Source organism: Ceratotherium simum, chromosome 12 (assembly GCF_057802395.1).
Source record: "Ceratotherium simum simum isolate JZ-2026a chromosome 12, ASM5780239v1, whole genome shotgun sequence".
Classification (NCBI taxonomy): Eukaryota; Metazoa; Chordata; class Mammalia; order Perissodactyla; family Rhinocerotidae; genus Ceratotherium; species Ceratotherium simum.
Window position 1 is genome coordinate 44731692 of NC_141911.1, and position 72089 is coordinate 44803780.

The 72089-nt window shown below is 40.7% G+C and overlaps 1 protein-coding gene across 2 annotated transcripts; it reads right to left on the reverse strand.

The window, feature by feature from the left end:
* Window positions 1-4531: 4531 nt before the first annotated feature.
* On the reverse strand, window positions 4532-32986 carry NOCT (nocturnin). Of its 2 annotated transcripts, XM_087437619.1 has the most exons (5): window positions 32616-32888; window positions 23965-24157; window positions 11189-11226; window positions 7949-8218; window positions 4532-6531 (listed from the first exon to the last, which is right to left on the reverse strand). In XM_087437619.1, exons 1-5 carry the CDS (start codon window positions 32803-32805, stop codon window positions 5696-5698), a joined length of 1527 nt encoding a protein of 508 aa, XP_087293745.1. In that variant the 5' UTR covers window positions 32806-32888; the 3' UTR covers window positions 4532-5695. The 2 variants fall into 2 exon arrangements, with proteins under 2 accessions (XP_087293745.1, XP_004426550.1); XM_004426493.3 differs by lacking the exons at window positions 11189-11226; window positions 23965-24157 and having other exon boundaries at window positions 32616-32986.
* Between the last annotated feature and the right edge of the window lie 39103 nt (window positions 32987-72089).

The window sequence follows — 72089 nt, forward strand, 5'->3', positions numbered from 1 at the left end:
CGTTAAGGGGTGGGGCACTTGGTACATTACCTGTGGCTTGCCTCTGACTCCTTGCCTACGTCACTCAGGAGAGTGCATCTTTGATCACTATATAAACAAGTCATTTAATTATAAATAATCAGAGAAACTTCTTTCCAAAGAGAAAATTTTGGCTTTGGGGTTATTTACAAAGCATATTATGATCCTTTTACTTTTAAGTCTCCTGGCCTACTTTACGAGGGCACTACAGTGCACATTATTTTTGGGAGGCAAAAGTAACCCTACTTTTAGTTCCACCGCCATCACAGCAACTTTTCCTTTTATTACAGCTTTTAACCATTCACAGTACAAGTCCTCTGTGGTGATTGATCTGTACTTAGTGCCTTTGTTATAATCATTGTCCTCCATAATTAAAACCTGTTACGTTCTGTAGGTACTCACTGCACAGTGATGCCAGTCCTAATGAGAATGAGAAGGTACTGTTCACCCTTGGCAAGTGCAGTGATTTGCTTCCTCTCATCACAACTCCAAAGCTTTAAAAAACTCAAGTGCAGCAGGGAGATTTATTTGATGTGTATCTACTTCATGTTTAAGCACCCGTAACTACCAATATTTTTCAACACTGCAACTCAGCAGTAATGCTGTGAGTTCAGCATAAAAACAATGTATCACAACTTCCAAAGTGAGAACTTAACAAACATGATTGTTTAATGCAAAATACTCCATATCAAAAACAAAATAAAACTGAACTATAAATAGGCTGTAAACAGCAGAGTTGTCTTCTCCCAAGATACTGTTTCCTCTCATCCCATTGTAGTATGTTTAACTTTGAGAAAATGTTGCCTATTTTAGAAGACTTTCTTTAATGAAGTGATACTATCACTGTCATAAAGGGTGAAATACTAAACCATTTTACATAATCTGCCAATTATATCTGAGTTGAGGACATTAGTTCACTAACACAGTGGTAAACTTTGCTGCACATTAGAATCACCTGGAAAGATTCAAAAATCCTGTTGCCCAGGTCACACTCCATACCAATTAAATTATCATGTATGGGAGAGGGAGCCAGGCATCAGTAGTTTTTAAGTATCTCTAGGTGATTTCATTGTGCAGCCAAGTTTGGGAACCACTGCCCAATGTATAGCTAGATATACTGTATAGATACAGTAAGGAAAGCTTTACATTTAGGGATGTGTCCTAACCTAAGCTTTTCGAAAATGTCCAATGGAAAAAGGTAGTTTGAGATATAGCTATTAAGTATTACAAATGGCTTTTAAAAAACTTACATACTGTATAAAATTTCATTGATTCTAAAGCCTTTTTCTCACATTTAACATCTCTTTAATTAGGATGAGTCTTTAGAGTCTTATATACACCATGTTAATGTGCCTTGTCCCTTACATTATTTTGGAAAGCTATATACTAATGCCAACAATGCTACCATTGTTCAAAAACACTTTTGAATTGCTTCTTGGAGCAGAACCTAAAATTTTAAAAACTATTTAATGGAGACAAGTTTCCTGCTGAGGAAGATTTTAGTTTTAGAAATAGCCAAGTCACTTGAGGTTAATAAATTGATGTGAATCAAGCTAATGCCACATTTGGTTCAAAATGAGATGTGGCTATAAAGTTCACACTACTTTTGAGACCTTCATAGAACTGGATACGGAAGCTGTTCCAGAAAGTTTCAAAAATGTTTTTGAGCAGTGGCAGCAGTAACTCAAATTGTTTTGAAGTGCAAATCAGAATTTTAATGCTTTAAGAAAGCTTAGAGATTTTCTGGTCTAGTCCCTGTATTACAAATAAAGAAACTGAGGTTCAGGAAAACTCTGACTCATCAGTTTACTTCAGCTAGTCAATGGCAGACCTAGAAACAGAACCACTCCTCTGGCTCCCAGTTTAATTTTAGCGTCAACCTCCATTCCCTCCCCCCCCAAAAAAAAAAAGACGGGGGGTAAGTTTCTGAACATAGTTTCTGAATAAGCCTATCTTATCATGTAGTGATCCTTACTTTCTCACAAACTAAATTTTAAAGTGTCACAGAATTTTGCTGTATGTTCTCTTCAGGTTTACCAGTCTATGGAAACCAAAATCAAATGTCAAATGTATTCCCTATAAATACAATTTACAATAAAAAACATCTTACAAATCTATGGGGTTGACAGGGCAGGTATGATGCTATACTCTGTGGATGAGAAAACTGAAGCCCTAGAGAGTGGCTCATTCAAGGCCACACTGGTCACAGCTAAGTCTCTTCACTTAGAGCCTGTGCCCTTCTACATGGTGCTTTTTTTTCTCCCCTTGTTTTATAAGCCCAAGCTCCAGGCCTCTGCCATTCTGGTATCCATCCACTCTAGATAAATGCCTGCCCGTGCCATATTTTTATACATGTCATTAAAAAAAGAATTCATCAAAGCTCCTTATGCAAGCACATTCATTTTTTGGATGCCTTTCCTTTTCTCAAATTGAGATCAATTATGATTATGAGCATGTGTTTTTTTATCTTCTTAGAATTTAAATCTTAGAAATCTTTCCTCAAGTCTAAGACACATCTAATTATATGCAACACTCCCCTCATTATTATAAAATCTTGGATGTTTTTAAAAATGGCTCCAATACAGAATATTTGCATCAGTTTCTTCCTTTAGTTAGAAACACCTCTAGAGTAGCTGTTCCTATTGCTTCCTGTAAAAAAAGGTACCATCAAAGTATGCAAACAGTGTGATGTTCCATATTTGGCAGAACTACTTGACTGTGTCAGAATAACTGAAATCCGCTCTGTCAGCCACCAGATCTCGCTTCTATTCTATATTATATGTGTACTACAAAAGTATCTGACCAGTTTTCATTTCACAAATCTCTTCCTCCCCCACAATATTACTTTTCTCCCCACTGGTACTCACTCAAGGCCACGAGAACATGGTAGTGGAGAGAGGTGAGCACTTCGGAGTCAACACAGACCTGAGTCCTGGCTCTGCTACTATTTGCTGTCACTTTGGTCAAATTATTTGACCTTTTGAGCCCCATTTTAAATTAGGAGTAGTTGTAAGATCACATGTAAAGCTCTTAGAGCCAACGATAAGGAATTCAAACGTTAGTTTCTTCCTATGTATACACCATTATTTATTTAAACAAATGAGGTGGTCATTCCTACCACCTTGTAGAGTTGAATCTACTGAAATATGGCATAGAGGAAGAAGAAAATGCATGGCCACTCTTTCTCTCTTCAAATCTGCACAACTGACCTTCTCTTTTAAGACTCTTATTATAACCCCAATCAGAATATTATGGGATATAAAAGGAAAAGCTGAACCAAAAGGTACATAGGGATGGAGTAAGAGAAACTCTTAATTAATGGAACGTACTTAAAAATTTAGAATACAGACTTGTTATTTACCATTATGCCTTCGGGTTACTGACAATCCCTAAGGCAAAGCTGTCTACAAAGAGAGACTTAAGGGGAAGTAAAAATAAAATAGGAAGTGCAATACAACAAGCTTTATATACTCCTAAAAATTGTTTACATAGAATGCTCACATAATTACATGTTAAATGAAGACAAATACAAAAACACCAGACGACAAAAGCATACTGAAGTAAGTGTTTAGCCTACTGTTGCGATAACACCAAAGGATAACTCATAAGCAGAGTTCCATTGTGGATTTTGCCCCATCTCCTTAATTCATAGGCACATTTCAATCACATGTTGGTATTTCGAGAAGTGTTTTTGCTCAGTGGCATTCCCACCCACTCCCAGCCCCACCCTCAACCCATAGCCTGTTAATTCATATACTGAACAACTGAAATTCAAACATTGTTTTGGGGCCGGCCCCGTGGCTTAGCAGTTAAGTGCGCGCGCTCCGCTGCTGGCGGCCCGGGTTCGGATCCCGGGCACGCACCGACGCACCGCTTCTCCGGCCACGCTGAGGCCGCGTCCCACATACAGCAACTAGAAGGATGTGCAGCTATGACATACAACTATCTACTGGGGCTTTGGGGGAAAAAAAAATAAATAAAATTACAAACATTGTTTTGGCTTTCATTCTCATCCAGATTTGCTTGCTTAATTAAGGCTGTCATAATTTCTCTTCAGGTTGGTGTACTTTGGGGAAGGTAAACAATATTTAATGCCTGTTCTAATAAGTATTCTAATCAATGTTCTGCTTCTCAACAACAGGATTACCACTAGTCACGCCAAGATTTGAATGAAATGGCAGTTGGTACAGATGTTCTTCCTGCTTGCTATTCCTTCCAGGCGGCCCCAAGATTTTGTGTACACAATGTGTTGAAAACCTCATTTGTTTCAAAAGTGGTTCCAATGCAGAATATCTGGGTGAACCGTACTGTGGAACTCCAACCTCAGTGCTGAGATACCATGTAAGCATAGCATAGGTGCCTTCACTGTGCAGCTACGGATCCTCCTTTGTCCACCTTAAAAATGAAGGTCTGTGTGTAAATGGATAGTGTGGGCCACCACATTAGCAGTGTTGAAAGATCAAATCTACTCCCCGATTCTTTTTGGACTAAAAAGACGAGAAAATAACAGCACTAGCTTTAAGACCATTTATTAATCTTAAATATTTACAACTCATGGATTAAAACATTTATTAATTTATTACCAATAGGTTATTTGCTGAGATTTTGTTTGGAAAGGGCTTCACCCATTATAACACGTTTATTTCTGATGGAAGAGAATTCCAGGTTACTTTCTAACTTTTTATATTCTTCTTTCTAGACATTTTGAATCAGTCACCTGGCTATCTTAGGAAATTTCAATGACAGCCTCATTAACAGGCTTTCTAGTTTCCCACCTCTGAAAAGGTCCCACTGACTTCCTTAGCCACTGCCACATAACAGCTCCTAAATAACCTATTGTGAAAAGCACATTCTAATACAATAATGACACTGAGTGACCTCAAGTATATAACAATAGCATTCCAATGGAAAACTATAAATGTGTAACAGTGATTAAATAATGAAGACTGACCGGCCATGGAATCTCTTCAAGAAACACAATAATGGGGAACAGGAAGGCACAGCAAGGATTATTTATGAAGAACGTATCCAGGAGACCTGATGTTATTTCACTTAACAAACAAACTAAAATTCCTCCAGGCTAAATAGTTCCTTTGTACACTACTATTTTGTTAAGACCCTAAATAAAAACATCTTAAAACTTTAAGAAAATTACTATAAATTACTCTATAACTTACATTTTGCATGGTTTTGAAATGTTCATAGTGCTACATTTACTTAATATTACATGGAGATATAAAAAATAAATATTCCCATGCATGTCTTGTTGACATTTAAAAAACCCACAAATAAATAACTTGAAATGCTGTCTAGAGAAATTGCTCTTGCATACTTATTGTTAATTATGGAGGACTCAAGCAAGTCTATTTTTAGATAGCATCCTCAAACTGAAAAAGCTTCAAAACAAGCCTAATTTAATGCTCTTACATGATTAAAATGTAATGCTAAGGGAAAGAAAACAACACAGGCCAATACTGGAGTGCAAACAGCTTTCTCGCTGTAGATTTTAATGGCAAAGGTTTGTGAACTAAGGGGATTCCTTCCCAAGGGCATGCTGGAAACAAGGAAAGTGAAGTGAGAGAAACTAGGAATCCTTCTTCAGGCAACTTATCCTATTTCAGTTTCCTGAAACATCCCTGGTTAAGACTCTTGTGACTAAAAAGACACAGACAAGTGTTTATAAAAGTCCATCAGGTTCCTCATTAAAGCTGAAGTCACATACTAGAGACAGGTGGTCTGAAGGATAATTGAAGGATGGTAGCCGGTTGGGTCCAATCTGTTCTTCAGTGAGCAAATCAAGAGCTGACTTCACACTCAGAGCATGTTTAGAATACCAGATATAATCCAGGGTGTGCCGGCACTCCCCTGAGGTCCGGATCTTCCAAGTAGTATATGGAGGTTCTGACTGTCCATCAGCACTCAGCAGCTTGTAGGCGCTATTCAGATTGAGGCTGGAGGAAGCAAAGTGTTTGTAGACCTCCTCTGTTGGCTCTGCATTGAAGTCCCCACAAACAATAAGGGGAATCTTGGCTCCTTGAGTGATGTTCTGCAGGTTCTGGAGAAGGTCACAGCCTTGAGCTGATCGAAATCGCTCCCAGCCAGTACGTGCTTTTAAGTGGGTGACAGCAATGCAGAACTGTCGACCGGACTCCTTGCACTCTAGGGTCTGTGCAATGGCCACCTGATTGGTTTTCAATGTCATGGCCGTCAGCCTAATATTGGCACTGTTGACTAGCTTGAATCGGTTCTGGAGAAAAAACAAGGCACAACCGTCTGGTCCATTGTTGTGTTCTACATCTAGACAAGGTGACCAGGGCTTGGGGAAGAACGTGCCTTGATAGCCCAGTCTACTGAGGAGTGGTTGGAAGGTGTCAAAATAGTGGTCCACCTCTTGGAGGCACAATATATCGGGCTGGTAGGCTAGGATTTCTTCTAGGATGAGACATTTCCTTTCTTCCCACTTGAGTGCTTCAACAGGGCACTGTACAAAGTTGTCTTTGCCTTCTCCAAGAGCTGAAATAAAAAAGCCAGTCAGTTGTCAGCTACCACAGAACCATGACTTCTAAGTACCTGGGAGTCTCCTTAGGCTTGACACTTACTCAAGACTCTCAGAATGCTTCCTCTGCTTCAGATGCTTTGAGTGATTCTTCTCTGTCTAAACTGCATTAACTCACCAAATTAACCTCTCACATACATGAAGCAGGCAATTGATTTTCTTTCATATTAAAACTATTTCCTATATTCTAGGACATAAGATCTTAGGTTTTAGCCTTAAACAGTGCTCTTTGCAGTCCCAGGGATCTAAACTGTGTCAGATAAAATAAATATATTTAATTCTATATACTAATTTCAACACTAACTATAAGCCATATGAACTGATATAGATACCACTCAAAATGAACAGGACCTATTTTAAAAGGGCAGCTTTTCCTACTTATGGATGAACACCTGGAAAAAATAAATGAATCAAAGATTGCAAAGTCAGGGAGTATGCCCTTCTTTTCTAGCAAAAAAAAATGGGGGGGGGGGGGTTGGCCTGGTGGCGCAAGCCGTTAAGTGTGCGTGCTCCGCTGCGGCGGCCTGGGGTTTGGGTCCCGGGCGCGCACCGACGCACCGCTCATCAAGCCATGCTGTGGCGGCGTCCCATGTAAAGTGGAGGAAGATGGGCACGGATGTTAGCCCAGGGCCAGTCTTCCTCAGCAAAAAGAGGAGGATTGGCAGATGTTAGCTCAGGGCTGATGTTCCTCACCAAAAAAAAAAAAAAAGCAGCCTTTGTTTCTTAAAATTTTAATTGCTACATGAGAGGCAATACTATAGCAAGTTGACTGGCACATCTGTTTTTTAATTCAGCAGACCCCAGAAAGGAGTCCTTCCTACCATAACAAAGTAATAGAAAGAGAACTGAAGCAACATCTCTTCGGCCTCAAGTTGCACAGATGTGTATGGATGAGAATCTGGCCCCAAGAGTACCCAGACTCACAACCACCCTCACACAGCTCCTATTCCCTGCAGAAAGTTCTATATGTTGCCCATTCAGTAGACTCAGTTTCTCCCTTGCAAATGCTTTTTTAGTGCTATGGACTGAAAGCTGGAGACAACAAAAAGTTTCAGGCTGATAGAAGACAGGGTCCTTTAAATTTGGATGTGCTGGCAAGTAGACAGACTTTCATTGTACTTGGATAGCCTACAAACATGGAAGGTAAGAAATAAACCTTGAGTTGCCAGATTTATTAGTGAAAACCTGATGACTCCCTTTCCTAACCTCCCCTTCTGGGAGCTCCTCATGTTGCCCTAGTCACCCATCCTCCTACACCTGCATCTGCCCACACCTCTTCCCTCCACATAAGACATCAGTGCATTGAGCACGTGCAGAAGCAGAAAGGCAGTCATAGCGAACTCAACTGCTCAGGCACAAAAGCATCAGGCATACCTTGGGCGAGGATGTTCCACTGCATGACCCTAATAGGTGGGTGGCTACTGGGGCAATCTGTCCTCAGATCCACAAAATCCCTCTGGAACCGGGGAGGTCGAGTGTGCAGGACAGCCCTGCATTCCTCAAGGAGCTCTTTAGGATCAATGGGCTCCAGATGTTCTGGGTCAGGTGACACCAAATACTCTGGGTGCTGGGAGGCAGCGCTGCTGTTCAGTGTCTTGGCGAGAGCACTATAGAGTCTGCTCGTACCGTTTCCCATGGAACACGCTACAGGAAAGGAAAGCACAATTACACACACAGCTGCTTCTCCTGCCTTTCTTCTCAACTCAACTAGAAGATAAAGCATTTACTGTCCATAGAAGCCAAGAGCTCAATTTAGGGCAACGTTGCCATGTTCATGTAAAAAGCCATTTCCCCAGAGGTGGATTAAAGGAGTTTCCAGGTTTTAACTTTCCACTAGGACAGGTAATTGAAATACTCTTAAAATTGGTCTCTGATTAACTAAGATAATTACTTCTTTTAAGAGAGAAATACCTTGATCTTTATGACCTCTTCTAACCTAGGATTTGTCTTTGTAATTTATAAACCCAGTCTTATGAAAGCATGGCTAAACAAAACCCACATTCCTTTTCTGTATATTTTAATAAGAAGTTGAAGACCAGTTGGTAACGAGCCAGACGTTAGAAAGCCCTTGTTAATCCTGGAGAAGAGATTAGGTTGTAGCAGGCTGCTGCTCTAGCCATGTCATCTATACAGATCCCTCTGGACTGAAAAGAAATGGCTGGATTAAATCCATATCCCAATTCTCTTAGATGTTAACTGTAAATCAGGGCTCTGGCTCTCTGTAGAACTCTGAAGATCACTGAGCAATACAGTCTATAATATCAAATGCCAGATCTTTTAAAAATAAGAAGACGGGTTTAGGGGGGAGAAGAGGCAGTTGCCCCCATTTCCTGGGATCCTGGAAGGAGAAAGGGTGAGGAGAAGTGCAGGAGGCACACTGTCCTCAGTGCATTTTCTAGTGCTCCACTTTGTATCCTAATAGATTATAATCCACTAAGGAGAACAGAGCACAATCTTCAACTAGCATGAGGACAGTCATAACTGTCACTTCACCTGTAAGCAGTGGATTGCTCTTTTAGAGGTCAACCATGTTTTCTCTTCATTATAGTATAAATTAGGGGCAAGTTTTACTTGGAACAACTTCCAAGAATCTGTACATGATGAATCTTGGAATGGAGGAATCTAGACTTCCCTCCCATATCCATATCCTTGCCTTCTCTTGAAAGACACAAAGTTTTCTTTATAAAATACATTCTCAGGCTAATGGCATTTGAAACTAGCAGTCAATCAAATTCACTGTGGCTGTCACAAAAGCAAATTCAAATATTTAGCACCAAAGTCCTTAAACATGAATGTCAATAAGCATGCAAGCATGCTCTCTATCATTCCTTTTCATCAACTCAAAGTAGTTTTTTTTCCCCCAGTAAGAAAACTAGATTAACGCAAAAAAACACATACTGGTTTTCCCGATATACATTAAAGCATACGTGCATCTGCAAGCCTGTTCTTTCTCACACACGCACATGCACAAACACACACACACACACCTGTTTCCAAACTGTTTGATGTGAATGTATTAAATTCTTTTTAATCAATCTGCTTGCCTATTTGAGTACATGGATCCAAAGGAAGAAATTTTCTTCTTGGCTGGAAGTACAACTTTGAAAATCTTTCTTAGGAATTCCTAGTTTTAAAAAAAAGCAGTTAAAGGTCCTACTCGTTTCTCAAGTGTGGTCTCCAGATCAATAGCATCAGTATCACCCAAACTGTGGACCCAAGTGTCAGAGGGCACCCCAGCAAACCCACAGGGACACCACAAGGCACTTTAATTGGAAGCAAACAGCAATATTTGACATCTGTCAGGCTCTAGGCAAACTACTAGCTTGACGTAGTTCAGTTTCAAGAGGATTGCTCTACATCCTTTTGATGACATCATATCTTTGCCAAGCTGAGTTTTGGGGTGGTTACGGTGATACAACGCAAGTACCATGTCAAAGTGAATGTGAAAAAGCAGGAAAAGTGTCCAATAGGAGTCCACGGTTTGAGGAGTTATGTGAAGCCAGAAAAACTATCCTGAACCACACTTCCTTCTAAAAATTTAGAACACCTTCATATAAAGAGAATAAGGAACAGAATAACATCCATTCAGACAATGAAAGCATGCCCGAAAGCATGCCCAGAAAGTAAATCAAAACTGTACCCTATTGTAAAATGAGCTGACAGTCATTAAGAAAATGATATAATAGCTTAAATCAGAAAACATAGCGGGCCGGCCCCGTGGCTTAGCGGTTGCGTGCACGCGCTCCGCTGCTGGCGGCTCGGGTTCGGATCCTGGGTGCGCACAGACGCACCGCTTCTCCGGCCACGCTGAGGCCGCGTCCCACATACAGCAACTAGAAGGATGTGCAGCTATTACATGCAACTATATACTGGGGCTTTGGGGGAAAAAATAAATAAATAAATAAAATTATTAAAAAAAAAAAAGAAAACATAGCAATGAGGCAACAGAAGGAATTAGTAATAAAAAAGAAATGAGGAGATAAAGCATTTGAGAGATAGTGGCAAATAGTATGTGCTTATTTTAATCAAAGAAGATCCAACATATGATTACCAGGAGTTCTTCTAGTTAAACCAATGCAAGGAAATGAAACAAAGACTAAAAACTATAAATCAAAAAAACTTTTAAGAGCACAAAGTTTCAATCATGCAAGATGAATTAAGTTCTGGGGATCTAATGTATAGCATCAGCATCGAGGCTATAGTTAATAATATTGTACTTTATACTTGAAATCTTGTAAGAGAGTAGATCTTAAGTGATCTCACCACAAACACTCACACACAAAAGGTAACTATGTGAGGTGACAGATATGTTAATTAGCTTGATTGAGGTAGTCATTTCACAATGCATGTGTGTATCAAAACATCATGTGGTACACCTTAAATATATACAACTTTTATTTGTTAATTATACCTCAATAAAGCTGGAAAAAAATAAAATGGTTTAAAAGAAAAAAATTATATGAGGTTAAAAAAAAACGTATCATGGAAATATTCAAACATCAATACAGAAAGATCTGCCTTTTGTTATTCAAAAAAAAAAAAAAGGAAAGAAGAAAACTCAAAAAATCCCAACACGATACTTGAAAATACATATTGAAAAAACACATCACATACCTGAGAATAGCAACCCAGAATGACCAACACCAACTGGACTGTAAAGAAAAAGAAAAATATCCCTTGGGCATCTAGGCAAAACCAGCAAGTAACTTGGAAGGAAAATAAAATTAGTGTGTATCACCAGACTTGAACTGCAATGTTTTATGCCAGAAGTAAATGCAATTACATATTCGAAATATATAGGTCAAACTTTATATATGTGACTCATCCATATGTGAGCCAAGGATTTTATATCCACAAAACTGTAATATTGACTCCATGAGCTTTTCTTGAGGAAACTACTAAAGCAGAGGTTCGCACACTGCAGCCAGAGGTATTTTTGTACAGTCCTCAAGCTAAGAATGGTTTTAAAGGGTTGTTACACACACACACACACACACACACACACACGTGACAGGATCACGTTTGGCCCTCAAAGCCTAAATGTTTACTATCTGGCTCTTTTCAAAAAAATTTTGCCATCCCTGGAACTAGAGAACAAGCTTCAGACCAAAATGACCAGCGAGACGTTGACATAAGAACTGGGAGAGCATTAAATATACAGGTACTTAGAAAATCAGGTCTAAATGAGGTTAAAAGACAGAGTACAGTATGTATTGGCTAGGTGATCCAACAAGGAACATATGAAGATTTAGTACAACCAGAAAAAAAAAGGGCGAGGGAGCAGGGGCCAGAATGAGGAAAGCATATTCAACTAAACAACTTTAAACTGTTTTCAGTGATCGCAACTAGTAATGACAGTATTAGTATTGTTATTCTGAGACTGCTGTGTGGATTAAGGTGAAGCAAATTGGATATTCTAATTCCATCATTTCCTGTTGTCCTTTTTTCGGTTTAGTTTTAGAAATGCATTAATAGGCTATTAGCTACAACACTAAAGGGAAACATTCTTGCTCAAGCCAGCTCATTTTGGACCAACAGCAGATTATGAAATCTGATCACCCATCTTATTGTGATTCGGCTTCTGAAAGACTTCTGGTGGTTTTCAAAAATGAAATTTACCCTCAAAAGACAAAGCTTTGCAGCAAAAAAACCTCAAGGACTTATGGCACTGCAGCATGGCTAAGTACTAAGGCCTGGAACGGGACGGGCATAAAAGACCAATTCTAGCCCCACTTCTATCACTAGCTGTGCCACAACTCTCCTGACCAGCTTACATATTGTTAAAATGAGGGCTTGTTAAGTGATCATAATTTCTTTACGGTTTTTTGGAAAACGCATCCAGGTTACAACAGGTAGCAACTTCAAAATAACATCTCTGTTATTTGCACTAGAGAGACACACATTTCTCTCAATTAAGAAAACTTGCATGAATCACTCAGAATGACTTATTCCTCTTAATATTTGAGACCAGAATGGACAATTTCTGTCAGGTGTGATAACAGTACAATTCCAATGAAAACTGCCTTTAAAAAAAAGCTCTCCTGGTATAGATAGACCTTTCGCTCTTGTTTCACTGTAGATTCATTTACCCAAGAAAGATGTCACTAGGCTAAATTTCAAATAAGAGACTAGATAGAGGGGAATTGTTAGGGAGTGTTTACTATAGTCCTGTCTCTGCTCCTGAGATCTTACAGGAAACTGAAGATGGTTCCTGTGATGGACTGATGCAAACCTGAAAATCAGATTATTTAGTAACAAAGCGACCCAGGCCATGCCTTCTAATACTAATGTACCTGGGAAGTTGATTAATGAATCAGCCTGTTGTATAGTGAGCATGAAATTAGGACAGAGAGACACAGATGGTCCTGAAAGATGTGTCCACTAGTCCACCCTCCTCCTAGACAATGAGGGTCTCCGATGGGCCAGGCTCTGTCCTCACTGTGCACTCTGCAGTTTATTCACCTCTGCAGTTTACTTTCGGGTGGTGGTCATTGGCAAAACTCCAGTCTTGTTAATCTAACCTAATCTCACAGTCCTCAGGGATAATCTGTCTGCAGTATGTTAATTTTACATTCTTATTTCCCCATTCTCTGAGTTTTGGGAAGGGCACTTCATACCAGTAAAATACGTGCTAATCTTTTCCCTCATGGGGTTAATAAGTGTTTGGGGAAAGATTAATATACATGAACTAAGGAGAGAAAAACTGAGTGCTTATTATGTAGAATGGGCTAGGGTGTAAAAAGGGTTAAAACAATCACGATGGATAAGAGTAATCAGAAAAAGACTTCAAAGAAACAGGACTTAAGATATGGCGCTCTAACTCTTGACTACACCACTTATGTGGTCTCCATCACAGGCAGCCCCATAATCCCCTGCCGCACTCTCTCAAACACACAGACACACTCGACACCAGACACTACTTCAGCCCACTGGAGATCTATCACTGAACAAAGAGACTAAAATCTCTGTCCTCATGGAGCTTATGTCGTAGTGGGGAGAAAGAAGACAGATAGTTTGTCATATAGTGAAAAGTACTATGAAGAAAAGTAAAGGAGAAAGGGAGACAGGGAATGCTAGTGAGCAGGGAGTTGCTACTTCATATAGGATGATCAAGGAGGTTTCACTAAAAGAGGCAATATGAGCAGAGACCTGAAGGTGGTAGGAAATCAGTAAGTCCTATGGAGATCTAATGAAGAACATTCCAGGCAGAGGGAAGAGCAAATGCAAAAGCCCTGAGAAATGAACACGCTTGGCAAGGTTGATGAGCAGCACAGGGATCAGTGATTGACAGAAGGAACAGAAGATGAGGGCAGTGAGGACAGGGGAGCAGATTATGTAAGGCCTTGTAGGCCATTCTAAGGACTTGAGCCTTTATCTGAGATGGGAAGCCACTGGAGAATTCTAAGCAGGAGTGAGCATCTGATTTACATTAAAAACAAAACCTCACTGGTTGATGTATTAAAAATACACTACACTATAATAATCAAGGCAAAAAACAGTGGTAGCTTAGACTACTGGTAGTAGCTAAAGTGGTTGGATTCTGACTAAATCTAAAATTGGAGCCAACAAGTTTGGTTGATGACTCTCATGTAGTCTGTGTGAGAAAGTAGTCAAAAAAGTCTCTGAGGTTGCCACCTGAGCAACTAGAAGGATGACGTTGCCAATACTAATATGGTTAGGACATTTGGTGGGGTTTGCAGAAAACAGGAGTTTGGCACTTAGATATGACTGATGTTTGGAGAGAGGTGAAAACTGGAAATAAATATTTGGGAGATGTTTGTGGACAGATGAGACTAAAGTGAGTTTAGAGAGAAAACAGGTCAAAGGATTTAGCTCTGGGGCAGACTGGGGAAGATGTGGTGAAAATCTGCAAAGATGACATGGCCAGAGAAGTAGGAGAAAAATAAGGAGAGCATGACCTTCCTGGAAACAAAGTCAAGAACACGTTTCATGCACGAGGTGACTGTCTCCTGTGTCAAATGCTATGACAGGTCAAGGAAAATGAAGACTGTGAGAACAGATCTGGATTTAGCAACATGGAAAACTTTACTGACTTTAACAATTGTGATTTCTGATTCTGGGTGGAGTTGTGGGGAGAAGAGGAAATACGACAGAGTAGAGAAGTATTCTGAAGAAATTTTGCCCCCAAAAAGAAGAGAAATGGAGTAGTGGCTGGAGATGGAGGCAAGAGAATTTTGGAAACTATTATACTAAGTTTATTTGCTAATGGGAGTGACACAGTAGAGGGAAAAAGTGATGAAGCAGGAGACTTCTGGAATGATGTCCTGAGGAAGCCAACAAATCCTCTCCCCAAAAAACAACTATAAAACTGGACAAAACTGTCAAAACCAACCATTTCACTGCTCTGGATCCAGACCAAGGGCATACAACAAACTGAGAAGCTTTTATTCGTGAAAGCAATTGAATCTCAGGTAAGAACAGTGCCGGTCTGTGACATTTCTGCCCCTCCCCCTCAGCTCTATGAGAGTAGTTCAACTACGGCAGCAAAGATATTGAATTATTAAGCTAAAATCTTCCCATAAAGAAAAGCCCAGGGCCGGCCCGTGGCTTAGCGGTTAAGTGCGCGCGCTCCGCTACCGGTGGCCTGGGTTCGGATCCCGGGTGCGCACCGACACACCGCTTCTCCGGCTATGCTGAGGCTGCGTCCCACATACAGCAACTAGAAGGATGTGCAACTATGACATACAACTATCTACTGGGGCTTTGGGGGCGGGGGGGAAAGGAGGAGGATTGGCAATAGGTGTTAACTCAGAGCTGGTCTTCCTCAGCAAAAAGAGGAGGATTAGCATGGATGTTAGCTCAGGGCTGATCTTCCTCAAAAAAAAAAAAAGAAAAAAAAGCCCAGGCCCTGATGGCTTCACTGGTGAGTTTATGAAATATTTAAATAAGAAATAATACCCAAACAACCCAATCAAAAAATGGGCAGAGGAAATGAACAGACACTTCTCCAAGGAAGATATACAGATGGCCAATAGGCACACGAATGAAAAGATGTTCAACATCACTAATCATCAGGGAAATGCAAATCAAAACAACACTAAGATACCACCTCACGCCCGTTAGAATGGCTATAATCACCAAGACAAAAAACAAGTGTTGGAGAGGATGTGGAGAAACAGGAACCCTCATACACAGCTGGTGGGAATGCAAACTGGTACAGCCTCTATGGAAAACGGTATGGAGATTCCTCAAAGAATTAAAAATAGAGATGCCCTATGACTCAGCCATCCCACTACTGGGAATCTATCCAACGAACCTGAAATCAACAATCCAAAGAGGCTTATGCACCCCTATGTTCATTGCAGCATTATTCACCATAGCCAAGAAGTGGAAGCAACCTAAGTGTCCCTCGTCTGACGACTGGATTAAGAAAATGTGGTATATATACACAACGGAATACTACTCAGCCATAAAAAAAGACAAAATCGTCCCATTTGCAACAACATGGATGGGCCTGGAGCGTATTATGGTAAGTGAAATAAGCCAGAAAGAGAAAGACAAACACTGTATGATCTTACTCATATGTGGAATATAAACCAACACATGGACAGAGAAAACTGTACTGTGGTTACCAGGGGCAGTGGGGGTGGGGGGTGGGCACAATGGGTGAAGGGAGTCATATATATGGTGATGGACAAACAAAAGTGCACAACCCAAAATTTCACAATGTTAAAAACCATTAAAACATCAATAAAAAATAAATAAATACATAAATAAATAAAAAAGAAATAATACCCAATCCTTCACAAACCCCCATTTATTGCTTCCCATGTACAGCCACTCTGGAAGACAGTTTGGCAGGTTTTTTTTGTTTTGTTTGTTTGTTTGTTTTTGTGAGGAAGATCAGCCCTGAGCTAACATCCATGCCAATCCTCCTCTTTTTGCTGAGGAAGACTGGCCCTGAGCTAACATCCATGCCGATCTTCCTCCACTTTATGTGGGATGCCGCCACAGCATGGCCTGACAAGCGGTGCGTTGGTGCGTGCCCGGGATCCCAACCCGGGCCACCAGCAGCGGAGCGTGCACACTTAACCGCTATGCCATGGGGCCAGCCCCCGGCAGTTTTTTTAATAAATTAAACACTGCCTTACCATACGGCCCAGAACTCCTGCCCCTAGGTATTTACCTAAGTGAACTAAAAAATCACGTTCATGTAAAAATACGTACATGAATGTTTATAAGCAGTTTTATTAATAACCACCAAAAACTGGAGGCAAACAAGATGCCTTTCACCGTGCAAACAGATGAACAACTGTGGTACATCCATAGGATGAAATAGCATCCAGTGATAAAAAGGAACAAGCTGGTGATTTGCAAGATTCATCCACGCAACATGCATGAATCTCAAATGCATTTTGTAAGTGAAAGAAGTCAGGCTCTAAAAATTACATATTGTATGATTTTGTTCATATGACATTCTGGAAAAGGCAAAACGACACAGATTGGTGGTTGCTAGGGGTTGGAGGAGGGAGCGGTGGCTGACTGGGGGAATTTTTAAGGGTGGTGGGTACACGACTGTATGCATTCGTCCAAATCCACAGACCTGTCCATCACCAAGAATAAACTTTGAAGTATGCAAATTTAAAATATCAACCAGGAAGTGAAGGGATCTCAAGAGGGAATGCAGACTCTAAAAAATGAATCTATTACAAACGTATGACAATCTCACAGAAGGGGTTCAGGAAAAAAGGAGCTGTGATCTAAGTAACTCAGGACAACAGCATTTTAATGGGAAACTATATGGCTCAAGACTAAAGAAACTGAACTCCAGTTAGTAAAGCTGTTTCTCTTGGGAAAGAAGAAAAAAGTGGAGAGAACTGCTTTACATATATACTGGGGTTGAACAAATAAGTAAATGGATGGTGGGAGCCAGATTTCTCACCGGCAGAGCAGGAAGTTACAGATAAACTAGGAGAAAAGGCTAGAAGGAATCATTTGGGACTAAGCTGGAATCAGAGACATCAGTATGAACACATCTTTCACCTATTATACATATAGATGTATATACAGAACTAGGTATAAAAATGTACATATGTATGGCTCTGTTTTCCCACTTGCTGTCTGCCATTAGCTAATCATTCTGTTATCTCTACCAGCTACTTGCTATTTTTCCATGCTACAAACATGTATTTTATATCTTTATATGTCCAGAGTTATTGTAAGGATAAAAATAAAGACATGGGCCGGCCCCATGGCTTAGCGGTTAAGTGAGCGAGCTCCGCTGCTGGCAACCCAGGTTCGGATCCCAGGCGCGCACCGACACACTGCTTCTCTGGCCATGCTGAGGCCGCGTCCCACGTACAGCAACTAGAAGGACGTGCAACTATGACATACAACTATCTACTGGGGCTTTGGGGGGAAAAAATAAATAAATAAAAAAAATTAAAAAAATAAAAAATAAAAAATAAAGACATGAGTCTAAAATATGTTTAAAAAATATAACATTACATCTAAGGAATTTTGTTTGGGATTTTTTTTTTGCCCTAGGAGGTCTTGACCCCTTGTCTAATCACTCCTCCAGAGATGTGGCATTTCTGTGGCAGTGAACATTTTAAGTTAAAAATGTCATTTTACTTGTTGCTATGTTGTGAACATATATAATAAATGCACATGAATATTTATATCCGTATATGTTTAACTTACAAGATATATATTTAAGGCAGTAAATATAAAAACTAAAATGACACATACATTCTACATTCGCAACTCAGTACACACATGTGGTATGTATAAATATCTAAAATGAGTTTCACAAAACAACTATTTTTTCTACATGAGAAAGTACAGTATTTTTTAGTGTATTCCATTTTATTTTCTAAAATGCTGGGCTTGACCAAATAAACTGAGTTAACAACCCACTGATGAAACACGGCTCTAGCAGGAGTTCTCCAAGGGGAGTCTACAGACCTCTGCGGGTGTCTGAGACCCTCTCCGAGGTATGCCTGGTCAAGACTATTTTCATAATAATACTAAGACATCATTCGCCTGTTCACTGTGCTGATACTTGTTCTACCCACGACCTGGTAGAACCGCTGCCGTCTCAGCACACGTCAGGCTCAGCACAGGCCAGGCGGTGGCAGCAGACTCTTATTAGCGGCCGTTCTCGTCTTTACCACCACACACTCGCGGTTTAAAAAAATATGTTTTGCTTTAAAATGTCCTTAATGGGGCACGAATAAGAATTTTGTTAAATCTGGAACCTTGATGACATGTCTTTTGCATATGTGACACAACAGACAGTACACATAAGCACGTCCGCTGCATACCAAAATACCAGGTCTTAAAGAACAGCACTTCGGTGAGTGTCTGAGTTGCAAAATGAACTAGCCCCCATTTCCAGGGAACACCACTTTTACCTGAAAGAACAACTGACAAGTTAATCAGTTACGGACATCAGGCAGCAGACATTTTCACTTTAAGGAAATCAACTGACAGTACAGTGGACCTCTGTGTCCGTAGGTTCAACCAACCGAGGATCGAAAGGCCTACGATGGTTGCGTCTGTACTGAGTATGTACAGACTTTTTTTCTTGTCAGTATTTCCTAAACAATATAGTATAACTATTTACATAATATCAGACATTTTAAGTAATCTAGAGATGATTTAAAGTATATGGGAGGATGTGTGTATTATAAGCAAACACTATACCATTTCATGAGGGATTTGAATATCCTTGGACTTTGATATCTACAGGGGTCCTGGAACCAATCCCCCGCCCATATCGAAGGACGACTGTATTTGTGTCAGTGATAAAAATTTTCAAGCAAAAATTTTGGAAAACTTGTATCTGCCATTAGGAGCTTGACAGGTCCTCTAATACTTAAAGACTTTTCTGACAAGATTGGTGGTGATATTAAGTAATGTTATTTTTTGTTACTGTATAACATTTGGAAGATCTGCATAACCCAGTTAACCAACAATTCCCAAATGACCAACACAAAACCATGCAGGGGTAAAAAGACCCATTCAAAATACCAAACAAATCAATGGATTTTAATGTAACAGTATAAAAAAGTTCATTGATATGGTACCAGATTCCACACTGCAAATCACTATTAACACAGAAACTACCACCAAGAATATCCACAATTATCTAAAAAGGCTGTTAAAATATTTTTACAACTACATATCTGTGAAAGAATGGATTTTCTTCATATACTTCAACCAAAATAATATATCACAACAGCAGATTGAATGTAGAAGCAGATCTGAGAATCCAGCTGTCTCCTATTAAGCCAGACTTGAAGAGATTTCCAAAAATGTATAACGCCACTCTTTTCACTAATTTCTTTCTGTTTTGAAAAATAGTTATTTTCCCATAAAAATATTTTATGTTAACAGTGATTTTATTATTATATTAAGTGACTTGATAAACATTTAAAAATTTTCTCAAGTTTTACTTCCTAACATGATTCCTAAAATGATATATATAAATATATAACCAACATTAAAAAAAAAGTTCTTTGGGGATCTCACTATTTTTTAAGAATGTAAAGGGATCCAGAGAATAAAAAGCTAGAATTTCTATTCCAGATCAATCATCTTCTAAGTCAAGGGGGTCACAAACAAAGCAATCCCTTGGCAAGAAAATGAGAACTTACCTGCTGCTCCAGAGACTAAAACTATCCCCAAATCTTGGATAATCTTCCTTTAATTCTGTCCTTATATTTCTAATATTCAACCTAGATTTTCTATACTTCAAAAATATTCTTCTCATAAAGTCATGTTAGCGAATCAAATCAGAAGAGATTTGGAGAAGTCCCAATTCATTTATTCCTGTGTTCAGTTTTTCTTTTCTGCTTCTAGTCCCAAGAACATATTTTCCAAAACTTTCTAGTAATGTATAGACATCACTTCAAGGCAAGTACAAAACCCAAGACTAGGGAATTAATAACTAAAAGTGAACACTGGAAAGACTTCCCATACTATTTTTGCACTTATAACACAGTGCCAAGGCTCAGACCCACCTAAGGCCTGCAATGTACTAAAGTTATTTAAATTTTAAAACAAAAGAAGGCTGAGGATTATGGGGCACCTTTCTCTCGCTCACAACCTAAGAATGATGCCAGTGACAGCTAATGACTACTGAATGCTTAATATGCACTATTCACAAATTCTGCTTGCTCTAGCTGTATTTTCAATTAATTTTCATCACAATCCTAGGAGACAGCTACTCTTATTATGCCCTTTTTACAATGAGGGAGTAACTTAGTAACAATTCTCATTGTTTCTCACCTGTTTTAAAAAAATAACATTCACTTTTTTCCTTTTAGAGTATCAACCATTTAAAATAAATAAATACATGTCTGATTCTAAGATTTGGAGCCATCCCACTGAAGTTTTATGACTTAATAGGGGCTGCTACACAGGGCTTTAAAAAGATCGTCAAAAATTTGGAACAGTTCAACATTAAAAGCCAATTTCCTGAGGCGAGATAGCGCAAGTAATACATCCATGTGGTAAGTAAGATACTGAATAAAGTACGGTATCTTGACAAAACCACTGCTGAACTTTACAGTTATCTGGCCCTCATACTGGCTTCTAGGTTCAATTTTATACGTATTTGGAGATGGGTATTTTCAATTTGACCCTATACTGTATTTGGTTTTTGCCTCAAACCCATTTTTCTAGCCACTTTACTAGAAAAAGTACCAGCCATCATTCTCAATGTTAATACACGTTATATAATTTATATAGGCAACAGGCAGATCAAAATAGCTTTATTTCTTATGCCTAGCTATGCATTTGCAACACCACTCCAATCCCTTGCCTCTTCTTATTTCTATAAGCATATTTCCACATACAATTAGAACTGGATGCCTTCACTTCTTGCATTATTAATACTTTGCAGCTATTTTATTTTATAGGATTAAATAACTCTTCTCACTCTTGTAACAGCCTTTAAAGATTTGCCAGAGAATTCAGATTATTTGGATTCCTGAAATACAGTACTATGTCAACTTCCCCCATTTAGCCATCCCTTTCCTAAAAAACAAAGCAAAAAGAAGTGGGCCAACCACTAAAATATAGCATACATGTTTACTCTTTATACTACCAATTACTACATACTTCTAAAGCCACAGGCAGGCCACAATGTAAGTTCCAGAGTGCCGACCATCAGAGGGAAACGATCAGGGTTTAACGAAACACCCTCATACCAGTAATTAGAATATTGGATGAGAACCTAACAGTCGAGACCCAAACTGACTGCGCCTACCATTCCGGGCAGTCCTAATGGCACTTAGAAGTCACAGCAGAGACATCTCTCCACATAATGTTTCTCTAGTTACCCAGCAAGGGCTTCTTCTGGAGTTTGCCCAAACCATTCAGTCTGTGAATAATTTCTCACCATTAGTTTGAGTTTAGTCTCTTGAAATGGTGACTTGGCAAAAAAGCTGATTAAAAACCAAAAACTAAACAAAAGCCAGGATGACCTGGGTACACACCTGGGAAGCTGCTGGAGCTGACCACCCTTAGGCCCAAGTATACCTCGAAGAGTAAGTACATAAAACTGCAACGGACAGACGTCACAGGAAGGCACCACTGAAACAAGCCTTTGCTGCCATCTGCTGGCCATGTGTTCAACCACCTCAGAGACGTCAGACAGCTAATTCAGCTGATTTTCATTAAGCTTCTTAGAGTAGGTTCCTGAATAAATGCGGTATATTTGATATTTTTTGAAGGAATCAATAAATAAAGATTCATAGCCTCTATGCCTGCACAGCTTTATGAATCGAGCCCCAGTGGCTTCCTTTTTCTTACACCTGGGCTGCTTCTCTTACTTAAGTTGCCCCTGATATTTGAATTAAAATCCCTGTCCTTGGGCCCGCCCGTGGCTTAGCGGTTGGGTGCTCGAGCTCTGCTGCTGGCGGCCCGGGTTCGGATCCCGGGCGCGCACCGGCACACCGCTTCTCCGGCCATGCTGGGGCCGTGTCCCACACACAGCAACTAGAAGGATGTGCAACTATGACATACAACCATCTACTGGGGCTTTGGGGAAAAAAGGGGAGGAGGATTGGCATGGATGTTGGCTCAGGGCTGATCTTCCTCACACACACACAAAAATCCCTGTCCTTTACTCATGAGGCTGTAAGCTCGAGGGCAGGGACTCGGTTACCACTCTTATTATGTCCTTTTTATAATGAGGGAGTAACTTAGTAACAATTCTCATTGTTTCTCACCTGTTTTAAAAAAAAATAACATTCACTTTTTTTCTTTTCCTAAAAAACAAAGCAAAAGAGAAGTGGGCCAACCACTAAGATATAGAATACATGCTTACTCTTTATACTAGCAATTACTACACACTTCTAAAGCACCCAGGCCAGTGCCTTAAAAAATGTTGATAAAAAAATGGATGACAAGTGATACCAAAGTGCCAAGGGACCCTGTCGAACACTGACTGCCTTACACTGGTGGAGCACCGTACGGGATGCTAAGCACTTCTACTTGCTGATACCTGCTGCCCTCTCCAGAACTCCCTGGCTATTTTACAGATGAGGACACTGAGATTCAGAAGTGTCCTGAGTCACTATTACATGTACCTCTACGTCTCAGTGTTGGTATGCACCCATCAGCTAGAAAACCAAAACTCAACACAGTGCACATGTCCCCTGCAGGTCCATCTGGTAAATGCACGTGATCACCTCAAATTCTGCCTATGGGTGTGGACTTATAGTACATTAATTCTTGGATCCTAGAGACTGGATTCCAAGCGCCAATTTGGAAGATACTATTTTCTAGTGAGGGTCAAGCACTTTAGTTAGTGACCAGTCTTCAAATTTCCATCATGAGCACCACTGACTGAACGTGACAGGCATGCCTGGAGCACTTAGCAGTAGAGTATGTTAGTATGGCAGAGCCTTTATGGCTAAAGCTTCAACTTTTCTCAGTAAGATCAGGCTACAGTTCAGTAGAGGCCCAAGTCATAAACACATGGACTCGAGTTAGGCTGACTGGTTTCAAACCCTGGCTCCTCCTTTTACTAATATGATCCTGGACAAGTTATTTACCTCTCTGTGCCTGTTTTTTTCATCTGGGGATCACTGAATTTTCTACTTCACTGGGTTACTGTGAGGATTAATTGAGTTAAGATAGACATACCTCGCACACCCTAAGTGGTCAGCTAAATGTTAGCTATTCTGTTACACTCAGTGAAGCTCACTTGGTGGGTTGAAAGAGGCTATCAAGATTTGAGACCACTTGTGTGGAAGGGGCCACACCACTTCCATGTATTTTTACCCCTCTTTGCAACAATCCGGCAAAGTAGGCATTGTATTCGCCATTTTATAGACAGATACCGAGGTTGAGAGATTACACAGTTTTCTCAAGATTGCACAACTAGGAAGGGGTGTGGCCCTCGAGAAAGTTACCTGCACTTTGGACTGCTGTCCGTCAGCATCTCTGACAGGTCTGATCTCGAGTCAGGACAACTGGAGGGAGCCGGGCCAGGGGTGCACACAGGAATAAACAGAGGTCGAATTCCAGTGCCTCCATCTGTCGACGTCACTGCCGTCACGGCACACACCCTGGCACTGCACAAAGTGTACAAAGCAGTGTAGCGACCTGCGGCATTACCAGAGATATCAAGTGAAGGTCACGACTCGCAACCTAACGTGTCTAAAAATACAAGCGCCTAGACACTGTGACAATCCAAACGACCTTTCTTTGCGAGGCCACAGTCACAGACTAGACACGAATGCCAAAGTATTTTCCAGACAAGGCTGAGCCGTACCTTCAGTCATGCCAGATTCATCTAGAAAATATCACGAAGGAAAAAGAAATCCCTCCACAATAAAAGCTTAGGTTAACACGTTTAGTTGGTGTTCAATTGTTAGCTGGCTGGCCAGTCATTGCCACAAGCTGGGCTTTTCTAGCATCACGCTCTGAAGTGAAATGTAAAACGGCAGAAACTGAGAGAATCTGGTGGGATAACTGCTCTCCACTAAGATATTAGGTCTGTGGTACAACATGATGACCACGATGCCCAAGAAAACACTCCATTTTCACAGTTATGAATGGAAATACGAAAGCCAAAAGGAGTATTTCACTGATAGTACCGAGTTCTTCCCTCGGGATCAGGGGTCCACAAACTTTGGCCCATGATCCAAATCTGGCCGGCACCCTGTTTGCGTGCTGCCTGTGATCTTTTACATTTTTTTTTCCCCAAAGCCCCAGTAGATAGTTGCATGTCATAGCTGCACATCCTTCTAGTTGCTGTATGTGGGACGCAGCCTCAGCATGGCAGGACAAGCGGTGCATCGGTGTGCGCCCGGGATCCGAACCCCGGGCCGCCAGCAGCAGAGCGCGCGCACTTAACCACTAAGCCACCGGGCCGGCCCCACATTTTTTAATGGTTGGAAAAAAATCATAAGAATAATATTTCATGACGTGCAAATTATGAAATCCAAATTTCAGTGTCCATAAATAAAGTTTACGTATTGTCTATGGCTGCTTCCACACTACAACAGCAGAGCTGAGTAGCTGTAACAGAGACATATACAGCCCACAAAGCCTCAAATACTGGTTGGTTCTTCACAGAAAAAGTTTGCAGACCCCTGCTCTAGATTATATTGAAATAAAACTGTATAGTCAGTTTGTATATTTTACAAAACCAATGAAAGAGCTTCAGTCACTTAAAATATAGGAAAACAACTTTCATATATAAATTTCCATAGCCTTGCTTGAATAATTAAGGTACATGGAGGAAAAGAATCATCTTCAAAAACTGGAAGTGAGGGGCCGGCCCCGTGGCTTAGCGGTTAAGTGCGTGTGCTCTGCTGCTGGCGGCCCGGGTTCGGATCCCGGGCGCGTCGCTTCTCCGGCCATGCCGAGGCAGCATCCCACATACAGCAACTAGAAGGATGTGCAGCTATGACACACAACTATCTACTGGGGCTTTGGGGGGTGAAAAAAAAAAAAAAAAAAGGAGGACGATTGGCAATAGATGTTAGCTTAGAGCTGGTCTTCCTCAGCAAAAAGAGGAGGATTAGCATGTATGTCAGCTCAGGGCTGATCTTCCTCACACACAAAAAAATGAAATAAAAAAAAATAAAAAACTGAAAGTGAAACTGTCAATGGTTTTAAAATCTCTACTCCTATGACTCATTTTTAAAATGGGAATTGATACGTTACATACAATCAATAGGTCATCGGGCATGAAGTGGAACATACGTTTACTCTGTCTTCTTCCTAAGAGCTTTCAGGAATAAAGTACAGGTATTCAAGTTTCTAAAAAGCATGAAACAATCATACAGCAAAAAAAGAAAGGATGCCATCAATGGGCCAAAATTTGAAAGAATTCCAGGAAGACAAAAACAGGTCTGAATTAACAGAGAAACCGGAGCGGAGGAAAATGCAGAACAAGCAACCAAAGGTAAATACGGTTCTTCTAGAGGAGGCTCTGAAGAAACTCCACGCTGAGTCAACAAAGACAAAGGGCAGGAGAAGCTGAGGGACAACTGTTAGGGTAATTCATTCACGAATGGCATTTGAAAGAGCTGTGCACTAGTTACACCACTTCCCCTCTCTCACCCAGACAGAAGCTGGCAAGGGTGGCTTCTGCCTGCTGGACAGAACCAGAAAACACTTCAAAGCAAGTGGGCAACCTGCCTTGGAAAGGCTCCCAAGGGTGATGGACCTGAAAGAGCAGCAGACCAGATCAGGAGCTAACTGTGGACCTCAGGGATCTTTTACAAGGAGGGTGAGGACTCAGATTCGAGAACACAGAGAGAAGCCCTTCCTTGCTTTGGCAAAGGTGGAGGGCTGGATCCAGCCCGCTCTCTCTCAGGCGTTCTACAGGAAGCCTGGCTGTCCGCCCTCCACATAACCTTCCCACTGACTGAGCATGCAAACTGCTCTCCCCTTTAGGAGAGAGGCCTGAGGGACAAACAGGCACACATTATCTCCATATATTTAAAACTACAGGAGAATATTATGGACACAAAACAAGAATAGGCTTCTATGAAAAAAGGAGCAATCAGAGAACTAGAAAATGTCTAGAGGGGGTGGCCCCGTGGCATACCAGCTAAGTTCGGCATGCTCTGCTTTGGCGGCTTGGGTTTGCGGGTTCGGATCCCAGGCACAGACCTACACCACTCCTCAGCCATGCTGTGGTGGTGACCCACATACAAAACAGAGGAAGCCTGGCACAGATGTTAGCTCAGGGCTAATCTTCCTCAAGCAGAAAAAAAAGGGGGGGGGGGAGATTGGCAACAGATGTTAGCTCAGGGCGAGTCTTCCTCAGCAAAAAAAGAAAAGAAAAAAGAAAATGTCTAGAAATTTAAAATGACTGCAAAATAGAAATGTTCAGGAAATCTCATGAAATAAAGGGATAAAGACACTAAAAAAGAGGAGACACAGAGGATGGATCCATATGACCAACAAGCTGTCTAATGGGAGTTTAAGAACATGAGAACAAGAGACAAAAGAGTGGATTAAATAATCCAAGAAGTAACAGAAATTTTTCCTATGTTAAAGAATGGTATGTCTTTAGATAGAATGGGCTCACCTGATGCTGAGACATTTAACTTGATGGAACTTTGAACACCAAAGATAAGAAAAATCTTATAAGCTTCTAGAGATGATACAAAGACATTTAAAATTCTGAGGAAAAAGATTTTAAAGTTACTTCTGTAATTTAAAAAAATTTTTATTTAAAAAATCATCATGAAATTTTTCCAAATAAAATTCAGAATAATGAACTCCATCAGAGAAATTATTCTAGAATACAGGTTAGCAAATCTATGTGACCTCTAAGATTCAAAAGATGAACATCTTCTTTCAGCAGTTCCCTCAAGGATCTATGAAAGCAAAATATAAGAAGGAAACAGAAAACTATTATATCCAAGGTATCATTAGAATCTGCAAAGTAATTTACTTTGTTCCCTGTACTGGATGAGGTATTGAGAGTCACAGTGTATTTGCAGTCTGGCAAATGGACCTGCCCACATACTAGAAGCTCAGAGAGTTGGGGGAAGGAGAGAAAAGGGAAAGGAAGACAGCGGTGAGGATGCGACAATACTATGGGACTTCCAGGACATCCTACTGCAACCATCCTTTACTGGACTTTTGGCTGTAACTTTTAAGCACTTATTTTCATGGACTGCTCATACTACTCCAATTCTGCAGATGGAATAAAAATGGTTTTTAACTTTTCCTTTCTGCACAATCCCTCATGATCCAACAGCAGTCTCTCACTTTTGGAGGCATGAGAATTGACGCATTAGTAAGAAACTTCTAGCAGGCTTCTAAGCACTTTAGTAAAACAAGTCTCCTCATTGGCTGTCCGCCTGGGCTATACGACAGAATCACCAGAGGCTCAGGCCCCACCTGCAGATATTAAAATCCAGAAGGTCTAAGTGGGGTCCAGGCATTTTTTTGATAGTAGAAGTAGAAAAAAGTCTTGTATGGAGACATTCAAATCTGACGGGAATCATTTTCTTCAGCCCTCTTTCCCCTAGGCACTCCTGCCCACGTCTCTGACACTGAATTCATGGTAACCGTGTTTCAAGTGTTGCTTTGAGACCAGAGAGAGACAAGAGGACAACTAGCTAAGATTTTCACTTGAGGTCTTACTCCTTCCTTTGGGAAGGCTGAGTTTCCTCTATTCTAAGAATAACAATAAATCCAAAACATTTTAGCTGCTTTTCATGAAAGTACAAGTGGGTTTACTATGAAGCCAAAAAACCATGCACATTGTGCTGTGACTTTCTGAGTATTTATTCAAGTATGATAACCATTCAAGTGGTTATCAAGGTCCTATAAATTCTGATGAGTGACCCCTAACAGCAAATACAGATGCTATGTCTCCTTCCTCCTCCTCCTTCCAAGAAACCTGAATATAACTGCCTCACTTCCCTTTTAGTAGACATCATAGAAACCTACACAGTATCGTATTTATCCACCTACCCACTCTATAAGTTGTACAACTACTCCAATGCACTTCCAGGACAATGTGAGTCTCAACTTTTTTCTCACTGAACTTTCATAAATACACCAATTTCTTCCCTTTCTTAACACCCACCTTTGTTCAGGTAAATGTTCTTGCTCAGGGGTCTCCTGAATTGCCTTAGGCCCCAAGCTCAAAGATTGTAACACTCTTCCAGAATCCTCATCAGGGTTTCTCAAGCTTTCCAGGAATAAGCACCTACAGAAAGGAGAAATGGGGGCCGGCCCAGTGGCATAGTGATTAAGTTCACATGCTCTGCTTCAGTGGCCCGGGGTTCGTGGGTTTGGATCCCGGGCACAGACATACACACCACTTATCAAGCCATGCTGTAGTGGCATCCCACATACGAAAAGTGGAGGAAGATGGGCACACATGTTAGCTCAGGGCCAATCTTCCTCACCAAAAAGAGGAGGACTGGCAACAGATGTTAGCTCAGGGCTAAAGTTCCTCACAAAAAAAAAAAAAAGGAGTGGAACTTATAAAATACTCCCAAGCTTTCCAGAAAGAAAACACCTGGGGCGCTTGTTAAATATACAACTTAACCAGACTTCTCCTCAGGAAAACTGATTCAAGTAGATAGGTAAAAGACTAGAAATCCGTACATTAACAAGCATCCCAGATGATTCTGGAAGTACCTCTTTTCCGCCTGGCCTTCACTGCTCCCATACCCACCACTTCCTCCAGGCACTGTGGTCTCTCCCTGTCCAGCACTCTCCTTTCACCTATTCAGACCAAAGTTTGTTCCAACAAATCCAGCCACACTGATTTCTCTTTCTTCTCAATTCCTGCAGCAATTAGTCCTGAGACACAGTGTAATATTTGGCCTTTTAAGTGTACTGTGTTCCATAAAACTTGTGGATAAACTGATATCAATTTATCTTCTTTATTTTTTCAGGTAAAGTCCAGTGTTAAGAACAAGCAAGGTCAGGGACCGGCCCCGTGGCTTAGCGGCTAAGTGCGCACGCTCTGCTGCTGGCGGCCCGGGTTCGGATCCCGGGTGCGCACCGACGCACCGCTTCTCAGGCCATGCTGAGGCCACGTCCCACATACAGCAACTAGAAGGATGTGCACCTATGACATACAACCATCTACTGGGGCTTTGGGGGGAAAATAAATAAATAAAATCTTTAACAAAAAAAAAAAAAAGAACAAGCAAGGTCAAATGATTTGAAAATGTTCATATGTAAGTGTGTTGAATGTGATTCGGGAGCCACGGTTATTAACTCAAAAGCCCCCCAGAGTTCACTGTATTTAAACTCTTACTGTTGAATGCTACAGGAAAATAATACCTTACTTCTCCCACAAGGAAAGCAATTTATTTCTGTAGAAGCTTGATAATTACCAGCTTTCCCATTTCTTCTCTCTCATAAGCAGCTTACTCACATGGTTAAGGAACATACTAAATAAAGCCGCCTCCTCAAATGAGCTGGTATTTGATTTTAAAATTGCAACAAGAAAAAAGCAACATGTTCCAGTGGTGGAGAACAGTAATTCAGCCAGCTCTTCATTATCTGAGGAGGAGGGATCTGGAAGACAGCAGTTATAAACCCACAGATGACTCGCGACTGCATTTCATCCAGTACAGTAACTGTGGCAACTGCTGCTTCTTTATGGGGGCTGCTGTCCTTTCGTGAGAAGATAGCAAAACACTGAGATCATCTCCAAGGCCCCCTTTAAATTCTAATAATCTAGCATTTGATAACTCCAAAGGGACTGTACTCATCTTTCCAGGGATCTCTGATTGCCAAGGGGCATACGTTAGGAAGGAACTGATTATCAAATGGGATCAAGTGTTGTGACTCGTTATCCCCCCTCTCCCCCAAAAGAGTGTCTAGAGGGAAGAGTAGCTTTCAGCAATCTGAAGACTCTTCTCACCAAGTGTCCAAACTTTGGGGCATATAAGAATAATCTGGATTTTTATTATTGTTATTTTGTTATGTAATGTGGAATCTGGGGCCCGACAATAACGATTCTGTTTAATAAGTCTACAGTAGGATCCATGGATCTGCATTTTTTTCAAAAGCACCTAATGCTGGTTCTGAGACATATTTTGCAAGGTGCGTTGTCTCTCACCCTGCCACATCTCTGCCCCATGCCTTCCCCACTTTGCTCCTGGCTTTTCCCAAGCAAAATGTTTCAATCTCTTTCAATCCTAATCATGCCTCAAGGCCCAGCCCAAATGCCAACCACTTCTCAAAGCCTAAAAAGATCACCACTGCTGAAAGGGACTTCCCCTCTCCAGCACCCTTGTGCCATCTGCAAACCTTTAATTTAAGAGAATAAAAGATGTTTCATTTCATTCAATAGTCATTTCTTTGTGCACATCTCATCACTTTTATTGGCAGCAAGATGCTTAAAGGCAGAGTAAGGCTCACATTCTTTTATCTCCTATAATAAAGCACCTACAGTGTGTGAGACATTTTGTAAAGACTTCTTGAATGAATGAGTGCTCGAGCAATGAGTGCGTGAAATGTATTCACGAGTTTCTTCTAACAAGTAGCTGAAGCTAAAACCGCGTAAAACCAGAAAATTGCATAAGATTTTTTACTAACTGTTCACAATAGTTAACTATCATAAAGCCTTTCAATTTCTTTATTTGTAAAACCAGGGGGTTTCAAAGGACTTTTAAAAAGTTCATTAAACATCTCTCCGTGTCAAAAGCCTAGGATTCCAAACGCTCCATCTGATCTGACCATTTTTTCCTCAGCTAACAGCACAGCTATCTCTATCTGTGTTGCAAAAGCCATCTGTATTCCCAAGACGTTCCTACTAACTCTGCCTCTGGGGACTTAGAGGGAATTTAAGATATGAGCTGGTACAGGAGGAGACACTAACTGGTTTTCTTTTACTTCTCCCACCTCAAACCTAATAATATTCCTCTCGAAAATTTCCAGCAAGAAAAAATATTAATACTTATTAAGAGGTACTCCTTCTAACAGCTATTTCACAACGTGCCAAACTCCTATAGAACTGGGAAAAAAAATCTAATTATGACTGTCAAGTTCACCCTTTCTAAAGAGTAATATCGAGTTAAGAGTCTTCAAGAACCAGTTTAGCATCCTAGTTTTAAAAGTATGCCTCAGCCTAAACATCCACCAATAATCTGAATAGAATTTAAAGTCTTGGCTTCAATCATATTTTGGATTATCGCTTTCATTGATGAAAGAAAGCCACATTAAACATATTCCTTCTACTGCCCAATGTGTCCTTAAATTAATCCAAAATTTTTGGAGCAAAAAGTAGTTATTTATAATCTAGGATGGTTACACAAATCTAGGATGGTTATACGTGGCTCCGATACATGTCAGACAGCAATAACCTAACTTGAGCACAGCCAAAATACATTTTCTAGTGTGATGAATTGCCAGTTTTGAAAGAGAAACATTCTCATTTTAAAAAGTATGATTAATTTGCATGTAACGTGTGGCGACGGTAATGTATCTTCAGGAAGAAACGGAGGTGGCAAAAAAGAAAAAGTCCAGGGTATGTGATGCATAAAACTGGCTCTTGGCAAACGGAAGGCATCACCTTTACCAGATCTTAACCCTAGTATAGAGGAACAGAATGACATAAGCATTAAGAGTGGAAGGCTCCAAAAAAAAATCCAAATAAATGTAAAGTGTCAATGTGCGTTATAATAGATTGCTAACATGACTTTTAAAAAATTCAGAACTTCTAGGCCGTGCAACCTACATGATCAAATAAGTGTCACTTTAGATGATTTTTCTGCATAAAAATTTCCATAATTAGCACAGTTAAGAAGTAAAACCAACCCTCGGAAGGGGGAAATTTAACGTCAAAGGTCAAGAGCGAGAAATACGGCAAAGCACGGCATCCTAGGATCAAACGGGAACCTGAACACAGTATTCCGGTTCTTACCAGACGTGATGCAGGCCCCAGGCATGGTAGGGCAAGGGAAAGATGAAAAGGGAGCAGAGACGGCTGCTCGGGGAGAGGAGAAGCCGCTGTCCGGCCCGACCCTCCGCCCCGCCGCCGGGGGTTCCCCATTCATTCCGCGCGGTCTCCAGGTGGCGGCCGCGCGGCGCTCTCCGCCCGGCACCGCCATGCACTCACCTGTTCGGGAGCACGACCTCGCGGCGCCCGAGACCGCTGAGGCCGCCGCCAGAAGCCGAGGGGACGCGGGCCGGAGGGCAGCCGCCGGCGGGGGCGGCAGGAGGCGCGGCCCGGGGGCGGGCAGGCGGCGCAGGCGGGGCGCGTCCCTCTGCAGCAGGGCGGAGCAGAGCCGCCGCGGGCTCTGATACATGCCGGGCGCCGCCGCCACAACCGCCGCGGCCGCTCGCGCGCCCAGGAGCGGAAGCCGGCCGAGGCCGAAAAGGACGAGTCGAGGGGACTCTTGGGGCCGTCCAAGCGGATGCTCCTAGGCTCCTTCTCGCCCAGCGCAGGCCCTGCGGGAAGTCTTGGGCAGACGAGCCTGAGAGAGATGCAAGAGCAGCAGCAGCTGTGGCAGCAGCAGCACCGTCTGCCGCGGGCTGGCTGGAGCTGGAGGGTAACCGGCAAGCGCAGCGCTGACAAAGCGGGCGCTACCACGCGGGACAGGGAGGGGGGATCCGGGGGACCCGACCCCGGCGCGACCAGGCTGAGATTCCTAGACCCGCGGTAATAATATTTTGAAACGAAGGAGATCTTAAGTTGTTTGTAGGGTGGAGGCTGGAGGAGCACTAAATTAACAAGTATCCGTTGGGGCGGTTTTAAAGAAATGAGCCTCCCCTTCCGCTGGCTGGAATGGAAGCGCCCACAGGCGGGGGAGTCCCGAGGCAGTTCCAGGGCTGTGGCCCCGGGGACACGTGTATGTCGGAGTGGAACATAGCATCCATGTGTGAGTGTGTCAGTACGGCAGAGGGCCTCCGCCCCCGATCCTTTCGGCGACACATGTTGCGTTAAACGAAATTAAGCACGATAAAGCGCCGACTGCGTGCGAGGGCAGTGGTGAATAGCACGGCGTCCGTTTCCTCAGGGATGTTATACTCAGGCAAAGGGGGCAGAAGATGGCAAAAGAAAGCAGACTGGAAAGCTCTACAAGGCAGATTAGGATCAATGCCGCAAGAGGCCACAAGTTTGGCGACAGAGGTTATAACAGGCCTGGGGGTTCTAGAAGGTTGATTAGAAGAATTGGCATTTGACGTGGAGGTCTAGAATTTGGGAGGGGAGTGGTGGTGATTTATACATGAAAAAAGAAGCGGAAAGCCCTGGGTGTCTTTAAGGAAATAACACCTCTTAGTTATGTAGGGTGGAAGCTAAGGTGTAAGAAGACAGATGCTTGGATAGGTTACACTGTGGAGGGCAGAGATTATACTAAACTTAATTTGGTAGGAAACGGTGAGCTGTTGATGTGAGCTGGGTAAGGATATGATTAGGGCCCTGCTGTTATTGGAGGTCATGTATCTCTGGCACATGAAAAGGCAGGAGAGAGTAGACCAGCTGAGATGAAAGATATTCTAGACCTGGATCTGGTACTGGAAAAGAATGGATGAAGAGATATCTCAGAGAGATTGAGCAGGAAATGATGACTAACCAGGAATGGAATTGGGGTGAGGAGGAGGGATACCCATGAATGGATTCCTCTCTGAATGACCTATGAGCTAGAAATGTTTTCTTGTTGGTTTTCCCATGATTTTGCTGATTCTCGTATCTTGTGGAATAGGAAGCTTTTCATAACCAAGTATATTCAAAATGTTTTTCAGACCTGGGTTGTGTATCTAACACCTAGCGAGTGTGGGTGAGTCAGCTGACACAAGTTGATCACCACTCCTGGGAGACACGCCCATTGGCAAGTCATTAAACCCTCTTAGTTTCAGTTTCCTTATCTATAAAACAGAATAGAATCATACCTTAGTCATTAGGTGAAATAAAAAGTGATAGTAAAATGAGCCTATAAAAAGTGTTATGCAAATAAAGCAAAGTGTTGATTTATTTTTTATTTTTTAAATTATTTATTTATTTTGTGAGGAAGATCAGCCCTGAGCTAACATTCATGCCAATCCTCCTCCTTTTTTTCCCTTTTTCTCCCCAAGGCCCCAGTAGATAGTTGTAATTGCACATCCTTCTAGTTGCTGTATGTGGGACGTGGCCTCAGCATGGCCGGATGAGTGGTGCTCCCTGAGAGCCTGGGATCCGAACCCAGGGCCGCCAGTAGCGGAGCGCACTTAACCGCTAAGCCACGGGGCCGGCCCCAGCAAAGTGTTGATTTAGAATCTAGGTGATGGGTATATGGGTGTTCACTCACAGTTCTTTTTCTTTTCCATATGTTTGGAAATATTCATAATAAAGTGTCAGAAAAAAATGCTTTAAAAAATTAAAAAGTACTGTTCAAATATAAAATGTCATTATTAAAAAGGTATTCAAAGAGCATGCTATCCTGAAAGTGGGTCAGTAGTATTATTTTTGTTATATATTAAACACCATATACTTTAAGCAATCAGAAAAATAAATTCACACATTCACTTTAAAAACTCACTCAGTAGACATTGGTTGGGTATATATTGTGTGCTAGGCTCTATGTTAGGGCATACAAAAATGAACTGAAGCAAGTCTGTTTGCAGTTTAGTGAGTGAGACATTATTTAAACACAAATACTTATAGTTATTTGATAATAACTATGGAATCATGATATGAACAAGGTACTGTGGAAACACAGAAGGGGAAATACCTAATTGCCTGGAAGTCAGGAGAGGCTTTTTGAACAAGGTGACTTCTAAACAGAAAGGAATGAGGGATCGTGTCCACTGAGAAGAGAACATCAAGGCCAGGAAAGGAGGGATGTTCCAGAACAGCAAGTACCACACTCTGACAAGGCTTGAGTGCCGGGTGCCCTTAAGGGAGTGGCAGGAGATGAGGTGGAAGCTGTGGGCAAGAACCAAGGCGTGAACCGTTTTCAGAGGAGTTTGGACTTTATTCTGAAGGTTCTGGGGAACCTTTGAAAGACTAAGCAGATAGATTGCACTATCAGGGTTCCATTTTTGAAAGATCCTTGTGTCAGTAGTGTGGAAGGTGGATTGGAGACCAGGGAAGAATAAGATCAGTGCAGTTGAGGAAGAGTACGTGCTGGTTCAGAATCTCTGGAGGAGGGGCAGGGCCTGCATGCTTATTTAAAAAGAAAACCACACAGGTTTTCTTCCCTCTTCCTCCCTCAATGCTACCTCCCCTACAAATGAATTGGAGGCAGTGAGAGTGGAAAAGAGATGGGTTTAAGAACTATGAAGGAGACAGAAACCACCGGGTTGAGTGACAGGTTAAATCTAAGGGGTGAGGGAGGAGAGGACAGGGTCTAGGGATGACTTGGGTGACTGATGAATAATGGTACCAAATGAGGAAAGCAGGTGGAGATGCCGCTCAGGGGAGGACACTGAGTTAAGATGGGAGCATATAATTGTGATGAGCCCATGGAACACCCAGGTGGAGTCACTTTGTAGGCAAATGAACTATGGACTTGGAGTTCATAGCAGGGTCAGGGCCAAACACTTGAGAGTTCAGTAGTTGAAGCCATGGATAATGAAGTGACCCACAAAAAGTCTTTTAAGTGAGATAAGAAAAGTATTAAGGATGAAATTCCTGTGAAACACATACCTTTAAGGATCGGCGGAAGGGAAACAGACTTGAGACCTGGTCAGAGAAGGAGAACAAGGAGAGATTGATGTCTTACAAGTAAAGGAACAGAGAGTTTCTGGAAGGGTGTAACAGTGATGAATGCTCCCAAGAGGTCAAGGCAGGGACTGAATTCTTTGGATTTGACAATTAGAAGGCTGCTCCTTACCTCATGAATAGTTGCAAGTAGGCATGGTAGTGGTGGAAACCAGGTGGCAGTGGTTAAGGGGGCTGGAAGGGAAGAGATGGATGAAAGAAGAAAAGGATAAAGAACCAGGTGAGTTTTCTTCTTCTCTTAAGATTGGAGCAACCCCAAAATATAAGTTGAGGAGAAGGAGCCAATAAACATAGGAGAAGTTGTAGTTTCTCTGCTATTGAGGCTTTCTGCTTAGCACTACTCTTTGCCCAGCAGTTCCTCTAGTTCCTTTGTCGATTAACATCTAATTTCAGCTGCCTGAAGTGAAGCTGTATAAAAATAATACCCATGTGGGCTTGAGGGGAAGGGAAATCTCTCCCTCTCTAACACTTCTTATAAGGCCACCAATCTTATGACCTTATGACCTCATTTAACCTTAATTACCTTCCTAAAGGCCCTATCTAAATAAGTCACACTGGGGGTTAAGGCTTCAACATAGGAATTTTAGGGGGACACAATTCAGTCCATAGCACCGGCAAAGACTGCAAATATATCAGTAGATGAGTAGCCAAACAAAACAAAAAGTAATGAGGACTCTCTAATTCCATCACTATAAATTATTCTTCAGTTTTTAATACTTGAAGTGATATTGTCTTTAGCATATTTAAAAATGTGGAAAAATCCCATTCTTATAGTTAATAAAGATATTCGTCCAAAAACGTATGTTAGATTCCTTTGGAGTTTTTTCATTCGTTCCTTATGTCCTTTTTCTCAGAAGGTAACACTTTTCAAGTGTCTTTTCAGAGGATCCATCAGGTATCCTGAGCCGGGAGAGTGTGTTTCTCAGATGTCCTCCTGTGACTGCAAGGGTGTGATTGATCCACAGCCCCTGCGGCTTTGTTCGCTTTGTTCTGACACCGGTCATTGCTGTGGAGCTGGGGCCTTGCTTCCGGTGAAGCAGCTGAGCACACCAGGGACGCTAAGGCCGGCCCATTCCTATGAGACAGGGGACTACTCTGAGGTGTGAGTTGGGCTGGGGAATTCCCCAGCAGCCTTGCCAAACTCAGACCTGTTCTGCAGAATGACGGCTCTCTCAGTCTCCTCCAGGCTCCTTCCCAGGGTTTCCTTGATAGGCCTTGCCCTAACAAATCTTTTGCATGTGTCAAAGGCCAGTTCCCAAGTGTCACCAACAAAATAGCATGGACCACCTCAAGAGAGTTTTGTTAGTGTCTCAAAGGGAGAAGGACAAGGTCTGACTGTATTGAGATTTGGACGGTTTGGTTTATGGCAGGTCTATCAATGAGGGGATTAGGTATGCATTGTGATATAATAGTATTTCAGGATTGGCAGAAATGGCAAGGCAAGGAATATGAGGCCAGCAGTCCAAAGAGTGTTGGTAGGAAAACTATTGATGCTTTCTGTTAAGGGGTTAATGATCTTGCAAACAAGTTCCTGTAATGAACAATAAAGTTAGGGCCGGCCCTGGGGCTTAGCGGTTAAGTGCTGGCGGCCCGGTTCAGATCCCGGGGGCGCCCTGACGCACCGCTTCTCCAGCCATGCTGAGGCCACGTCCCACATACAGCAACTAGAGGGATGTGCAGCTATGACATATGACTATCTACTGGGGCTTTGGGGGAAAAAATAAATTAATTAATTAAAAAAAGTAATAAAGTTAGGTATTTGCTTGGTCAAAAGTCTCTTGGAATAGTAAAGTTATGCTAATGAGGACAATGGAACAGTAAGTCATGTTAATGTAGACTGTAAAGTATGAGGGTAGGTGGTTTCAGTTTTCACAGTTAATTACTACTTGGCGTCTGTTTCTTGGAGGACACAGACTTACACAGGTACAAATATAAAAGCAAATTAAAAACCTTTCCTTGTTTTCTTTGAAGCAGTAATGGATACTCAAACTCTTGCAGTAGTCCAGGACCAGCAGGAATTAAATTTTAATCTCATTTAGTTTAATTTCTACATGGGCTCAAAGGAACCGTCACATTTTCTCTTTAATCCTGAGTCATAACATTGTCCAAAGGTCCAGGTATTTCATGGTCTTACTCGTGAAAGTTCAGGTCCAATGATGCCAAATGAAATTATTATTATTCCCTGCTTCCTGTCTATGGACCAAATATTCTTTTTCGTGATTAAAATTAAAACATGGCAATTAGCTCAGAATAAAAAATATATATCTTAATCTTTAAAAGATAAGTACATAAAGCAAAAGATTTCTCATTATTTTTAAAGAACATTTATAGTGTTATTGAAACCTTCAATGCTTTAAGATGACAGTATAGTTTATCAGTTAGAAATTGTGTTTAGCTAATAAGAAAGCTGAAACAAGAGTGGCTTAAAGCAAGATATTTTTTTCTTATGTAAAATAGCATAGAGGCAGGCAGTCCAGGGTTGCTGTGATGTCTCCACATCACCAGAGATTCTGACTCCTTGTATTTTTCTGCTCTATCATCCACTGACCAGAGTTGCCATCCTTAAGTTTACCTCATTGTATAGGGCTCTTGGAACCATCACGTCCGTGTTCTAGGCAGGAAGCAGAAGGAAGAAAGACAACAAGGGGCCACACCACTATTTGTTCCCATCTCCAAGAGCTTTCTCGGAAGGACTTCCAATAATTTCCATATATATCTCAGTAGTCATCTGACCACACCTGTCTGCAAGGGAGATTAGATATGTGGTCTTCAAGATGAGCACATTGCTTTCGAGAAAGCAAAAGAGCCTGAAATTAAATTGGCAACTAGCAGTTTTTGCTACATATAAGAACTAAGGGGCCGGCTCCGTGGCTTAGCGGTTAAGTGTGCGCGCTCTGATGCTGGCGGCCCGGGTTCGGATCCCGGGAGCGCCCCGAGGCACCACTTCTCCGTCCAACGTGAGGCCGAGTCCCACGTACAGCAACTAGAAGGATGTGAACCTATGACATACAACTATCTACTGGGGCTTTGGGGGGAAAAAACTGAATAAATAAAATCTTTAAAAAAAAAAAAAAAAAAAAAAAAAAAAAAGAACTAAGGAATGCAAATTTTATATCTGAAGTAAGCATGTGATAAATGAGTCAAGCTTAAATTGTGTCATGATAAATAATACCAGAGAATGGGATAGAAATAGGAACATATTCACTTGCTAGTCCTGTTGCAACCTGCTATTGAATCTTGCCATTTCAGTGTTGGGACTGAGAAAAACAATGATTAAAAAACAAACTTGTCCCTATTTCATTAGTTCTTGAAACAAGTATCTGAATATCTCCTATATGCCAGGCACTGTTCTACATGCTTGAGCTGTATCAGCAAACCAAGATTCCTGCCCTTGCGGAGCTTATATTCTAGCAGGGGTATAGAGACAATGAACATTCACTAAGTAAATATTTCAATGATTAAGACATAACTTATAAATTTCAGGTCTTAAATCACACTTGGTAGCACACTAAATCTATCTTAACTACCTCTGTCAAATGACAAAACTACAACAGTTTCGTAATGAGTTTGGTGTCCTTTATTCAAGAAGAAACAATCCGTGGATCAGGGGAGTATGGTACCTCACCAGCAGTGGAGTGCTCTTCCCGAGGGCTTTGGGGCAAGAGCGAGTTTCATAGAGTGTTAGAAGAGGCAACACGGAAACAGGGCATGATTGGCTAGGAGGTCGGGGATTTCCTTATAAGGCTAGCAGGTCATGTTTTCTAGGGTCAGGTAAGCTAGCTAAAGCTGAGTCAGAGGATTGTGGTTGGTGTGTGTGAGATTTCCTTGACAAGTGTTTCCCGTAAGTGCAGGCTGACTTAGGTTTAGATTTGTGAAGTAGAGGGGCCACTGGGCAACCTCCATTTTGTGGGTCCCGATATATGAATTCATTTTATTACTTCTCAATATAAATTGGTATAATTTTTTTGAAAAATGCTGTGAAATGGTCATATCCTTTGATTCGTTAATTTTACTTCTTAGGAATCAGAATCCAAGGAAATAATCCTAAATACCAAAAAGCTTTCTGTGTAAAGATATTAATCTTTTTTCTCATTACTTAAGATAGGGGAAAACTGGAAGCCATCTATCTGTCCAGTGATAGGGTAATGGTAAATAAACTTTGATACCTCCATTGACATTAAATGATGTTTATGAAAACTGTGTAATGACATGGAGCAATGCTTATAATATAATGTTGAGTGAAGAAAAAACTATGATGCAAAATTATGGGAAGAAAATACTCCAAAATGTTAATAGTGAATATTGTTGAAGGTTGGGCCTTTTTTTCCCCCGTCCTTGGATACATTTTTCTAATTTTCTTGATTGGTCATCTATAAATTGGTTAAAAATAAGAAGTTAACACAACCACTGGAGACTTGATTTACTGTTCTAGAGTGAGTACTAGGTAATCGACCTCCGCAAACACTAAACTCACATCGTGATGTATCTGTTGTCTTTACTGACAAGAGATTTTCACATATTGAGGTACATAGGGTAACTATTTGGGTTCAAAACTGGTTCAGCTTGAATGAAAGAAGCCTGACTTATGGCCTATCAAACACACATTGTATGTCTGCTTTAACCATTAAAGAATGCACTCTTTTAAGGTAAGAGTGCATTCTTCGAGGGCCCGGCCCAGTGGCGTAGCAGTTAAGTTCATGTGCTCTGCTTTGGGGGCCCAGGGTTTGCAGGTTCGGATCCCAGGTGTGGACTGACGCACCACTTGTGAAGCCATGCTGCAAGGGCATCCTATATAAAGTAGAGGAAGATGGGCACAGATGTTAGCCCAGGGCCAATCTTCCTCAGCAAAAAGAGGAGGATTGGCAGTGGATGTTAGCTCAGGGCTAATCTTCCTCACCAAAAAAAAAAAAAATAGAAAGAAAAAAAGCATTGTTCGAGCCAGCCCTGATGGCCTAGTGGTTAAAGTTCGGTGCTCTCACCACTTTGGCACCCTGGGTTCATTTCCTGGTTGTGGAACCACACCACTCATCTGTCAGTAGCCATGCTGTGGCGGCGGCTCACATAGAAGAACTAGAAGGGCTTACAACTAGAATATACAACTGAAAGGGAGGAAGACTATCATCTACCCACTCTGGGTCCTTTGTGGCTGGACTTCAAGTAAATTGACAGGAGACCGAATAGCAGGAGAAAATCAAACAAAGCTTTATAACATGTGTACATGGGAAAGACCCACTGGGTAACTTGACAAAATGGTGGAGGTTCTCTTCTTCCATAGATTCAGGTAAAGAAAAAGGACGATGTTGGGGGTGAGGGGAATCAGCTATGGGAGATTACCAGAAAAGCACAGTAAACAAGAGTAAGGTTATTATGCAGATTTAGGGGCTTGCCTTCCACATTAAGTTTCTAGACATGAGGTCATCCTCCCTTCTTCCCGGCACAGAGAGGAAGATACCTTTACACATGGAGATTTCCGTTATAGATGTAGCTGTTTAGTAAACAGAACTTTGATAAGAATGGGCTTAGCCAGGACCCTCTCAGTCTATCAATACCCAGAGTTATCTACGGTGATGGCCTGTGTTGGGGACAGGCCTCTTATCTTAAATTCTTTTAGGCAGTTAGTGTGGGTGGGGGACGAGGTCAAAGTGTCTTTCAGAAAATAAGCAAGGTAAAGAGACATATTTTGGGGTGGCCAATTCTGATCCCCCACACAACCATGCACTGGGGCTTTGGAGAGGGAAAAAAAAAGCTTTCCCTGCAAAAAAAAGAGAATGCATTCTTCCCCTCCTACACCCTATTGGTAATGCCTGTATTAGTCCCTTTCCCGACATCAGGGTCATGTTGACCTGCTAGATTGCAACTAAACACCTCTTTGAAACTTTGAAAATGTATCCTGGGTATATTTGATGTATGTTCTTTGTTCTGAAAAGGTATAAGACTGTACTGAAAACCATGCTTCTCTGGACCACTTTCTAAGGCCTCCCTGGGTTATAATCCTCATTCTGGCTTAAATAAAACTCACCATATTTCTCTTATATATAGAATGCTTATTGGTTATTTTGCATCAATGTTACTTATATACAAAGATCTGATAGAGGTTTTTCACAATTGCTTCTGATAACCATCTAAGTAAATTGAAATCACATCAAATTTTGACTGCTTGGTTTTGAAGAGGAGAAGAAAATCAACACTGCTTCCACTGATGGAATTAAAGCTCTTTTAGTGTCACAAGGAAGGACCTGCAGAGATCATCTGTGCAATCTTTTTTATTTACAAATGAGAAAACTGAGCCCCATAGGGTGATGCAAAATAACCAATAACCATTGTATAGATAAGTGAGTTTTACTTGAGCCAGAGTGAGAATTATAACCCAGGAAGGCACTTTCCACAAAGGAAGAAAGCAGTCCGGAGAAGCATGGTTTTCAGTACAAAACTTTTTAGAACAAAGAACATACACTAAACACGCCCAGATACATATTCATCAAAGTTTCAAAGAGGTATTCAGTTGCAAATTAGCAGGTCAAGCAGACCCTGATGTCTGGAAAGGGACTAATATAGACGTTACTAATAGGGCATAGGAGGAGATGTGTGCCTTCTTATCTTAAGAGAGTGCAGTTTTTACTTTAATAGTTAAAGCAAATGTACAATGTACATCTGATAGGCCATAAGTCGGGCTTCTTTAGTTCAAGCCGAATCAGTTTTGAACCCAAATAGTTACCCCATATACCTCAATATGTGAAAATCTTTTGTCAGGGTTAGGGTGTTAATAGACTAGACTTTCTAGGAAACCAAGCCTCTATAATCCAACCAGAGCCTCATAATTCAATTCCCCAGTACTGGCTGTAATTAAAGAAAAAAAATGCTATCTGAGTACATTGATGATAAGGGGAAACAAAGTAAAAAGTTGTCAGCTTGATATGTGGACAACATATGCTTGAAAATATAAACAAAGGGATTATATAAGGTTTTCTTTTTAACAGCTTTATTGAGATATAATTCACATACCATACAGTTTACCCATTTAAAGTATACAATTCAATGGTTTTTAATACATTTGCAGAATTGTGCAACCATCACAGCGATCAATTTTAAAACATTTTGGTAACTAAAAAGAAACCCCATAGATATTAGCAGTCACTCTCCATTTCTCCACAAACCCCCATCCCTGGGCAACCATGAATCTACTTTTCATTTCTTTTTTTTTTTTTTAATTTTTTAATTTATTTATTTTTTCCCCCCAAGCCCCAGTAGATAGTTTTATGTCATAGTTGCACATCCTTCTAGTTGCTGTATGTGGGACGCAGCCTCAGCATGGCCGCAGAAGCGGTGTGTCGGTGCGCGCCCGGGATCCGAACCCGGGCCGCCAGCAGCGGAGCGCGCACACTTAACCGCCAAGCCACAGGGCCGACCCAACTTTTCATTTCTATAGACTTACCTATTATGGACATTTCATATAAGTTGAGTCATGCAATATGTGGTCTTTTGTGGTTGGCTTCTTTCACTTAGTATGTGTTTGAGATTCATCAATGTTATAGCATGAATCAGTACTTCATTACTTTTCATGGCCAAATAATATTCTATTGTATGGATATATCACATGTTGCTTATTCATTAATCAGTTGGTATATTTCAATTGTTTCCATTTTTTGGTGATCATGAATAATGCTGCTCTGAACATCTGTGTACAAGTTTTTGTGTGGACATATGTTTTCATTTCTCTTGGATATATACATAAGAGTGGAATTGCTGGGTCATATGGTAACTCTGTATTTAGCCTTTTGAGGAACTGTTGCACTGTTTTCCAAAGCAACTGCACTGTTTTACATTCCCACCAACAATGGAGAAAGGCTCTCCTTTCTCCTCATCCTCACCAGCAGTTGTTGTTTTCTATTTGTTTACAGCCATCCTGGGGAGTGGGTGCAAAGCGGTGTCTCATTGTGCTTTTTTTTTTTTTTTGGGTGAGGAAGATTAGCCCTGAGCTAACATCTGTTGCCAATTCTCCTCTTTTTGCTGAGGAATATTGGCCCTGAGCTAACATCTGTGCCCATCTTCCTCTATTTTATATGTGGAACGCCTGCCACAGCATGGCTTGGTAAGCGGTGCATAGGTCCACGCCAGGGATCCGAACCTTCGAACCCCAGGCCACTGAAGCAGAGGGTGCGAACTTAACCACTACGCGACTGGGCCGGCCCCGTCTCATTGTGCTTTTGATTTGCATTTCCCTAATGATTAATGATGTTTGGAGAAATGTGTATTCAGATTTTCTTGCCCATTAAAAAAATGGTATTATTTGTCATTTTGTTATTGAGTTGTAAGAATTATTTTTATATTCTAGATAGAAAGTCCTTATCAGATATATGATTTGCATGTATTTTCTCCTATTCTGTGGGTTGTCTTTTCAGTTTCTTGATGGTGTGATTTAAAGCACAAAAGTTTTAAATTTTGATGAAGTCAAAGGTATTTATTTTTTTTAATTTTATTTATTTATTTATTTTTTCCCCCAAAGCCCCAGTAGATAGCTGTATGTCATAGCTGCACATCCTTCTAGTTGCTGTATGTGGGATGTGGCCTCAGCATGGCTGGAGAAGGGGTGCGTCGCTGTGCGCCCAGGATCCGAACCTGGGCCGCCAGCAGCGGAACGCAAGCACTTAACCACTAAGCCACAGGGCCGGCCCAAAGGTGTTTATTTTTGTATCACTTGTGCTAGTAGTGTCATATCTAAGAAACCATTGCCTAACCCAAGATCACAAAGATTTACTCCTATATTTTCTTCAAAGAGCTTTGTAGTTTTAACTTTTACATTTGGATCTATGATCCATTTAGAGTTAACTTTTGTATATGGTGTTAGGTAAGGCTCCAACCTTGAATTGTCTTGGCACTCTTTTCAAAAATCATTTGACCATAAGCGTTTATTTCTAGACTCTCAATTCTATTCCGTTGATTTATATGTCTATCCTATGCCAATACCAGACTGTCTTGATTACTGTAGCTTTGTGGTGAATTTTGAAATTGGAAAGTATGAATCCTTCAACTTTGTTCTTGTTTTTCAAGATTAAATTGGCTATCCCAGGTCCCTTGAATTTCTATGTCAATTTTGGGATCAACTTAACCAATTTCTGTAAAAAATCCAGCTGGGATTTTGATAGGAAATGTGAAGAATCTGTAGATCAATTTGGGTAGTATTGCCATTTTAATATTGTTTTTTTTTTTTTTTTTTTTTTTGCTTGAGTAAGATTGTCCCTGAGCTAACATCTGTGCCAGTCATCCTCTATTTTGTATATGGGACGCTGCCACAGCATGGCTTGGTGAGTGGTATATGGGTCCATGCCTGGGATTTGAACCCATGAACCCCGGGCCACCAAAGCAGAGTGCCTGAATTTAACCACTACTCCACTGGGCTGGCCCCACAATATTAAGTCTTCTGATCCGTGAACATGGGCTATCTTTCCATTTATTTAGGTATTCTTTAATTTCTTTCAACAATATTTTGTAGTTTTTAGAATATAAGGACTATATGGTTTTGTAGAAAGAGCAGTGGCTTTGGAATAGTCAGGTCTGGATTTGAATCCCAATTTTTAAATTTATTTATTTATTCTGTGAGGAAGACTGGCCTTGAACTAACATCTGTTGCCAATCTTCTTCTTTTTGCTGAGGAGGATTGGCCCTGAGCTAACATCTGTGCCCATCTTCCTCAATTTGGTATGTGGGACGCCGCCACAGCATGGCTTGATGAGCGGTGCATTGGTCAGCACCAGGGATTTGAACCTGCGAACCCCGGGCCCCTGAAACAGAGTGCGTGAACTTAACCACTATGCCACTGGGCCAGCCCATGAAGCTTAATTTTATCACTCAAAAACTAAGTGACATTGGGAAAGTTACATAATTTCGTTAAACTACTTTTTCATCTGTATTATGGGAGCTGCCATACTTATTCTACAATTGTTTACAGTTGTTAGGGTTGGATGAGATAGTGGAAATACTCTTAGCAATAGAGTCTAGCACATAGTAAGTGTTCAACAATCTTAGTTCCTTTTGGAAAATTCCTCATAGCATTTTTATATACTTTCTGATTGATCTCTGTCACTGTTTTGTTTTTGTGTGGACCTGTTTTTAAACAGTAAGTTCTCTATCTACTCTTGTCCATTTTCTGCACTCTGGTAGCCAGACCAATTTCCTAAAATACTGTTTCCAGTTATATTATACTCTGTCAAATAGCCTGCAATTTTTCCCTGTTACTTTCTCTGTAGAGTCCAAACTTCCCTAACTTTCCAGGTCTCACACTACCCAGTCAGTATTCTATACAGGGTAGTCTTTTCTCTCTAGAAATTGGGCCAGAGATTCTGTGTTGTATAGCAAGGAAAGAGAGTTGGGATGCCATCTTGGGCTTTCTGACACAGATATCTGTTCCCCCAGCCCCACAATTTGTGCCCAACAAACTAGGTTTGGACAGTGCAGGCAGCTGTACAGTCAAGAACATTCTATCTTCCAAGCTTCATGTTACATGGCTCCATTATTAAGCAGAGCTCCTCTTTATGGATAGTGAAGTCGCAAAATATAGCCTGTCTTGGTTATACAGACAATTGACAGGATTGGAAATGTAGACTATTAAAACCAATAGTCCAAAGCCAGTCATTCAAAATGTGAATAAATAAGCAGAGAAAATATCACACTGTAATTATGAATATAAACATGATAGGATAGAATCTTTTTGACTAGAGTTATCAGTCTCCAGCTGACAGAATCTAAAGCCTACCATGGCAGCCAAAATTTATTTAAATCCTCAGTGTCCATCTGTGGAACGCACAACAATCAAAAAAACCTACGATATACCCGTTGGTTTAATGACCATGTGGGTTCCACACTTCTTTGAAGGTGTTTTTTGGGAATAAAAAAACCAGTTGAAAAATTTCTCCTTGGGTATCTCTCTAAGACTAACACAATGGGCTGAGAGGGAGGTGTGAGTGTTTCTGTACAAATGAATGACTTCACAGGGCCTAGATATTGACTCAGATCCTCTTCTTAATAGACTCATCTAGTAATAGTCTTTCCACTCAGAGCTCCTAATTAACTTGGTGTACGGTTTGTCCTAAGCACGTACTCAGTTCTGAATCTCGTCCCAACAACATTTTTGCCAACCTTAAGCAATTGTCATTATGTTTTTACATACATTTCTCTTTTGCTTCTTTCCCAGGTAAAGAAATGTGTTCCTCGGTCCAGTCCTCTCTACCTCATCTGCTGTGTGTCATCAGTTCTAAGATACATGTTTGGTTTTTTTTCCTTCACATTTTAACACCTTGGAAATTGAGATGTCTCTTAAATTCAACCTCTACATTCATCAGAGGTATAAATTATAACCAGCCTTTTCCTAACCCTTTTTTGAGATCTGCTTTTCTTCACCTAATACTGACTGGGAAGTTCAGGATTTTCCTGTCCAATGCTAAAACCTGGTTGGGTGAGTTAGGCCCAGCCAGCCTGAGCTGTGTTAGTAACAGGGTCATCAGAGAACCTGAGTCATGGGTCTTTGACTTTCAGGATGTTCTTAGACATTGTTTTCCCAATGTCTAAATATTCTGTTCTTCAGTGTAGCAAATGAAATGGCCCCAATCTTACTTTTTGTTTGGCTTAAATATCACCTGTTCGTGAGAGACCAAACTATTAGCAAATGAAATTCCCCATGTCTAAAATTTCATATCCCCCTCCTCTCCTTTTTCCCCATCCAGTCACCTAGCAAAGCCATGTGTTAGCACGAAGGCAAGCCAACCCACCTGAATTTTGTTGACATTAGAGTGTCAGTCTCTGAGCTACTTGTCCATGTAAATATAACAAATTTATCTTGTTATAATCAAACTTTGGTATGCTTTGATAAGGCCTTTTGTATCCGTACCTTAAAAGAAAGGAAGTATGTTTTTCATGGGTATCTAAATCATCTACTCATTTGCGTACCTATCCATCAGATGTCTGGAACCAATTTGGTAGTCCTCCAAATTGTATTTTTAAACTTTTCATTAGCTGGTATAATAATTGTAAGGAGCAAACACCAAAATTGGTAGTAATTCTACCAAAGCTTTATTTAAAATTGAACCACAACCTTCAAGCAGACAACATAATAGGATCTCATCGGCCACATGAAACTCCACGATTCAAAGTTCCACCCTTGAAAGATCCATTTGCAGGAAACTTTGTCTGGAAACTTAGCATCAAAGGCACTGCTAGGCTGTGAATGTAATCACGAATTGAGACTGTGAGCCTGCAGGGCCACATAGAAGTATTTACATCGGAATTGAGGCCCTTCCTTGGAAATCAGTAGATATTCTTAAACTTGTGTGAACTGATTGGGAAATTATATTTTGTAGCAGCAATAACAATATTATAACATAGGGACTCTATCCAAATGGAATCAGCCACCATTTTCAAACTTTTAAAACCTTCAGAACATGTCTATTAAAAATCAAAGTGTTTTTAAAAAAAAATCAATTGGCAGCCTGTAAAGTCGATACTATGTAAGATGTGAGCACTGTTGGGGTCTAGAAGCCTATAGGTTCCAAGTAGAATAAACTGCAGTTGATGATAAGGACCAGAAAACAGAAGTGAGTAGAGTCAACATGTAACAATGAGCAGGAGAGTGTAGTGGAGACAGCAGGGCAGGGAGGGGCTTGGATAGTCTGCAAGGGACAGACACATCGTAAAATTTCTTTCAAGTCTCTTGCTTCATCACAAAAATCTGTGCAGATTTGGCCTTCTACACCATAATATATCTACGTTTGTTTTAAATAAACTTGTTTTATTCCTAAATCCTGGAGTAAAATGTGTCTCTCATGGAAGACGTGCTATATTTATTGTGTGGCTTCAGAGAATCACCTGGCACGTTGCTGAGGACCAAACTCTTGTGCTGAGAGTGAGCCAGGGAAGTACACCGGTTTTGGAATGAGAGAGAGCTGAGGTGAAATTCCAGCTGTAACATATGGAAGCTGCATGAATTTGGGCAAGTTATTTAACTAGTCTGAGCTTCAGTTTCCTCAACTATAAAATGGTTTAATAATGCCTATCTTAGAATGGCTATGCATTTTCCCTTCTTCTTGAGCAACAGCACCCCTAAGTTTTAGCAGGGCACAGTATCCCCGGTTAAAAGACTATATTTTCTAGCCTTCTTTACACGAAGGTGGGGTCATTTGATTAAATTTGGGTTAACAAAGTGTAAAAGGAAGGTACTTCTGAGAATTCTCCGTAATGTTTCCTGGAATGTGGGTGTGATGACTGGAACTCTGGAAGCCATTTTGAACCATGAGAATGAGGGTGACACTTTATGGATGGTGAAACAGAGAGCTGAAAGGAGCCTGGGTCCCTGACCATGTTATGGAGCTGGTGTACCACCCCAGAACTGCCCACCTCAGGTCATCTTTTACATGAGAGAAAATAAACTTCTATTTTTTAAAAAACCACAGTGGGAGGGAGAAAGAGTTCTTTTATATCCAGCTGAACCTAATCCTAACAGATATTTTATATATATTTATATAGATATTTTATATATATAATATGCATTTTTATGTAACATTAATCTAAATATTATAGATATATATTAGTACATTACATATGTAATATTAATCAAAGGAGATAAATTATCTAGTCCAGGCAGGATCTGAAACTCAATAAATAGTTTCTGGAAAGTAGCATCCATTGATGAGTTTGGCCTAAATCAACTATTACTATAATTGTTGCAAAATAATAAATTTCTGACTCCATCATTCTGTCTACATTTATTAATTGGCATTTTAATTTAAGGAAGATCTTTCTCTTCTCCCTCACTTATGAATGTATGTATGTGCCTATATATATTTGTATACGTGCGTATAGAATCATGGGTTCTTATTTTATTCTAATAGGTTAAAATCCATTACTATTATTATTTATTTTTGTGATTAAATTGTAGCATATTTGGCCAGTGGTCACCCTTCGAGCTAGCTCTTGTGTCCTTGTGACACATTCCCACTATATTGGGGGGCTTATCTTTGTTTTCTGGCACAGCAAGATGTTGCAGGTTCATCTTGTGCTTTCCCTGCCTCAACCCTAAAAGAAGCCATTTCTTTAAGGAGGCTTTGTTCTTTGTAGTGGGCAATGGTATTATTTCTTTTTAAAGATTTATTTTTTGAATGACTAATACATTCATATTATGAAAAAATAAAAAAGAGCATGAAAGGCTATACAGTGAAAAACTAGTCTCTCTCCCTGCATTGTCCTCTCACATATGCTGTTCCCTTCCCTAGATACAACCTCTGTTACCAATTTCTTGTGTTTTCCTCGCAATACTCCCTACATATACAAGCAAACACACACACACACATATTGTACACATTACTCTGCACCTTGCTTTTTTTACTTCATGTGTCTTGGAGGTCTTTCCATATTTTGTCCTAATACTGTTGTTTCCATCCTACTTTCTTGATCTATAGTTATTGTTTCTTGGCTGGACTGTTCTAAAAGTACCCAGAGTGACCTGTGCCAATGGCAAGTATTAGTTAACTCTGTCAAATACATGTCCCTTTTCAAATTAGTGAACTAGCATTCTGTCTTATAAGTGGATCTCTTGTGTGTTTGATTACCTTGAACTTGTCATCTTTCCTTCCAGATAATAACATTACCAGTTACCATTTCACCCAAGTCTGAAACCTGGTAATTACCCTTGCCAGATTTGGCAGATAAAAATGCAGGTGCTCAGTTAAATCTGAATTTCAGATAAACTAAAAATAATTTTTTAGCATAAATGTGTTCCATGCAATATTTGGGAATACTTATACCATGAAAGTATTCAATTTTTAGTTCTGAAATTCAAATTTAATTTTATCTGGCATTGCTACTTCCTCAGAATATCCAAAAATAGCACAGACTGCTATCTGGGCTCTGAAATGCTCTCTCTCTTTCTATTATTTGGCTTCCCAGCTCGCCAGAATTTCTCAGTCTCCCTTGGAGTTAGATAGAGCCAGGTGACTGAGTTCTTTAATGGAACGTGAGCAGGAGGTGTATGTGTTACTTCCAAGTTTGGTCCATAAAATATCCCGTGTGCTTACCTTTATGCTCTTTCTTCCCTCCTCTCAGGGGATGAATTGGCCTTTACAATGATGGCCGGACTGACTTGGGAAGCAATATATTAAAGATGGTGGAGATTCAGTCAGCCTGGGTCTCTGAATGTCTATGTGAACCAGAGCCCTCACCAACTTGGAATCTTGGCCCCTAATTGTTATTTGAAAAAGAAAGAAGTCTGTTTTTAAGCCACTAAGTTTTGAAACCCATTTGTTAATGCAGTTTGCCTTATCCTAACTAATGCACACACTGTAACGATTGTTCTCAAACCTAACAATGCCTTCTACCCTGTGGTATGCTGGGGCTGGCTTGACTGGCTCTTGAGAGCCAATTGTTTGCATCTTTTTAACCTCTGTTCAGTAACATCAATTTGGTAGCTTAAAAATAACCATGGTGGGAATATTTACACCAGGGAATTGGCAGATACTACAAAACCAGGGCTTCCCTTCCCCTCCTGGAGAGCTGTTTGTTAAACATTCACCAGCATGCCACTGTCCTTACCTCTCTCTGTTTCAGTGGTTCAGGCACTTATCAGCTTGTATTTGGAACATTTCAATACCTCCAAAATGGTTTTCCTGTCTTTTTATTTACCTAAAAATCCCTTTTATATTTTCTTGATGACTTAAGTTTAGTCGAGACTCTTTAAGCCTCTTGTAATCCAGTGACCTTAAAATTTGCCTCCCTTTTAAGTATACAGTTCTACGAGTTTTGACGAATGTATACACTCATGTAATTACTACCACAATAAAGATGAGAACATTTCCAACACCAGTGAGAAGTTCCCTTCTGCTCCTACCTCATAAATCTCACCCCCAAATCCTGGCCTCAGGCAACCACTGATCTCCTATCTATTACTATAGATTAGCTTTTATTTTTCTAGAGTTTTATATAAATGGAATATACAATATATACTCTTTGGCGTAATGCTTTTGAGATTCATCCATGTTGTTGTGTGTCTCATTAGTTCCCTCCATGTTATTAATGGGTAGTATTCCACATATACTGTAGTCTCCCCTTTTCTGTGGTTTAGCCTTCTGTGGTTTCCGTTACCTGCGGTGAACCGTGGTTTGAAAATACTAAATGGAAAATTGCAGAAATAAACAATTTGTAAGTTTTAAATTGCACACCATTCTGAGTAGCATGATGAAATCTCACACCCTCCTTCTCCATCCTGCCTGGAACATGAATCATCACTTTGTCTAGCATATCCACGCTGTGTACGCCACCCGCCCATTAGTTACCTAGTAGCAGTTTTGGTTACCAGATCAACTCGCTCAGTATCGCAGTGCTTGTGTTTAGGTAATCCTTATTTTACTTAATAGTGACCCCAAAGTGCAAGAGTAGTGATGCTGGCAAATGCCAAAAGATATGCCAAAGAGATATGGATATGCCAAAGAGATATGGATATGCCAAAGAGAAGCCGTAAAGTGCTTCCTTTAAATGAAAAGGTGAAAGTTCTCAAATTAATAAGAAAAGGAAAAAAAATTGTATGCTGGGGTTGCTAAAATCCACCGTAACTTTTGTTGTTGCAAAAGAACCAATAACCATTCTATAGATAAGAGAGATAAGGTGAGCTTTACTTGAGCCAGAGTGAGGACTGTAATCTGGGAAGGCAGTTTTGGCAAGTGAAGAAAGCATTCTGGAGAAGCGTGGTTTTCAGTACAGTCTTGTACCTTTTTAGAACAAGCAACATACATTAAAGACTCCCAGGATACATATCCATCAAAGTTTCAAAGAGGTATTCAGTTGCAAATTAGCAGGTCAGCATAACCCTGATGTCGGGAAAAGGACTAATATGGGTGTTACTGATAGGGCGTTATTGATGGCATTGTTAGGAGGGAAAGTATGCATTCTTATCTTCCGTTATTTACTTTAATGGTTAAAGCAGATGTACAATGTATGTTTGATAAGCCATAAGTCAGACTTCTTTAGTTCAAGTTGAATCAGTTTTGAACCAGAGCAACTACCCTATATACCTCAATTTGTGAAAATCTCTGTCACTTTTATTACCGTATATTGTTATAATTGCTCTATTTTATTGCTACTTATTCTTGTTAATCTCTTACTGTGCCTAATTTATAAGTTAAACTTTATCATAGGGATGTATGTATAGGAAAAATCATAGTATATATAGGGTTCAGTACTATCCATGGTTTCAGGCATCCACCGGGGGTCTTGGAATATATCCCCTGTGAATAGGGGGGACTACTGTCCTACAATTTGTTTATCCATTCTCTGTTGTTGGACATTTGGATTGTGCTTTGGCTTTTAAGATTAAGGTGCTATGCACATTCATGTGCTAGTCTTTGTGTGGATATATGTTTTCATTTCCCTTGGATGAATGCCTAGGAGTGGAATTGCTGGATTGTATGGTAAATGTACTTTTATAAAAACTGCCAGATTGTTTTTCAAGTGGCTGTTACCCAGGAAGACAGAAGTCGTCATTCTGAGGAGATAAGCTGGAGGGTTGTTTTTTTTTCGTCTTTTTTTTTTATTGTGAAAGTTTTGTTGTACATTATTGTTTATCAGTCACTATATAAGTGCATCCCTCCACCCCTTGTGCCCACCCCCCACCGCCCTAGCCCCTGGTAACCACCAATCAGTTCTATCTGTCCGCGTCTTGGTTCATCTTCCACATATAAATGAAATCATACACTGTTTGTCTTTCTCTTTCTGGCTTATTTCACTTAACATAATACCCTCCAGGTCCATCCACGTTGTTGCAAATGGGACGATTTTGTCTTTTTTTATAGCTGAGTAGTATTCCATTGTATATATATACCACATCTTCTTTATCCAATCATCAGTCGAGGGACACTTGAGTTGCTTCCATGTCTTGGCTATAGTGAATAATGCTACAATGAACATAGGGGTGCATAAGCCTCTTTGGATTGTTGATTTCAGGTTCGTTGGGTAGATACCCAGTAGTGGGATAGCTGGATCATAAGGTATTTCTATTTTTAATTTTTTGAGGAATTGGAGGTTTCTTTTTAAAGTAAAATTATTTTCTCCTTTTATCGTAAGTAATACGTGAATGCAGTCTTACCTTAAGACATTAAACCATTTCGGGCTGGCCCTGTGGCTTATTGGTTAAGTGCGCGTGCTCCGCTACTGGCGGCCCGGGTTGGGATCCCGGGCATGCACCAACGCACCACTTCCCCGGCCATGCTGAGGCCGCATCCCACATACAGCAACTAGAAGGATGTACACCTATGATGTACAACTATCTACTGGGGCTTTGGGGGGAAAAAAAAAAGACATTAAACCATTTCAACAACAGAAGAGCAGCCTCACTTTCAGCTCACCCCACACTTCCCCCCCACCTCCCTTAAGTGTTAGTAACAGTTTCCTTGGAAGGACCTGCCTAAGGCACCTGGGAGGAGCTGCGGTGCCTGGAACAGCAGAACAGAAGGGAGAGGAGGAGCCTGAGAGAGGAACAGTGGAGCCACAGGGCATCTTTCTCAATTGCCCCTGGGCTTGCTAGCTAGGAAAGGGTTGCTTTTTGCTTTTGGGGAAAAATTATGTTTAAAGAAGGCCTGGTTATTTAGAAACAGATATTCTTTCCCCTAGAATATACAGTGATTGAGAAACATAGGTAGAGTCTTCTCCTTGGTGCTTATTTTTTAAGACTCTGTTCAAACCATAGCCCTCTGGGTACAACTCAAAGGAAGTTTAAGTTTCTTACCATCTCTGCATTCTAGTCTTATCTTCCTGAGGATACACTCCAGATGGAGATTTAGCAAACACCTGGTCTTTTCCACGACACTTGGAAGATGGGGAACCAGCCATTATATGTTCTGTTTTCAAATGGTAAATTCATCCTGATTTTATCTATTCTGGGGGTGGAACAGAGACACCTTAACTGTAACTCTTAGCACGTGGAATATTTCCCTTTTTCTTTAAGAACGAATTGTAGCCTATAAATTCTTCGATTGCAGGATACTTGTTTTTCCACAAGATGGTGTGCTCTGGGGTGCTCAGTTTCATGGCCACTAACTCTGACTTGCGGCAGGGGGTATAGGGGTTGAAGGCGTTCAGAACAGGCCTCCCCAAGATGTGCCAGTTTGATGTGAAATATTTTGAACTAAAGGCAATTAAGACCCTGCGGGCTCAAGAGAAACTTTTACCTCTCCCTTAAAGAATTTAAACTGGGGGCCTTGCCCATATGAATTATTACCAGAAATAACTTTTTATGACCTATTTTTATGGCAGAGTAAACGTCGAATTAGTGAACATTTGCTTTTCTTATCTGTGAATTACCCTTTTCCCCTCTGAAGCCTCAGGCCCCTCTCCCATTTCTTAGCTCAAGATGGCATATATACCTCATTTTACCCTTTGGTCTCTGAACCTCTCATGTATGTGGGATTCTCATGTATATGAAATTAATTAAATTTGATTTTCTCCTATTAATCTGTCTCAATTTAATTCTTAGACCAGCCAGAAAAACCTAGAAGGGTAGAGGAAAATTTCTTCCTCCCTCACAGGATCTTTCAGTGCTCATTCATTTGTGCATTCCACAAACAGTTGTATTGAGTACCCACCATATTCCAGGCACAGTGGCTAGGTGCTGGTTCTACAGCAGTGAACAAGATGGACAAGGGTACCGTTATGGATTTTACATTCTAGTTGAGGGAGGATACACAGATAATAAGCTAGTAAAATAAATAGGATAATTAGACAGTGTGGTCAATACTATGAAGGAAGTAAATAGGAGGATGTGATAGAGGGTAATACTTGAACTGAAACTGGAGGATGAGAATGAGTCCTGCTGTGAGAAGGGCTGGGGCAGGGAACTACCAGGGTATTGGCCTTGAGATGGGAAAATTCTTTGATGACTTTGAAGGACAGAAAGAGCCAATGTGATAGGAGTCAGATCCCAACTGTCATCTAAAGAGTTTGGATTTTGGGGCCAGCCTGGTGGCATAGTGGTTAGGTTCACGTGCTTTGCTTTGGCAGCCCGGGGTTCATGGGTTCGGATCCTGGACCTACACACTGCTCATTAAGCCACACTGTAGCAGCGTCCCACATACCAAGTAGAGGAGGATTGGCATGGATGTGAGCTCAGAGCCAATCTTCCTCACCAAAAAAAAAAAAAGTTTGGATTTTATTCTAAGAGCAATGGAAAGCCGTTGGAGGGTAAGCAACAAAGAAACAACATCTGATTTATGTTCTTAAATGTAAAGCACATTTAAAACATAAAATATAAAATATAAAACATTTGGCTGTTGGGTGTCGAAGAGGTTGTAAGGGGTTATGGTAAGAATGGAATCAGACTCTGCCATCTCCCCAGTGACCTCCTAGCTGAAGACCGTGGGTTCCATGCAAACAGCAGAAGTAGGAGAGTCTCCCCCTTCAATCCTACTCTCCATAGCCATGGGAGTCTTTTCTTCCTGGATCCCAGCACTGTGGAAAAACCCTGTGTATGTGTGAAGAGAGCAGAGGGGCTACAGGAAAACAGGCTTCAGGGCCCCTAAGGTGCGGTAAGCTCATTTCTCGCCTTCTTTTCCAGACTTTGACTATGGTTCCCTGGGCGCACAGAAAGTCCTAGTTGCATGGCTGATGATGCAATGATCTGGCCACAGGACCTGTGTCACCAAGTCATATAGTCTCCAACAGGAACTGGAGAAATATTAGCCCGTGATAATGGAAATGACAGTGAATAATGAAATAAGAGCAAAATACTGATGAAATTACAAAAAAAATAAAAAATCATCAAGTAACAGGAAGAGGCCCCCTAAGCTTTTTAAACTAAAAAAGAAGCATAAAGGGAACTTAAAAAGCCCAGTCATTCCAGAAGACTTGATAGATTATTTTATTTTCTCAAACATAGTTTGATACATGAATGAACTTAAATGTGAAATAACTTTCTTCTCTGAAGGAAATTTGTGGCAGTATAAGCAAAGTCTTTAGGATGAGGATGTAAGTTATTCATGAGTCTCTAATGTGCCCTTGTCTTCCTATCCAGTTTATTCATGACAAGACTTTCTGTTTCCTAAATCTCAAAATAAACAAGAATAGATTTAATCTTTTACAAAACCCATGTTTCTTAGAGTATTGAAAACCAAAGTGGAATATTAGTGATGTTTTCTTTACTCTCTCATTTTTTTTCCTAAGAAGAATAGATTGAGAGCCAATCTTTTCATTATAAACTAATGAAGTAAAAATTCTGTATACGTATGTATGTGTATATACACATACAGTATATCTGTATCTGTATCTATTGTCTCCAACTGGGTTTTTCTTTTTCAATTGTGGTAAAGAATACATAACATAAAGTTCACCATTTTAGCCATTTTTAAGTGTACATTTCAGTGGCCTTAAGTATATTTGTATTCTTGTGCAGCCATCACCACCATCTATCCCCAACTGGGTTTTTATTTTATTTTTATTTTTCTATATCATGGAAATAAGAATAATTTCCAGTAAAATTAGAAAACATGAAACTACTTACACTGCCATAGTATTTGGGGCAGGGATTAAAGATGGATCTGGGGCCTGCCCGGTGGCACAAGCGGTTAAGTGCGCGTGCTCCGCTGTGGTGGCCCGGGGTTCGCCGGTTCAGATCCCGGGCATGCACCGCTTGTCAAGCCATGTTGTGGCGGCGTCCCATATAAAGTGAAGGAAGATGGGCATGGATGTTAGCCCAGGACCAGTCTTCCTCAGTAAAAAGAGGAGGATTGGCACATGTTAGGTCGGGGCCAATTTTCCTCACAAAAAATAAATAAAGATGGATCTTATTTTTCAGGTACTTAAATTAACCCTCCAGACTGTCTAATAAAACCATTTATTTAAAACCAACCTCTTCTAGGCAGCTCTTTTTTTATTTTTTGTGAATAAGAAGGAGCATTTCACAAAATTTAACGCCCATTCATAATAAAAATTCTCAGAAAAATAGCAATAGAGGAGAACTTCCTCAGCTTGATAAAAAGCATCTACAAAAAAACCTATAGCTGGCATTATACATTAGTCCTACTTTATCCTTTATTTCGTTTTCCATGGTTTCAGTTACCCATGGTTGACTGTGGCCTGAAAATATTAAATGGAAAATTCCAGAAATAAACAATTCATAAGTTTTAAATTGCATATTGTTCTGAGTAGTGTGATGAGATTTCAAGTGGACCTGCTGCATCCAGCCTGGGACGTGAATCACCCCTTTGTCCAGTGTATCCACGCTGTATAGGCTACCCACCCATTAGTCACTTAGTAGCAGTTTACGTTATCAGATCGACTGTCTTGGTATTGCAGTGCTTGTGTTCAAGTAACCCTTATTTTACTTAAAGGCCCTAAAGTGCCAGAGTAGTGATGCTGGCAATTCGGATATGCCAAAGAGAAGTTATTGTTGTTAATCTCTTATTGTGCCTAATTTGTAAATTAAACTTTATCGTAGATATGTATGTATAGGAAAAAACATAGTATATATAGGGGTCAGTACTATCTGCGGTTTCAGGCATCCACTGGGGGTCTTGGGATGTATCCCTGCAGATAAGGGGTAACTACTATACTTAATAGTGAAAAACTGCATGCTATACCCCTGTATTAATTGGGTAGGACTGCCATAACAAAGTACCACAGACTTGGTGGCTTAAACAACAGAAATTTATTTTCTCACAATTCTGGAGGCTAGAAGTGTGAGATCAAGGTGTCAGCAAAGGTGGTTTGGTTTCTTCTGAGGCTTCTCTCCTTGGCTTGCAGATAGACGGTTGTCTTCTTCTGGTGTCTTCACATGGTCTTTGCTCTGTGATTCTGTGTTCTAATCTCCTTTTCTGATAGGACACCAGTCATATTGGATTAGGGCCCACCCTAATGACCTCATTTTAACTTTTGCACATCTTTAAAGAGCCTTTCTCCAAATACAGTCATATTCAGAGGTACTGGAGGTTAGAACTTCAACATATAAATTTTGAGGATGGGGGGACACAATTTCAGCCCATAATACTCCCTGAGATTGGGAACAAGGCAAAGATACCTACTTTCACCACTCTTATTCAATTATAGTGCTGGAAGTTCCAGCCAGGACAATAAGGCAAGAAAAGGAAATAAAAGGCATATGGATGCAAAAGAAGAAATAAAATTTTCCCTATTTGCAGGTAACATGATTTTCTTGGTAGGAAATCCCAAGGAATCTACTAATCCCAAGGAATTAGTAATCTAATAAAGGAATCTACAAAAAAACCTCCTGGAACTGATAAGCAAGTTCAGCAAGATCATAGGATACATGATAAAAAAAGAAACAAAACAAAAAAACCCGTATAGAATTCAATTGTATTTCTGGATATCAGTAATGAACATGTTGATGCTGAGATTAAAAATACAATACTGTTTACAGTTGCTCAAAAAAAAAAAAGGGAAATACTTAACTGTAAACCTAACAAAACATGTACAGGCTTTGTATGCTGAAAACTACACAAACCTGATGAAAGAAATCAAAACAGAGTACCACAAATCAAAGTTTGATTTGTAAGTAATCCATTTCTAAATAAAGGAAGAGGCATACCATACTCATGAATGGAAGACTCAGCATAGCAAAGATGACAGTTATCCCCAAATCGATATACAGGTGTAATGCAATTCCTATCAAGATCTCAGTGATATTCTTTGTAGATATAGACAAGATTATTCTAAAATTTATGAGAAAAGACAAAGGAACTAGAATAGCTGAAATATTTTTGAAAAAGAATAAAGTGGGAGGAATCAGTCTACCCAATTTTAAAACTTGTTACATAGCTATAGTAATCAAGACTGTGCAGTACTGGTGGAAAGATGTCAGTTGATTAATGGAACAGAATAAAGAACCCAGAAATAACACCCACATGAATATGCCCAACTGATTTTTGACAAAGACGCAAATGCAATTCAATGAAGGAAAGGTAGCCTTTTCAACAAATGATGCTGGAGGAATTGGATATCCATAGGGGAAAAAAATGAAACTTGACCTAAGTCTTACACCTTATATAAAAATCAACTCAAAATAGACCCCAGACTTAAGTGTAAACTATAAAATTATAAAATTTTTACAAAAAAATAGGAGAAAACCTTCAGGATCAGGGGCTAGGCAAAGAGTTGTTAGACCTGACACTAAAAGCACAACCCTGGAGGGGAAACACTGATAAATTGGACTTCATCCAAGCTAAGACTTCTGCTCTGCAAAAGACTCTGTTAAGAGGATGAAAAGACAAGTGCAGAGTGAGAGAAAATATTTGCAAACCATATCTTGTACAAAGGACTAGTATCTAGAATATGTAAAGAACTCTCAAAATTCAATGGTTATAAAGTAAACAATCCAATGAGACCATAGGCAAAAGATATAAAGAGATACTTCACTGAAGAAGATATACAGATGGCAAGTAAGCACGTGGAAGGATGCTCAACAGCACTAGGTATTAAGGAAATGGAAATTAAAATCGCAGTGAGATATCATTACATGTCTCTCAGAATGGCTAAAATAAAAAATAGTGGCAACACCAAATGTTGGCAAGATTGGGGAGAAACTAGATCACTCATACATTGCTGGTGGGAATTTAAAATGTTACACCCACTCTGGAAAATAGTTTGGAAGTTTCTTACAAAACTAAACATGCAACTACCATACAACCCAGCAATTGCACTCCTGGGCATTTATCCCAGAGAAATGAAGACTTTTATATAAAAGCCTGTACATGAATGTTGATAGCAGCTGTATTAGTAATAGCCAAAACCTGGAAATGACCCAGATGTCCTCCAACAGGTAAATGGTTAAACAAAAAGTGATACATCCACACCACGGAGTACTACTTAGCAATAAAAAGAGAGCTATGATACACACAACAACTTGGATGAATCTCTAGAGAATTAAATCCCAAAAGGTTATACATTGTGTGATTCCGTTTATATAACGTTCTGTAGTGACAAACTTATAGAAATGGAGAACAGGGGTTAAGGAGGGAAGGAAGTAGATGTAGCTATAAAAGGCCACCAGGAGGGATCCTCGTGATGATGGAGTTGTTCCGTATCTTGACTGCATCATTGCTGATATCCTGGATGTGATATTGTAGTAATAGTTTTGCAAGATGTTACCACTGGGAGAAACTAGGTAAAAGCTACACAGAATCTCTCTGTGTTATCTTTCAACTGCATGTAAACTTAAAATGATCTCAAAATAAAAAGTTCAATTAAAAAACAAGAGAATAAAATCTGCCTGCTCTGTTCTCTGGCTCTCTTTCTTGGCGTTTGCCTTAAACTGTTAGGAAGTCCTTGTTCCTATTCTCTTCCTGTGCCCCAGGAACTGTGTGAGTTCATCAGAAAGTGTTTCTGATGACTCTTCTAAATATTTCAAAGTGGCCTGTTATTTTTAGCATGTATGGGAAATAGTGCAAACATTTCCATAGCAGATTTCCATAATTTAAGTGGTTAAAGTGGGCAACAGGGACATTAGTGAATTACAACATGAATCCCCATGGGAGAGTCCATGATAGGAAAAATTAGAGTTTGGAGCTCTCTGTTACGTTCCTTCAAGCTTGGGAGGAAGTGAGTGGGGAAGAGGTCAATAAACAACTCTAAGTGGATTTGCAGCGTTTGGCAACCTTATTGTGACTTCTTCATCCTTTTCCTTGCCCCTGCCCCCACTGGAGGGTACATCTGAATTTAGATAGATGCCTTTAAGAAATCCCTCTTTTCAGTTCACTCTTGGATTATTTCTTTGTAGTTCTTGTCTTTTCTCTTTTCTATTGGTCCTTGAATTTTTAAAATTAAGGATTATCTGTCTGCCTGCCTATCTATCTATCTATCTATCTATCCATCTATCTATCCATCTATCTATACATCTATCTATACATCTATCTATCTATCTATCTATCTATCTATCTATCTATCTATCTATCTATCTATCTATCTGTTATAATAAGCAAAAGGGGACAAGGAGCTTCCATTTATTGAGTGCCAATATGTTGTTCTAAGCATTTTACATTTTTTACTTAATTCTCTCAGCAGGGTAGGTACTATTTCCCCCATATCCCGGATGGAGAAATCAAAGCTCAGACAGGTTATGTGACTTCTTCAAAGGTCAGACAGCCAGGAAGTGTCAGAGGCAGCATAACAACACAGCTCTACCTGGCTCCAATGCTTGCTCTATCTATTTATCTATCTATCTATCTGTCTGTCTGTCTGTCTGTCTGTCTATCTATCCCAACCATCCACCTATCTATCCCAGACAGTAAAAATCTACATGTTATATATGCTAAACTGTCACTTTCACATGGATGGCAAGTTAATTCTGAATTAATATATTAAGTGCCTTCTCTAGGGTAGCAAAATATGAGTTTTAAAACAAGTTTCTAGCTCAGATAAATGTTAACAAACTGCTTTGGAGTCTTAAGCAGTCTCTCTCTCTTTTTTTTTTTTTGGTGAGAAAGATCATCCCTGAGCTAACATCTGTGCCAATCTTCGTTTCTTTTGTGTGTGGGCCACCATTACAGGATGGCTTGATGAGTGGTGCCTAGGTCCGCACCCGGGATCCAAACCCATGAACCCTGGGCCGCCGAAGTGGAGGTTGCAAACTTAACCACTATGCCATCGAGCCAGCCCTTAAGCAGTCTCTTTGATGAGGAAGAGCATCTTTGGCCAAATGAAATTCCTCTACTGATTTGCTTATGTCACTTATACTGATATGCTCTAAATCCCAGAATACTAGCAGTGGAATAATCCCAACTTCAACCTCTCTAGTTTACAGGTAGGGAAACTGAGTCCTAGAGTGATTAATTTGCTCAACGTTGCACAGTGAGTCACGACCAGAACCCAGATCAATTGTCTCTATTATAGTGCTCTTTCTATTTTAGCATGTTGCTACAGAAACAATATTGGGTTTACTTTCTATGGTCATACTTCTTTATACGGGAGGAAGCCTAGCATCGTGTTTAAGATCACACACCCTGAAATCACCTGGCTACAGGATATGTGACATGAAACAAGCTATTAACTTCTCAAGGCCAGTTTCCTCTTTTGTGAACTGGAATAACAATAGTACCAACCTCCTAGGACTGTGGTGAGAATTAAATGAAATATTGCATGTAAGTGCTTAGAACAGAGCCTGGTGCATGGCAAACACTTGATAAGCTTTAGCTAGTATTTAAGCAAGGGGTTTCAGAGGATGTCATAAAGAGATGCCAAATATTTATGGAGATGATTTATTTCAACGGCATTGGAGCCAGGTGTCTACCTGTGTTGTTACGCTGCCTCTGACACTTACTGGCTGTCAGATCTTTGAAGAAGTCACATAACCTGTCTGAGCTTTAATTTCCTCATCTAGAAAATGGGGCACATAGTACCTACTTTGCCAAGAGAATTAAATGACAAATGGAAAATGCTTAGCACGACACATTGGCACTCAATAAATAGTTGTTCCTTTTCCCCTTTTGTTTATTGAAATAGCTTTGTAGCTTTTGGTTTGAAATGCTGTCCTCTGGCTGCCAGGTGGCTGCAGGTATGTGAATGTGGCCATAATTTAATCTGGAACAAAAGTAGCTCTAAAATTCATTTGTCTAGTTAGACAAATGTAGGGGAACAAGTTTTATGTCACCATGCTTTAGAACATATGTGATATCCATCTCGTAATTAATGTTTTGTTTATTGTTTTACTACTTCAGGAGAACCAGTTGCAGCCTCCTGGAAAGCGTGGGGCTGTAGAGGAAAAGTCAGGGCTTTGGGCTTATAAAACCTTGGGCAGGAATGCTAGGGTGCTATCTGCTAGCCGTGGGCTCTGGGGCAGGTTTCCCGGTCACAGTTTCTCATTCAGGGAAGATTAGAGAGGAAAACACAGGCCTTGAAGGGCTATTATGAGGACCAAGCTATATATAACACGGGAAAGTAATAATAGCTAATATTTATTGAGCATTATTATGTGGTGTGCATTGTTCTAGTTAACTCATTTAATTGTCACAACCATCCTATGAGGCAGGTACAATCATCACCATTTTATAGATTAAAAACTCAGGCACCGAGAATTTACGTTACCTGCCCAAGATCACACAGCTGGTTAAGGGGTGGAGTTCGGATTTAAACTTAGGCATTGTGGTTCCATAGCCCAAGCAATTAGTTGCCAAGCTTTACTGCCACCGTGACAGTAAATAATAAATAAATATTAGCTTCCCATCATTTCACCCAAGATAGGCTTGTTAACTGGAAGCCGCTTTCAAAGTGGGGGATCAGTGTCCCCCACATCAGAAGGAATGAATCCAGGAAATAGCTAATTAATAATGAGTGTTAATCTCTTGGATTTAATGATGCAATAATAAACTCTAGGAGCACAGTAGAATTTTTAGCTAGTACCTAATAAAATATATACTTTTAACATTTTCATAGAAAAAAAATTTTTTTTTCCCAAGCACTTCAATTATCCTTTTTATTTTGAGATAATTGTGGATTCACATACAGTTGCAGGAAATAATACAGGCAGGTCACACATACCCTTCACCTAGTTTCCCCCAATGGGAATATTTAACTTTCATAGAAAAAATTTTAACCAAAGCCAATGGAGAAGGAATGATTGTAAAAATCAGAACAGATGAAAAAGTCACAGCGAAGGGAATGACCATTTAATGAACATTGCTTATGTCCCAAACACTAGGCTGGATGATTTACCAACCTGGTTTTGTTTAATTTTCGTAACATTCCTGAGAGATAGAGATTGACCTGGTGTATGGCCGAGGAAACTGTGGTTCCTGGGAGCTAATAAATTTGCCCAAGCTCACACATCTGGCAGGGGTTGGAGCCAAGATTCAAACCGATTGTGTCAGAGTCCTCAGCTGATGGCTTCCCCTCCATCCCTGCCTCTGTTCCAGGAGTCACGGTCATTTTCCTCATGCCTCTGCCAAGATTTGCAAGTCGTGAAGTCCTTGGTTGGAATTTTCAGTGCCTGTGCATGAGCCATTCCCGGAAAACCTTGCTCCAAGTACAGATGTTGAATGAGTGCGTGCAAGAGGAAGTTCTCCCCTCTGAGCTGGGCTAAAGGCTTGACTTGCTGTTCTTCTCATACCACCAGCACTGACATTCTGCTGCTTTCTCTGATTTTGCCAAGAGTCCAAGCTTGACACTTAATTCTGTTCCCCTTAAATGCACACAGGCGTGGGCAACTGGAAGACCGTTTGGTAGGCCATACAGGGTCTATTTATATGAGCCGCCAAAGAGGCTTCTGGCAAAGAATTCGTCCCAAGGTTAGAGTCAAGTCACACAAGTGTGATCTAAGCCTTTGCTTCCAGATCAGAGGGGAGAGATGCTGTCTTTTTTGCCAACCCTGATGGACTCCGGTCTTGGGCCATAGGGAGCAGGGGCTGGGAGCAAAAATGGACAGAATGGTTTGACTAAAATCTCTGTGATTGGGGCCCACAGAACATGTATAACAAGACAAAGGTGGGTTTGAGGCTCATGGGGGCCTCAGCAGCACATTGCCAGAAGGAGCTGGCACCTGCCAGAGAGAAAGTATGAAATGTCCAAGGAGAGCTGAGAGGACTCAAGTGTGAGCACAAGAGAGACCCACCTTCGGACTCCTAGAACCCTGGAGGGTGGGGGTGGGGGTCGGGGGCATCTTGAATTTTGAAGGAGCTACACCAGCAAGTGAGATAGATTCAAAGAAATAATTTTGATACTATTACACTGAACGTATTTCTGCACCCAGGTTGGTATGAAGAAGAAAAGATGGGTGAGGATGTGCTTTTAGAATGCCTCTTATCCTTAGGGACATAACTTATGACCTCTTTTTTTTTTTCTGCTGGGGAAGATTCACCCTGAGCTAACATCCTTTGCCAATCTTCCTCTATTTTGTATGTGAGCTGCTGTCACAGCATGGCCACTGATAGATGAGTAGTGTAGGTCCTCACCTTGGAACCAAACCTGGGCCGCCGAAGCAGAGCACGCCAAACTCAACCACTAGGCCACAAGGGCCGGCCAAATTTATGACCTCTTAATCTAACGGAGGAGACATCTCATGATGTTAATTAAAAGATCACACAACTATGTAACTTCAATTTGTGATAAGTCCCATGAAGGAGAAGTACAGGTGCCCTGCTGGTGTATAAAGGGGAATCTGATCTGGCCTAGGGATGGGAGAATCATGAGGAAAGGTTTCCCTGGGGATGTGATGTTTGCATTGAGGGGTAGGTGCAAAGATCTTGAAGCAGATGTGAATAGGTCAAATAAGTTACAAACTGTTAGAGGGGCAGCAGAACAAGATTCATGGGATGTTTCTTCTTTGATTTGCATCTTAAAACAGAGTTGCATTCATGAAAGCAGAAGTTAGTGTTCAAAGGGTCTGTCAGTTGGTCAGCTTTGCCTTTCAAGGCCTGTGGACTGGGAGCATCCATAACCTAGACTCAACTTATGCCTCCGTCACCAACAAGTTGCGTGATTTTAAGCAAATTTTATAACCTCCATTTTTCTACAGGTAGAGGAGGGCAGAGAAAGGAGTGGAGTCTGCCAGATGATCTCTACAATTCCTTCTGGTGCTTGAAAAAAATCTAATAGCAGCTTTTATTTATTTATTTATTTATTTTTAATTTTTTGTTTATTGCAGTAACATTGGTTTATAACATTGCAAAAATTTCAGGTGTACATCATTGTACTTCTATTTCTGCATAGATTACATCATGTTCACCACCAAAATACTAATTACAACCCATCACCACACACATGTACCGAATTATCCCTTTCACCCTCCTCCCTCCCCCCTTCCCCTCTGGTAACCACCAATCCAATCTCTGTCCCTATGTGTTTGTTTATTGTTGTTATTATCTACTACTTAATGAAGGAAATCATGCGGTATTTGACCTTCTCCCTCTGACTTATTTCACTTTGCATTATACCCTCAATGTCCATCCATGATGTCACAAATGGCTGGATTTCATCATTTCTTATGGTAATAGCAGCTTTTAAAAGAGCCTTCTGATATTTCACTTTTAGAGAAAAAGCTTGTTCTTTTAACTTCATAATTCCCAAGAAATGTCCATTCTTTCCCATTGACTCTCAGAGTAGGCCTTAGGAGAATAGAGTTTATTTTGCTATCATGTGAGGTCTCATCATTTTATTGAATGCATGTTGTCATTCATTACTCAACACCTGGTCCAGGTGCTGAGTATTCCAAGGAGAACTGAATGTGTCATTGCCCCCACTATATACCCCCAGACCACTGTCAACTTAGGAGATGAACATATTATCAGGTAATTGCAATATAAACTGATAAATGCATTGCTAGTGAGATATAGAAGGCATTCAAGGAGAACAGAAGAAGGCCACTTAATGCATGTGTGAGAGCAATATAGTTGGTTACACGGAGATATAAAAAACTAGGTGTGTAAAACATAGTGGATGCTTCACAGATGGATGTGGCTGAGCAAATGAATGAATTGTATTGCTGTTATTTTAACTTCAAATGGTGAGATGGCTGACTCCAAGACGCCCATTATTGTTCTTTCGTGTCATAAAAGGAAAAACTTAATAATGGTTGCAATTGTTGTGATTATAAAGAGTGCCCAGGCGCTGTACACATCCACAAGTGTAATGTTTACTGGCACTATGTTTTTTTCCCTAACTTTTCATTAGGTGATTGTTTTTACCATTAATCTTTCCTCCCAGAGACTAGAAAGACTGCCCTTGGCTGTTTTCATCTTATTGTGTTAAATCTTAGAAAAGAATGAGTTCAATGTATATAACACAAGAGACAGGTAGGAGACTAAAACCTGGGGTAGAAAAATTCAATAAAAGTTTTTTCCCGAGGATGGGAGCACCAGAGGAGGGTAGAATGAGTCTGTGAAATGCTGCCGTCATTACTGAGCTATGGAGATGGCAATGTTGAAAGATTGGAGTTTTTCCCTCTCCCTTTAATTTGTGCTGAACACTTGCTGTAATAAAAGATGGGATTGGCAGCCCTAAGTGCAAATCTTCAACTTCAGAAGAAAAATGTTGCTTTTATGCTGTCCGTTAAAACATTTACCTGCTCCATATGCTCCAGCACTTACCAGAGAAAGAGGAATTGGCCCAATGAAAATTGAGAGCACATTTCTGAAAAATTGTTTTCCATAAATCTTGCAAATTATGGTGCTCAAATATTCTAGATTGTAGCCGGCCTGACCTCTGGGGAGCGATTATTGGGGAAATAACCATGAAACAGCAATACAATCTTGCACAGATCTGACTAGCAATAGCAGGATGTGACCTTTTTGTGTAGGAGGCATTCGTGTGGGCCCTCCTGAGTTGCCAGGAGCTCTGTAATTAATGGGGCACCAGGGAACGGCTTCTTCTCTATGAACTGCTAATTAGTCCTCCCGGAGACACAGATACCGAACCACATCCAGGGTGTCATGTTCTTTTTTTTTTGTGAGGAAGATCAGCCCTGAGCTAACATCTGCCAATCCTCCTCTTTTTTTTTTGCCGAGGAAGACTGGCCCTGGGCTAACATCCGTGCCCATCTTCCTCCACTTTATATGGGGCGCCATCACAGCATCACATCACTTGCCAAGCGGTGCATCGGTGCACGCCTGGGATCCGAACCGGCGAACCCGGGCCGCCACAGCGGAGTGCGCGCACTTAACCACTTGCGCCACCAGGCCGGCCCCCAGGGTGTCATGTTCTGACTACAGCTTGCTGAGTGGATTTAGATGAATGTGTGTGTGGGAAGGTGTGTGTGTGTGTGTGGTGGTGGTGGTGGGGCTATGCTGACAAAATCCCAATACCACACCTCTGCAATCCTGTCTTTTCTCCCTAAGTGGTCCCACTTGAGGAAAACTATGGTGGTTGAGTAAAATCTATAGTTTCTACTTTTTTTTTTGGTGGGATGATGCATGATTTCATTAGCAATATGAGTATCAAATACACTGAATGGTTTTGAACTCACAGATGGTTTTGCTTCCTCTTTACTTGTATGATATTTTGGGTGTTTAGTGTGACATGGAGAACACTACCACCCATAGTCAGGGGAAGTGGAAACCGAGCTGCAGGGTTGCCATGCCATGTTGGGCAGGTTGTGCCCTGCATGAGGATGCCAGCTGAAGGCCTGAGTGGGGCCTGATATCTAGCCCACTGCCCCCCCTACCCAGCATGTGTCTGTGCACATTAGAATCCAGCTATTCTGGCACCAGAGTCTGAATTATTATTATTATTTTTTTTTGGTGAGCAAGATTGGCCCTGAGCTAACAACTGTTGCTAATCTTATTGCTTGAGGAAGATTGTCCCTGAGCTAACATCGGTGTCAATCTTTCTCTATTTTGTATGTGGGGCGCTACCACAGCATGGATTCATGAGCGGTGTGTATGTCGACGCCTGGGATCCGAACCCACGAACCCCAGGCTGCTGAAGCAGAGCGTGCGAACTTAACCACTATGCCACTGTGCCAGCCCTGAGAGTCTGAATTCTTCACTACATGCCATGTTGACTTTGTAAACTAATAGTGTACGAGGCTTTTGTATCCTGGAAACCAGCTTTATCATTTACCAGCTAGCAGTCATTGAAGCCTTGGGAGATTATGAAGGTTGAAGCAAACCTTTTAAAACCAAAAATTGAGTTAGACACGAGGATATTGTTTGTGATTTGGTATTTTCTGGAGAAAGAATCATTCACCCTAGTACACCATACAGTGTTTTACTTCTCCCGTTCAATATGAAGGTCTGTAAGTAAATAGATGGGATTGTTTATTCACAAACTCAGCCTTATAATTAACTTTTGGTTAAAAATACAGGCTTTGACAACTAGTTGGCTAATTATGAAGCTTCAGTGCTATACGCAACAATGTTTGGCAGTCAAGAGATGTTGACGTGTCTTCCAGGGAGACCATGAAAGTCTGGTTCACCTGGGTAAATGTTGCAAGGTAACTGATGTACGTGGTAACATTAGTGTATGCAATTCTGCTGAATCAGTCTTCTCAGACCAATGCTGTGTCCTTGGCAATGGTGCACTGGAAACATTGTGGGCTTTACAAGCAGAGCCTTAGCCTCACCCCTTTCCAGCTGAGGAAACTTCAGCATATTGCTTAGCTTCTGAGCTACACCTTCCTCATTTGTAAAATGCCTTCTTCACATAGTTGTTAGAATTAGATAAAATAGGTAAAGCATCTAGCGCAGAGCCTGGAACAACATCGTAAGTTCTCGATATATGTTAGTCTCCCTCCTTCCCCCTCTTAAAAATCTTTAATGATTTCTGTATTAGTTTCCTAGGACTGCCATAACAAAGTACCATAAATTGAATGGCTTAAAACAACAGAAATTTGTTCTTACAGTTCTGGAGGCCAGAAGTCCAAAATCAAGGTGTTGTCAAGGCCATTCTCCCTCTGAAGCATCTAGGGGAGACTCCTTCCTTGCCTCTATTAGCTTCTGGTAACCTCAGATATTCCTTGGCTTGTGGCCGCATAACTCCATCTCATCGCAGTCTCCCTCTGTGTGTCTTCACGTGCTGTTCTTTCTGTGTCCAAATGTCCCTCTTCTTATAAGGACAGCAGTCATATTGGCTTGGGGTCCATCCTAATGACCTCATCTTTTTTTTTTTTTTAATAATTTTATTTATTTATTTCTCCCCCAAAGCCCCAGTAGATAGTTGTATGTCATAGCTGCACATCCTTCTAGTTGCTGTATGTGGGACGTGGCCTCAGCATGGCCGGAGAAGTGGTGCGTCGGTGCGCACCCAGGAGCCGAACCCGGGCCGCCAGTAGCAGAGCGCGAGCACTTAACCGCTAAGCCACGGGGCCGGCCTGTAATGACCTCATCTTAACTTGATTATATCTGCAAAGATCCTATTTCCAAATAAGGTCACAGTCAAGGTACCAGGGGTTACGGTGTCAACACATCTTTTTGGAGGACACAATTCAACCCATAAAGATTTCCCATCATCTGTAGGAAAATAATAATCAATAGTTGTCTAGTGACATTAGAGTTTCTAGAAGGCTTTTATTATCTCTGTCCAAGGAGGCAGGACTTTATATTTTTTGTAAAGGGAGAAATTCCCACTAAATCTAGGTGTTAGTTTTGTTACAGGAGGTGAAATATCAATTTAGGTTTGGTGCAAAATTCTCTTGTTTTGGGAAAAAATCACCAGAAGATACTACTTTTCTTTTAAGATTTCACCGCAATCACTTTTCCACGTTGGAACCTAATTTTCGTAATTTTCACAATTGATATATGATCCAGTTGATGTGCCACAATTTATTTCATGCTTGTTGGATATTTACAAGTTTCTGATCAAGAATGTCTTGACTGAATCAAGAATTCAACTGATGTCATGTAACTATACAATACTGCCAGGCAGTCTTCCCAAATTGGTGCTGTGTTTTTGGTGGTCATGCATTGGAAACAAAGTAAGTTCTAGAGTCAGACAGACCAGGAGTCACGTCTCAGGCACAGGTCTTTCCAGCTGTGTGAACTTGGCATATTAAAATGAAAAAAAGTGGTAGAACCATATGTAAAACAATCATAAATTTATATTCATATGAAAAACTGTATTCGTATCTGCTCAGAAAAGGACCTGGAAGGATCCACAGAAAAACTGTTAAGCAGGGTAAGCCCTGAGCAGTGGGATGGAAAGGAATGAGGGGGTGAGGAGGACATTTACATTTTGCTACATGTACATTTGTATTAAAAGTTTTTTCAACAAGCGTGTAAACTTTCCCTAGTTTTTAAAGAACTGATTCAAAACAAAAAAAGCACCTATTTTAAAAGCAGTAGTCATTTGGAAACTAAGGGAATCTGACATTTTGAATTTACCTATACCAGTGCCTCTCTATCACTTACCAATTGGAAAAGATAATTATGGAGAAAAGACAATTTGAAAAGAGAAATAGAAAAGAGAAATCTTTATTCCTCTTACTGTTGT

Bases quoted from the DNA above. Each gene is read 5' to 3' on its own strand.
- NOCT (XM_087437619.1), bottom strand. From the start codon at position 32,805: ATGTATCAGAGCCCGCGGCGGCTCTGCTCCGCCCTGCTGCAGAGGGAC. The intron at 11,227-23,964 runs GTAACTTTCTCG...TTTTCTTTACAG, and splicing joins GACAGCAGTCCAAAGTGCAG to TCCAGTTGGTGTTGGTCATT. The intron at 6,532-7,948 runs GTATGCCTGATG...TTTTTATTTCAG, and splicing joins GTGGAACATCCTCGCCCAAG to CTCTTGGAGAAGGCAAAGAC.